The sequence below is a fragment of the Camelus dromedarius genome, chromosome 15 (genome assembly GCF_036321535.1).
Source record: "Camelus dromedarius isolate mCamDro1 chromosome 15, mCamDro1.pat, whole genome shotgun sequence".
In the NCBI taxonomy this organism is placed as follows: Eukaryota; Metazoa; Chordata; class Mammalia; order Artiodactyla; family Camelidae; genus Camelus; species Camelus dromedarius.
The window spans coordinates 15337757-15409845 of NC_087450.1; the positions used below are offsets into that span (position 1 = coordinate 15337757).

Here is a 72089-nt window from a genome sequence, read left to right on the forward strand (position 1 = left end):
CATTTTGGATGATGCCTATTGATCTGTCAAGTTTGCTAGTCCCTTCTTCTGCAATGTCTAACTTGTCATTCATCCCATCCAGTGTATTTTTCACCTCAGAAATTAGTTTTCATCTCTAGGAGTTTGGTCTTTTTAATACCCACCATGTTTCTAAACATTTTGAACACACATATATTAACAGTTTTAACTTTGAACATCTTCATCCGCTGAGTATAACATCTGTAAAAGACCTAGGTTGGTTTCAACTGATGATTCTTTTTATGGGCCGTGTTTTCTTGCTTCTTTGCATGCCTACTGACCTTTAATTAGATGACAGCCACTATGAATTTTCTCTGGGCATTTGTGTTTTTCTAAGAACATGTCTGAGCTTTGTTCTGGGATGAGCTGTGTTACTTGGGATGGTCTGATCCTCTTCAGTCTTACTTTTACGACTTGTTGGGGAGAGCCAGAGGAGTGACATCTAGGGCTAATTACTCGCCATCATGAAGGCAAGTGCTGCCCAGTGACCCGCGGCTGGTGTGAACAGACCCTGTGACTGGGCCCACGAGAGCCCTCCAGTCGTCTCAGATGGTTCTCCTGCCTGCTCCCTCACATCCACGTGCTGAGCAGGACTGTGCTGAATTCTCAAGGCAGACTATCTTATCTCACTGGAGTTCTGTGTTCTCTCCTTACTGGCTCTCTGTCCCGTGAACTCTAGCTATCTCGGGGTCTTCCTAAACTCTCATCTCCATTTCCTCAACTCTGGGAGCCTTCCTGAGCAAGCCCCTCCCGCTCCCCCTCCTCGCCTCGTGGCCTGCAGTTTCCCTCAAGGCAGCAAGCTGGCGTGACTGCAGGGCTCCATTTCTTTGTTTCCCAATTTTCCTCATTGTTTGAGGCCCAGTGTCTTGAAATCCACTTTTCCATGTAGTTTGGCTGTTTATTTGGTTGTTGCAGCAGGAAGGAACACGCGTCCCTTGTTTTCCATCATGGCTAGAAACAGAAATAGAAATTACAGCTAATCTTTAAGAAACTGCCACTTCTTGAGTTTTTGTGTAGTATCTACAATCACCTGAAAAGAATATTACAGGGCTTCTCTGCCCAACTACGTACCTGTGTGATACTGGACTTTGCTCATGTACACTGATCGTAACAATATACTGTAACAAATTAAACTGCAGAATACTACTATTCTATATACTGTGCATCTACCCAGAAACCTTCATTTTACTACTTGGATCGGAGTTTTACTAGAAGCTTGCGGTATGCCATTACATCTTAGACTAGGCAATTAAGTTTTCCCTGAAAGATTTAAAACCAGAACACCCAGAAGTTACTGAAATAGTGAAGTAAAATAAAGGCATTTAAGTATATTTTAAATAGCTACATATTTTATGTATTTTTCTGTTCTTTTAATAATTGCATGAAAAAAAGTGACTTCTATGTGGATCATATAATCGATGCCCACCCACCCACTCACACCTAAAGTACAGGAGTCATCTGTAACAGCAATTGAGATTGGGGCAAAATTCCCCTGCGCTATAAAAGTTAAACTATAGACATTCTAGTGAGTTTTATGGCACACATGCCTGAAATGCTGTTCTTTCCCCTACATACAGATAATTTCACTGTTTTTTTATGAAGTTTCCATGAATGACAGTATACTCAGTGGTTAAAGTCATATTTGGAAGCACAGTGAGTTCCAACTCCAGCTCCAACACCTTTCTAATTGTGTGACCTTGAGAAAGTCATTTGATAAGCTTACTTCAATTTCCCTGTTTGTAAGATGGTGGTGAAAGTGTTATTTATATTCTTGTTAGTTAAATGCAAACTTCCTAAAACCATGCACGGTAGTAAATAAAATATTTAGCAATTATTGTATAAGTTGAGCAGTTATGATTTCTTTTCAACTCTGGTGGCCTTAGTCAATGGACTTTAAAAGCACACACAAAGAAATCCACCCCTGTATGTACTTTTTTATGAATTCTAAGGGAAGTCATAAAGACACAAATTTGTTGTTTTGTGTTTTGAGTCCCACGAGTGATTCTGATCACATCTTAGCAAGAACTGATCACTTACATTAATCAGGGTTAGGCTAAATTTAAATTGTTTCTAGAAACATCTTCCAATCCTGAAGTTCAGGGGATCAGAGTCAAAATCAGAGTCAAGTAGAGGAAAGCAGAATCTCTGCCACCAGAATCTGTTTAAATGCATCAGACACTTACTTAATAAGTAATCACTGAATACCAATACTGGGTTGACAGAGATGAGTAAGGTACCTCTGTTCTCAGGAAACTAAAAATTAAAAAACAGAGTATAATGATATAAGCAGTGCTTCCCAAGGTGTGTGTGTGGTACAGGCGTGCACACCACTGTTTGTAATAAGCAACCCAAGTTCTCCCGGGGCCAGAGCTGCCTGTCTGCAGCAAGAAAGAGCGCTAATGGACAGAGCCCACTCTGCACACGTCCCTGCAGTAAAGGCATTATTACTAGCATCGTTTTCCTGCAGCCAACCTGAGACGCACAAACAGCGGCAGAGCCTGAGCTGGAATACAACTGCCAGGCTGACCAGCTGCCTCTTCCCTGTGCGAAAACAGATTCCCTAGAGACTGGAAAAAGCCAAGCTAGAGAAACGATCTGTGCAGTCCTCTGTGTGCTCATTAATGGGTCCCTCGATCCCCACTATTTCCAACAACAGCTGAGGAAGAGGAATCGGGACAGGACAGGAGAGTGGGAGGAGCAGGCTCAGGTTCAGATGTGCTGGGCCACTCTTCCACCCACAGCCGTAAGGACTATGAAGTCTCCCGAAAGAGAAAAAGGGTCACTTTAAGAACACTGTTAAGTGAACAGCATGACAGGCTACACCGAGAGCATGCCAACGTTATGAAAGAGATGCAAAACGAGAAGTTTCAGAAATACCACTAGGAGACATACACAACCAAGTAACATACAAGGTATTATAGAACTGAGGGTAAGTACCACAATGATGAGAGACAAGAAATCCAGTAAGGATGATCAGGGACAAGTGCCAAAGAAACTCAAACTTACTGAGTCGTAATGACTGGCCAGAACAGGCTAATGTCGCTCCAGAGGAATCAAGAGGAAGGCAGGGAAGAGCTTAAGCAGAAGCAGAGATACTCACAGACTAGTAAGAACGGTGAAGCCACTTTAGAAAAAGATGAAGATTCTCAGCTCTTCGTTTCCTTACATAAAAACTGTATTTATTCTCTATTCTTAGACAAATAAAAAACGTTACCTAGTGTATGTTACTCTACCGTATATATGAAAATATAACTTTCAGAACAATATGTCTCTTGTAGCAGTATCTTATTTTTTTAATGGGGGGAGGTACTCAGGCTTGTTTGTTTATTTATTTATTTAACGGAGGGACTGGGGATTGAACCCAGGACCTCACGTATGCTAAGCACCTACTCTGCCACTGAGCTATATACCCTCCCCTGTATCTTATAGCAGTAACTTAAACTGCACTTAATTATTTTGACATTCTAGCTCTAAGACACCTGAATAGTGGTGAACACCCTAATTTAGAGGCTCTTCACATCTGTAACTTCGGCCAGGTCTCCTAAAGCTGTTTGGGATGAATAAAGCATCCTTACTTGTCCTTATGTCCTCAGCTTAGACATTTTTACTTCTGGCTTAGCAAATTCCAAACAGGCAAAAAGAAAAGAGAGTAATAGAGAAGAACAAATTACTAAAGTCAGTAAATTAATCAACGAAAAATTACATAGTTTTAGGAAAACTGAAAAAAGATTCTCATTTTTTATATCCTGGAATGGTTCAAGAAATAATGCGATGATTACTGAACAGTCCTTAATGTGCTTTTATTTAAGTTTTATACTATAAAGTAATTAATGCTCCCACAGACATGGTATTTCATGTACTTTGAAGCAAATGGTACAGCAGCCTAGGAATCCACTGGAATGAAAGAAATCATTCCAATTGCAGCACAGCTTTAACTCGCCTCATGACTTTCAGAACAATGCTATTCATTTCTCACCTAGACAACAAAGAGGCTGGACCAGATGATAACGAGTTTCTGACAGTTCTAAACATGCATGATGCTATACTACTTACACAGCCAATCCAATCTTTTTTCTAAACTCAACTTCTTAAATCAGCATTTTTTCCTAAAAACGGAGGGAAGTTTCCAAAATGCATTACATTTTAGAATTTAAAATTCACATCTATTATGGACTAGGAATTGAAAATAATAATGTTCTTACAAATAAACTGAAGTCCTTTATTTCCTACCATGTTCCTAACAATATGGAAGTATTAGAATTCAGGAATGTATAAAAACCTTAAGGTACAGTTATTGAAAGTAAACCTGTAAAAAAAAAAATAGTCTAGTGTTAGGAAAAGACTTACTACAGTAAAAATTTAAGTAGATTATTTTTGATGGTCCTCCGCAGTCACGATATTTAAAAAATGAAACTACTTCCCTCTGTATATTTCTACTACAAAATTGTTAACTTTCCTGAATTTCCAAAACTTACACGCAATTACTTTCACATACATCTCCAAGGAAAGGTTTCAGTGGTCATTGCAAACACTGATTTATTAAATAAAGTAGAATTCCACGCTTTGTAACTCAGCATTAAATTTCTCACAGAGAAACCAAGAACAAATGCTTCCTATCATAGATAGCTATCGACTGTCCTTGTTGTCTCCCCACTAACGCTTCATTAAAGAAATCAGGTTAAGTGGGAGCTGCCTTTACAGTCGCCGCCTGTGCTTTTGGCCTTTCTTCGAAACAGTGCTTCTTGTCTTTTTCTCTGAATTTCTTCAGGAGAATACTTTCTATTTTTCTCTTCTTCCTCTAAAAATGAAACAAAATATAGATGTTAGTTTTACAGACTATAAAGTCATTCTAAGTGGGTTTTAATTTTTACTTATTACCCAGGTTTGCCACACTGGTTTGGTTATTAAATCAGACTAAACTACTAACTGTAAGATGCTAAGTACAGTTCAAGTACAAGGTTCTAGGCCAAAATGAAACCAAGCACTGATCAATCTGTACCTGTGTGACACACTCTTTCCACAGTGTGACAAAATTCATTTGATTAAAAGCAAATAATTCTTGTGAACAACAGCATCTAATTTCTATGTAATAAATGAATGCATTTTAAAAACAAATTGGGATTTTAAATGTTACATAAGTCGTAACAGAAAAGTAGTCAAAATATAATGAATTAGATAACAATACCCCAAATAGTGTATTTTTGGTGTAAGATAAGCTATGTTACTATAGACACCTACTTTTTTTCCTCTCTAGAGCGCCAAGATTTTTATTTCAGCCATTTAGGAAATATACCTTGGAGTAATAAAGTGAAATCTACCATGCCAATAGATATGTAACTCACCATCAGATATTATACTTTTACTTGGACACACTTTTTTATAAACATCAGAAAATTATTTCAAAAAGCAGGCTATCTGAATAAAATCTTCAATATGAATGTCTTTCAATACACAAAAATATGAAGCATTCTGATATATTCTTTTGCAACATACTTTATACTTCAGATAAGCATACTATAAAAAACAATGTGTTTTTAAATTAGACAAATGAAAATAAGAAAGTTCTATTTTAGTAACAATCAATTCTGTCTCTACCAAAATTCTGAGTTCTAATAAAATGAATTTAATTCCACAGTTAAGTCACTTTGAGCTAAAAGACTATCTATATCATGCCCCTAAGAATCAAACTTTAAAATTAGCAAATCTATTTTCTCATTTAAATAATGTTTTAAAATTAAGACCATCATACTAATACATATGTAAGTGACCTGGTATTGCTAAACTGTTTATACTGTAAAATCCACCTTTCAGAGAAGTAAGAGTCTGCAGTACTGTCAGCAGAGAAATATTATTTACACTGACACCTAGACAAAGGTTCACGATTTAGTTGTTATAAAACATTTTCCTTGTTACTAAGGCAGATATTTGCACAAAATGTACCATCTGTCTCCACTTCCCTCCTTGGTATAGTCAGAAATGGAGAAGACGTTCAGGGTAAGAGATATGTATCTCAAATAAACTCCCCAGATCAATCTGTTGCCTTTAATTTCCTAAACCAATTATCTCACAGACCGTAGCTATTTTTCCCCACAGAAAGATACTATGAAACTTTAAAATTAGTTTGATTATCTACTATTTTAGTCTCATAGCTGAGAAACACAAGAAACTCAGAATACACACACACACAGTTTACATTCAGTTGACCATACGTTTGGAAGGAAAACAGGTTAATAATCCATGGGGCAGAAAAGAACACAGATCCCTAAAACTGGCCTTACAACTGGCTTCATGATATTCTGGAAAATAATTTCAAACGATACAATAAACTCACACCATGAAAATTCTTGTGAACAAGATTTAGGGAGAGTCACTCATTTCTCCCATCAGCCCTTCCTTTAATTCAATCTGCAATAAAAATTCACAGCAAGGTCTCAAACTATTGCAAGGTACAAAGCAAGGGTGGCTCTTCTTAATCTTTACTGTAGAGCAGGGGGTCAGCACACTTTTTTTTTCTGTAAAAGGCCAGAAAGTAAGGCCAGAAAGTAACCTTTAAGGGTCACGTGATCTCTTGCTGCAACTGTTCAATTCTGTCATTGCAGCATGAAAACTGCCACGGACAGTGTGTAAACAAATAACGTAGCTATGTTCAAGGAAAACTTTATAGACAGTAAAATTTGAATTCCCATACAGTTTTCAAAAGTCATTAAGTATTATTCTTCTTTAATTTTTTTCAACCATTTAAAATGTGAAAATCATCTCAGCATGTTGGCTGTACAAAAACAGGCTATTCAGGCCCGATCTGCACAGGCCAGTTTGCCAAACCTTGTCTTAAAGCAATGAGGCAGTTAGATGGATTTTGTTTTAAAGAGATTCCCTGGTGAGCAGTGTGCTACACATAAGTAAAAGGAAATGGAAACTAGAGAAAACAGCAACAAGGTTAATATCAATTAGAATATTAGGTACCATCAGTAAACTTGGAGGAAAAATTGTAAAGTAAACTGAAAGGCAAATTATCCATCCATTAAAAAAATGCAGATAGGACAGTAGATAGGAGTTTTGGAAAAATCAAATATTCCAGAGAGATTTAGTCTTTAATGGAATTACAACTATAAAGTAACATGTTGGAAATATGCTTCAATAAGTCACATTTATCTAAATAGAAACTTAAATATTTAAAATTATTATAGATTGACAACAATTTTTAAAGTTTCAAAATATCTAGCCTGGGCTGTAATGTAGAGAAGGATTCATTGTCAGTGTTGATAATAATAAAAATTGATGTCATTTTGGGGGATGATTAAGTGCTATCAATCAAAATTTAAAACATTTTCTTACATTAGTTTTTCAGTAATTAATGGACACAATCACACAAGTATGTGTAAATTTATGTAGAAAACTATTCACTGGAGGACTGTACTGTTTGTAATGCAAAAAACTGCAATGAAATTAAACTTCCATCAATAAACAATCAGTTAAATAAATTATGATACATCCATATAATGACAAACAATGTAGTCATTCAAAAGACTGAAGCAAATCTGTATGTACTAACAGGAAAAGATAATCATACCAAATGGAGGCAAAACCAAACTGCCAAATTATATAGTATAATTCTATCTATTTAAATAAATGTATAGGTAAACATACACACACACGTTTTCATATGTGCGGAAAATGCTACATGATGGGTTCCAAACTATTAACAGTGGCTTTCCCTGATGGATGGCTGTTGGAAAGGAGAAACAGAGGACTTAACTTTCTACTTCAAATTAATCTATACTGTTTTCTTTCTTTCTTTTTAAACAACTAACATGGTACTGTTTTTTTTTTAAGGGAGGGGTTACTTAAATGGAATAGTTGAAGTAACAGCGCCAACAAAAGCATTATCCAGAATCCAAAGATAAAACAACCCAATGTTAAAAGAAACTAAAAACTCTTACCATATTAGCATCGATCTACACAGTAGATAAGAATCCTAAGGCTAGCCCCAAGTGAGGGAGACTGATTTAAGAAAATCTATAATTACAAGCTAGCGCAGTAAATGCTGTAACAGAAATCAGCACTGGGTATTGGAGAAACTCAGAGACAACGAATCTAAACCATTCTGGGTGGTTAGAAATGCATTCGTTTTAAAGGATAAATGGAAAACAGCCAGGCCGACTTGGTGTTATGTACGTGGGGGTCACTATGTTTCTGGTGACGAGCCCCAGGCATTAAGAAGCACAAGGAGTTATGCCAGAAATACCCCTTTTAAAAAAATATTAAAGTGTCAGTGAATAACAGACTTTTCACATCATACTGCATGATGTTCAGTCAAGTATCTACCGAACATCTTCCAAATGGCAGATGCTACGTATGGTAGGCGTAGGAATTCACTGATGAGACAGACAGCTTAACTGCAAACTGTGATAGAAGAAGTGAAGGAAATAAGAAAGATGACTGAAAATAACAAAGAAAGCACTGATCTATAGACTGTGCAAGGAAGGCCTCTGTGAGACAGTAACACTTAAACTGAGACCTAAGGGTAAAAACACACCCACCAGAGGAGGGGAGGGGGTCAAAGGCTAGGAGGCAGTTTTGGCGGGGAATAGCAGTCAAAGCTTCTGAACTAGGAAAGAACCAATTTTGTTTGAGGAACTGAAATACAGCTGGTGTAAGGGAAAAAGAAGACAGGTAGATTAAGGAGAGAGAATTCAGAGCCTTGGAGATCAGCGTAAAGTTTGGATTTTATTTGAAATATGAAGAGCAGTGACTGAAGGCTGTCTTAAGGCAGAGGAATGCCATATATGCCTACTTGTTTGTTTGCTTGTTTTTAAATCTTGTTTTAAAGGATCATTCTGCTGTTTGGAGCCTAGAATTTAAGAGGGGGCAGGTCAAAGAACTGCAGAGGCCTAGTCAAGAAATGTCGACATGGGTAAGGCTGGGACAGGAGAGGGTGAGAAAAATGGACAGTTCTGAGACACATTTTTTGAGGTAGAAACAACGGAATTTGTTGACAGAAAGAATTGAGGAAAAGAGGAATTGCGGAGAAATCAAAAGATGACAGGATGTACTGTTCAGTAAATAACAATTCTAACCATCATTAACAGTTTTATATCAGACAGGATACTAGCAAAGGTGTTTAATCAGAATGCTCTAAACCTTCAAATGTTCACCTCAGTGTTCTGCTAAACATAGGAGTAAGGAATAAGATTATTCAAATCTTAAAACAATGAGGTATTTAATAAACACACAGAATCTCATACAGTAATACATATATCTAAAAGTAAAATTTTCTAGTAAATAAACAAGGAAACATTCAACACATATTTACTGAATGCCTACCATATGCTAATCACTGTATTAAATGTTGGCAAAGAATTCAACGCAGTCTATTGAAAACATAAATCGCCCAGTGTTTGTATATTCCAGCATCAGCATTAAGAATCACTATAAGACTTCTAGTTAAGTAACGCGAGAACAGTTTTTAACTTAATATGTTACGCAAATTCAATATATAAGAAGTAACTAGTTTGGCTACTTTTCAAGGGAAACTGTATTTCATACATACCTTTTGAAGGTTGTTCCAAAGATTCAGAGGATTTCACCAAAGACTGCTGTTGAACAGCCTTCCCACGTAATGGGTTGACAGTTTTATTTTTCTCCAAACCCTGTGTAATTCTGGTATCAGAAACACTTCCTGTTATACATTCGTTATTAAACTGGGAAAGAATTGGAGAATTTTTCATCTTCGTAAATGTGTACTTAGAAAATCTAGCTGCCCTGTTAAGGTCAAACCAAGCCTCTTCACTAGCCATGGCCTTGTGGGACAGATGTGCACCACTCAGCTTCTTCCTATAAGAACCAATTTCTGTATTCATATGATCTGAACTCACATTCGAACTTGAACTTCCTGAGAGAACTGATTTGGAACTATTCACTTGTACTGGAACATCATTGTTATTCCAAGAGAGACACCGATTATTGACCTGACAATCTGAGTTCTTAGAGTAGAGAGTCAAATTTGTCGTAGCACCTAAAAAGCCTGGAGAATTTCCACAAACCTCCCTTTTCTCTGTCTTCATCGATTTACTTATTTGTGAGCTATTTGTCAATGAAGATGAAAGCGCTGAAATGTTGTTCAGATTCGAAGGCTTTGATTGCAGCAAATGAGTCCCTTGTTTAGGTGTAGTAAACACGTTTTTGGCTCCATGTTTAGAACCATTATTGATCTCAAGCACACTTCCTGATGTCTTGCTGTCCACTTTCGTGTCTTGTTGCTGAGTTAGTCTTTCAACATCATCACATGCTTGGTACAGTAAATCGTCATCTACATCATCTGCCTCCCAGGTATTCTCTAATTGATGACATGCTTTAACAATTTCGTTGGCAAATGATGGATCATTCCAATCATCAAAGAAAGAACCTAACTTGGATGCATTAGTCTGATTTGCGTTACAAACACTGGTCTTATTGCCCCAAGCTGCAGGGCCTAAAGGCTCTACATTTGTAGGTGCTGTAAAAGACTGTTTAAAAATGGACTTATCTTTTTGTTCACTAGAATGTCTTGTATTCAAAGTAGACTTTTTTCCAGAAGTATTTACATTAGAAGTAAACTTACTATGAGTATCTTCCTTTACTTTTGTCAGATTAGATGCAACTGCATAGTCTTGAATTTTGTCCTGAACACTTGTATTAAAAGATTTCTGAAATTTCTTTTGATTTCCAGCGGATAATTTGTCTGATTTATCATTTGACTTTGGCGAAAGTCTGTACTTTGCAGCACCCGTTAATTCACTGCTAGGTGCCTCCGAAGGGAGATCATGTAAAAATTTTGAATCTTTTAACCTGGTATCTAGACTTGTATTCATTCCTGACTTACTTTCATCATTTTTACTATTAAAGGTACACATTTCCTTTTGATCAGTAATCTGGGCTGTTGGAGGAGCAGAGAAATGCTCAGACATTTTGACATTTTGCATAACAAAAGGTTCATTATTTAGTAAGTTTTCCCAGTCATCCTCAAAATCAGTGGCAGTAACTGCATCAATGTGCTTATTGAAAGCTCCTGGTTCCTTCGTATAGGAAGTCACATATGATTTTGTCATTCCAGGAGCATCTACCTGATAAGAAAGCGATCCTGGCAGTTTTTCAGTGACCAGAGTTTCATTGGTAATGATTTTCTCCTCTTTCAAAGCACTTTTCTTTCCAAATGTAGCATTACCGGTGTTTGAAAAAGCATCTGACAGCTCTTGGCTTAACTGTCCACTACATTTCTGAGTAGAACCATCAAAAATGGCAATAAAGGCTGCTTCAGCATTTTGGTCAAATGGCTTCTGACTGCTCTTTTGCCCATTTACCACAGTTATCTTGGTGTTTTCTTTCACTGGCTTCTTTAACACAGCATTATCTATTCCAGGAACAATATCATGTAGTAACTGCGTTTGTACATTATCTCTGTAATTATCTAAAGTCTCTGCTTCTGAAATCGTCTGGATAAGATCATGATCTCTCCTGTTTTGGTCCTGAATCACATCTAGCTCTTCCATATTTTTATCAAATTGTTTAGCCAATTTCATAAGTTCCTCCTCCTGATTTTGAGTTTTTAACCTATTAAACAAATATTTAAAAAATTATAAGTTCTAAAAGTCATAAATATTCAATTATTATTTAACATATTTCAATGTTAAAATTCAAAAATGTTAACACTTACATTACAATTATTTTAAGTCCAAAAGTTTATATGTCAAAACTAAGGAAAATAATTTATAACCACTTTAACATATTCACAAAACCAAAACAGAATATTTTTAAAAACATTTACTTCACCGAATTCAGAAAAACCTAAAAGTTTGCACTTACTTTGTACCGCTGAGTTTTGCCCTTGATTTTCCTTTTGCTACACTAGGAGTACATGGAATAGCAGTTTCACCAATCCACACGTCCAGCATGGAGTCTGTCATCGGTTTCTCATCCTTTGGCAAAAGGGAAAAAAAAGAGGTGTAAAAAGTACCAAAACCCCCCTAAACCCTCAAAACAAATAACAAACCAAAAAACCCACCTTAGTTATGTTGAATTATTTTCCCAAGCAATTAACTACAAAAACATGAGAAGTTGGAGGACGGCAATAACAAGTTGCAAGAAGTGATCTATTTACGTTTTAGCAAACGAAAACATTCAGAATCGAGAACTCCTTATTTTCAGGATTATTTAATAGTAAAAGCACATGTTTTTATCAAAAGAAAATGGATCAACTTATTTCAGCAGTCATCAGATATTTTTAAAAATAAACATCAGTGTCAGAAATAAACTGTAGCAGGAATTATTAGAGTTAAGAATAAAACGAGATACACATGGAATTCTTTATCACTTGATTCTCCAAATTTCTCTATCCCCATTATAATGTTTATCTAAAGCTGCACAATCCATGTTGACCTGAATTGACAACACTTTGACAGAATTAAGAAAACTTAGAAATAAGTTGGGACTGAGTTAGAGAGAAGTGCAAGGTTAGAACTGATGCTACAAATGAAGAAGGGAGAAGAACAAAAATAAGCAGAGAAAGCAGAGAAAAGTTTAACCAGTATAAAGGCTAGGAAAAAGCCATCTGCTATACCTTTCAGTCACTTGATCACGCATAAAATTAGAGAATGAGTTTACATATTAGTCACAAACCAAATCAACAAATAGGTTGACCATTTTCTACTCTATTTTTATAGTACCTAGAATGAACATAAACAACTATCACAAATTAAAAATAACCTTATCACTAGATATAGGTTACTTGAAGACAAGGACTATCCCCCTAGCATCCAGCAAAATGCTGAGCATAAAGATGTCAGTTTATGTTTATTCACTGGAGAGTTAGGTGAAAAGATCCCTGCAGCTTGGTACATTAAAATCCTCTATCAACAAGCAGTTTTCTTGTATGTCCAGTTGAACCTAGTAGATTTTAGCTTTGTAAAATATTCAAGAAAAGCAAGTTTCAATTTTAGACTCAATACATATTTTCCCTTTTGTTTCAACAATCTTGAATTTAGGGAAAATAACATTCTTAACTAATTAATTATGGATTTTTTCTCCATTTACCAAGTAATTTTAAATTCATTCCATTTTTAGAGAATGAAAGTATGATAGCTTTATATATCCGATGAAATACATATACATGGGTCCTTTGTATGGTTTTTTTAATTGAAATATAGTCAGTTTACAATGTTGTGTCAATTTCTGCTGTACAGCACGATGCTTCTGTCATACATGAATATACATATATTCATTTTCATATTCTTTTTCACCATAAACTACTATAGGATATTAAATATAGTTCCCTGTGCTATACAGTAGAAACTTGTTTATCTATTTTATATGTACCAGTTAGTATCTGCAAATCTCAGACTCCCAATTTATCCCTTCCCACTCTCTTCCCCACTGGCAACCATAAATTTGTTTACTATGTCTGTGAACTTATTTATAAATAAGTTCATTTGTTTTTTTTTTCAGACTCCACATACGTGTGATATCATATGGTATTTTTCTTTCTCTTCTGACTTACTTCACTTAGAATGACATTCTCCAGGGCCATCCACATTGCTGCAAATGGCATTATTTTATTATTTTTTAATGGCTGAGTAGTAGTCTATTGTATAAATATACCAACTTCTTCATTCAGTCATCTGTCAATGGATTTTAGGTTGTTTCCATGTCTTGGCTACTGTAAATAGTGCTGCTATGAACATTAGGGTGCAGGTGTCTTTTTGAATTAAGGTTCCCTCTGGAAATATAATGAGGAATGGGATTGCTGGATCATATGGTAAGTCTATTTTTAGTCTCTGAGGAATCTCCATACTGTTTTCCACAGTGGCTGCACCCAACTGCATTCCCACCTTTTTATAAAAAAATTTTGTAAAAAATTTCCTCATTAATAATTACATAAAACAATCCAGGTGCTGTATAAGGTACCTAAACGTATTACTTCATTTAATCTTAGCATATACTGTGTAGAAGTGCATAAAAATGATGGAAAAATATATACCATCTTCAAACATTCTATAAAAAGTGTCCCTGAAAAATGTAAAATGACTGTCCAATTAAAATAAAAATGCATATTAAAAAAAGTCATCTCTGGAAATATTAAGATGACTTAATTATTTGAGGAGGATGATTCAACCAAAAAAAAAAACCAACATGAATATGTCATTCTGAGAACATGACAGCTCTTAAAAAAACTTGGTCCTACCAGAGATTTATATGCTTTAAAAGCACTCAGTTGAAAAGGGTAACATTTAAAAGCAACTAATTTCACTGTATTTTTTTCTTATACACAAGTTACCACTTGCACACTGCTGCCATTTCTTTATGTGAGCTATTACTTCCAGCCCACTTAGGTAAAGAGTCCAATAATTCACTTGGCTATCTTTTTATCACTACTCAGGCTAGCCAGTCCAAACACATTTTATTACGCTTCTTTCATGTGAAACCTACAATCAATGAAGCTCTATTGTTAACTTATGAAGTAAGTAGTATGCGGCATAAATGCTATTTAACTAATGGACCGTACGTAAAATGCATTTCTGTGACGTGCCAAACATGGAATGGAGAGCTAGCAGCAACAGAATCGCTTTGACTGTGCTAGCTGTAATTCTGGGCATTTCATAGCCACTAAGAAAAACTTCATTTCCTGTCTCTCCCACCTGGACGATGGTGATTCCCTGCAACCACAGTTTGGGCCAGTGCCACCTGTCCTTTACGGTCAACATACAGTCACTGTCCAAGGGCATGTCAAAGAAAACACCACACTTCCTAAGGAGAAGACACTAAGAGAAAACTGATGTTTTCTGGATTTAAATGTTGCTAAGTAAGAAAAAGAGAGAGGAAAGTAAAGAGGTTCAAAACAGAGGTTGACCTAAGCTTGTATTTCACTTTCATTCAAGCATGACAAGAGTTGAAATGAAGAAGCTTCTGAAGATGGCTCTGTTACAGTAAATACTTTATCAAAATTAGCTTTAATATAACCTAACATTTGTAGTGCTCTACAGTTTACAAAGAATTTCTATCTAATTGAATCCTCACAATAACTCAAGAAAGAGAACAAAACAAGTAATAATTCTATTTTATGGTTGAATGAACTAAAGTTCTGAAAGCTTAAATCACTTGCTTAGGTTCATTCAGTACAGGAGGCAGACTGAGAACTAACTCCTAATCTAATGTTTTGCCCACTTTTGTAAGTGTTTCTTGATGATCTTACAAGACAACAAGTACTAAGAAAAGCAGTTTCAATGGGGAAAAGGTGTGCTATACACAGGAAAAAAAAACACCAATCACAAAAAACTTGTAAGTTAAAATTTTTGTTGTCTGATTCTATTATTTTAGTAACTTGAAAAATGATACCATATACTGTCAAACAACATTGAAAACAAAATATAGCTCTAATTAAAAATAATCACTAAAAAAATGAAAATAAAATATATGCTTAGGAGAAAATATATTAACAATTTTACAATATGTTGCTTTTTCTAAAACATGCATTTTAGTAGTAGAAAAAGTAAAAGTAATCTCTGCTGCTGTATGTTTGCAAAAGAGAACCGAATAAGACAAAACATTTTTCAGACACACAAACTATAAAAAAAACTTAGTGGCCTATTTTTCACTCTTTTAAAATAAACTATAAAACTGATGATACTTACCTGAGGTGCAATCCGATTAACAATATGTGAGATTTCATCACTGTCTGTGGTATAAATCTTCTTTTTCCTTCCTTTACCTAAAGGAACAAAGACATTTTTATAAATTATAAACAATTTTTTTTAAAAGAGAGCGGTCATTTCTAAGAAAACAATTATAATGAGCACAGCTTACATCACTACTCCCTCTGACATCACATGCAATAACAGCAACGTGATCATGTAAGATTCTCAAAAAATACCTGCTATAGAAAAGTTCCTGATTTTGTTACCCGACTGAAATTCTATAGTTAAATTCTGTTCATTAATCAAGTATTCACCCAGATAAAAATGTTACTGACAAATTACCTAGCTGTTTTGTCATAGGAGAATTCTGATCCCAAAAGATATCATTCTGTCCATCTGGATCATTAGGAGAACTGAAGGTAGATGATGATAAATCCATCCGCAGCACTCTCTTTGGTGTTTCATACTTTTCTACATAAAGTAAGATTAAAGGAACAATTTTTGCAATTTAAAGCATTACTTTACTTCATAATACCTAAATGCTAAATAATAACTTAGATTATTATTTATAGTCCAATTATAAAATTTTCCCCCAGAGATGACTGTATTACTTTAACGAGAACTGAAATGTTAGTTTTACATAAAAATCCCTGTCATATTTTACATATTTGACATGGTAAATAGCAAGTATTTTAGACAATCTAGTGGCTCTATAAATGTACAACACGGTATAACCTAGTCACTCCATTCCTTACCACTGGAACATGGAGGCTTTGGGAATCACCTGTAATTTACAGATAATTTCAAAAATCAAAAGCACTCGGACAAAAACCTCAGTAAAATCTGTTTAGCCCCCTTTCCCCAACTCTAGCCAACTTACACTAATTAACTTCAAAAACCTTTAATGAGCTGTTTCTTGGTAAATTTTGTGTAGTATCGCTGTTTTTGTTTATTCTGCAATTGCTTTGTCCAAGTAAACTAAAAATAAGTTAACAAAAGCTGTAGATCAAAAATACGCTCTAGAAAAAGAGCTTTTACAGGAGTTTTAGTCCCTGACAGGATGAGAAATCTCTAAAATACTCTGGAACACCAAATATTGATCAGAATGAAATATTCAAGGGCCCTTGGTTTCCTACTTTGAGGGACAGTATACAACGGAGCTTTCGATTTATGCCCAACGAGGTGAGACACCACCACGACTTTGAGGCTACAGATGAGCTACAGCTTTCATATTGCCCAGGACAAAAAGTTTAAGGGGGAGTTAACTTCCCCTGGGAATCAGCTAAAAGCAACAGGTATTGTTTTTCCTCGCTCTGCTATTGCTGAAGCCCGGAGCAGCAGCCTAGAAATCTGTCCCCTCCCTCCAACAGGTAAACCCCACCACCTACTCCTGTGGCAGGGGCGACAAGTGGGTGGTCATTCCTAACGGGGCAGTGCTCAGACTCGAGGAAGCAAGCGGTGGGGGAGTGGTGTCGGGTTAATTTTGGACTCACGAGGAGAAACCCAGAGAAAGGGCACACACTTCAGACTCCACCCCCACCCCACCCCCACCCCCACCCGCACCTGGGGTTTTCCTGCTAGAAGCTGGGCAGCGAGTCTGCGGCGCCGAGGCCTCGGGGGGCCGCGCCGCCCACGTCTCACCCTCGGGGTTACTTTTACTGCACGAAGTGGCTGCTGGAGGCTGCTCTTGCTGCGGCTGGGGCCGGGGAGGCCTGTCTCCAGCCCCGCGGAGCCCCGAGGCGCCGGCCGACCTCAGCCGCCTCTTCCCCTGCTCGACCACCGAGCCGCATTCCTCAGCCGCCGCCGCCGCCGCCGCCGGCGCCGCCGCCGCTTTGCGCGGCGTGTTCTTCAGGCTAGGGCTGTCCCCATGTTTCCTTCGCCGACTCATTGTCTAGGACCCCCTCCACCAGCCGCTTCTCCTTTCACATTTTGCAGCGGGAGGCGTCGGGCAATGGAACTACAAGCGGGACGCCGCGCTACCACCCGCCGCCATTTTGGCCGATGGGATGCTCGTAGGAGGGGGGCGCTGATTGGCTGCATCCTGGGCGAGGGGCGGGACGGCCAGGATGCCGGCGGCGCGCTTCCGGAGCCCGCGTCCCAGCCGGCTGCGGTCGGCTCACACTTAACCCTGGATGGGAGTGATTGTGAGGCGGGGCGGTGTGGCCGCCGCGACTGAGAGAGGCTGGGAGGCGGGAAGAGTCTCGCCTTCTCGACTTCACTGGCATCTTTCGACTGAATTTAAAACTAGAATTACACGTTAATGACATTCAGAATCTTGTGGGGTTTGGTCTTTTCAAGAAGAGGTAATAAAAGGTATAGATTAGGAAGGAAGACAAAACTTCTCTCATAGGAGATATGCGCATAGAAAAATTTTAAAAAGCGTAGGAAAAGTTAATTCATAAATTAGCAGTTGCTGGTACAACAGAGTCAATATTCGAAGACCAATCGTGTTTCAGTAGGTGAGTAACAAACAACATTGACGTTTTAAAGAAATACGGTTCGTGATAGCATACAAGATAGCAGTTGAGTAAGGATAAATCGCAACACCACTGCAGAGGGAATTACGAAATTTTTTTTAAAAGAAATTGAAGACCTAAATAAATGAGGATTATACTATGTTCATAGGTTGCACGATTCAAGATTGTTACCATGTCTGTTCTTCCCAAATTGATCTATAGATTCAATGCGAATCCATTCACAATTGCAGTAGGGGTGTGTGTGTGTGTGTAAAATATGACAAGTTTATTTAAAAATGAACATGAAATGCAAAGGGCTAAATATATCCAAGAAACTCTTGAAGATCTAGTGAAGAACAATGAAATTGGTTGTCTACCGAGTAGTAAAGAGAGTGTGGCAATAGTGAAAAGATAAACAGATGAAAGAAGCAGAATAAATAGCTCAGAAACGGACATCTACATAAATGTACCGTTGATTTAAGACAAAGATGACCCTCCTGAGCAGTGGGAAAATGACTGGTAATAAATAGTGCTTAGTCAATTTGATACACACATAGATAAAGAAACTCTCTCTACCTCAAATTGTACCCTGAAATCAAGTACAAATGGACTGTATACTGAATTGTGAAAGATAAAAATGCATTCTATGAGATAATGTAAATTGTCTTCATTACAGAGAATGAAAAGTAAGTTGAACAGAAAGGTCAGTAACTATAAAGAAAATAATTACAAATTTGACTACATTAAATTGATAACTTGAGAACTTCTGTCTAAGGACAACATTAAAGAAAATGAAAGTCAAGGCACAGATGGGGGGAAGATTTTTACAATACGCAAAATTAAGGGCCCCATATATAAAATGTATGAAGAACGGATATCACTAAGAAAATGACCACCATTAAGAAAAACAGGTCAGATGCTTTACAGGTTCTCCAAAAGAAAATCAAAAGGATCAATGAATTTGCATGAAGGTGCTCAACTTCATTTGTAATGAGGAAAATGAAAATTAAAATCACAATATCACACTCCTCTTACACCCATCACAACGGCTAAAATTAAAAAGATTGGCAATAGGGGTATCAAGGAAGTAAAAGAGAGTTGAGACCACAGCCACAGCCAACACCTGGACTGCAGCCTGTGAGAGACCCAGAGCCAGAGGCCCCAGCAGTGGGAACGCTGACATTAGGCTGGTGAGGGTATAACTTGGTACAACTGTTAGCCGATGGAGAGACCCCTAAGTTAGGAAGCCAGCCAAAGTGTGGGTCCTTGCTGCTGGCTGTGAAAGAATTCGCACAGAGGCAGAGGGACAAAGTGAACAGACCCTTTATTGCTGAGAAGGGGAAGTAGAAGAAAGGGCTTGAGCTGGGAGAAGGGAAGAGAAGCATTCGAGGGAGGAAGAGGAACTTGAATGGGTTGCTGTCAGCCAGAGGCCTGGGAGAGACATCTGGGGAAGCTTTGGTCATCATGTCCTCCTTCCAGGTGTGATGGAGCCAGTCAGTCCTTGTTCGAGCTTTTCAGTCCTTATATGGTCTTTTCTGGTTGTTGTCATGGCAATTGTGAACTGTCCTGGCACTGGTGGATGTGTCACTTAACATGCTTATGTTTTATAATGAGCATATAATGAGGCTCAAGGTCCACTGGAAGTCAAATCCTCCATCATCTTGGCCCCTGAGGGTTCTAACCAGTTCTTGTTTCTTCTCTGCAGCTGCCCCCTGAGACTTACATAAAAGTAATTGGTTTCTAGCCGAGGGAAGGGCAGGGGTATGATCCTGGGGGCAACAGCCTTGGTAACAGAAAGAAAGTTACTTTTAACCAAAATATCTACAATCCAGTGGACCCAGCATCCCACCCAAAAAACCATCTCCAAAGATTCTGTTCAGCCATGAACATCTTATAGGAAAATGAAGGAATAATCTCGGTTAATCGTTGAGATAGCTGGTGAGAGTCCTTGCCATCCCCCCATGCCTGCAGGCTGGTCCTAATCACCTGCTTGAGCCTGCTCTTCTCTGACTCAGAGAGGCCTGGAGACTTCAGCTTATCTATAAACAAGAGGCCCGGGGTGAGGGAGGCCCACAGGGGTCCTGCTCCCTTTCATAACAATTTGGAAAACGGATTTTGATCTAGCAATCCACCTAGGACTATAACCAATGGAAATGCATGGACTTGTGCATCAAGATACACTTTATAAAAATACATTTAGCAGTTAAATTCAAAATTACTCCAAACTGGAAGCAGACCAGATATCCTTCAACAGTAGAGTGGGTAAATATATTGAGCTATATTTGGTCAACAAAATGCTACGTAGTAATGAAAATGAAAAACCACAGCTCCTTGCAACAACTAGGAAAAAATCTCGTAAATGTAAACTTGGGTAAGAGAAGCCAGGTTCCCCAACCCTCCCTCCGTAAGAACACTATATAATTCCATTTACATAAATTCCAATTTATGTAAACTATATTGTATAGGGATGTAAGCTTAAGTGATAAAAGTTACAGAGAACAATCAAGGAAGTGATTATCGGAAAAGTCAGGATGATGGTTACTTTTGGGGAGGAGAGAAGGGCAGTGATTAGAAGCTGAGAGGGAGGGGAAGTATCTGATGTGTTGGCTTTGTTCATTGTCTTGTTCAAGTTGTTGATTGTGTGACAAGTCATTGAGCTGAACGTGTTGTTTTGTATACTTTTCTGTATACATGTTCTATTTACCAATAAAAACATTGAAAAATGTTAATGTCAGGCAAAAATCTTTATTTCCATGGAAAAACTGATTTATATTCCTTCTTTGTAATTTACTATGTTTTTATTCTTCAATTTGGCTGAAAGGAATCCTGGAACTAAATTTGAGGTTCTAGTAGTTTTGTAAAACATTGTGATCAAATAACTCTTTTCTTCTTCCTCAGCACTTGACTTGCTAGTAATATTTCTCTTACCCTGATTTCTTTTAATCTACATATTTTACCATTGTTTAGTTTTATATATTTATAACTGGGTATTGTTGCCAAAAGATCCGCCCCCATCCCTGAGGAGACAAATAACTCAGAGACAAGGTCTTGGAGCTTAGAAGAAAAGAGGCAATTTTATTGCTTTGCCGCAGGCTAGTGCCTTCAGAACTGTGAACCCATCTTGGGGATGGGGCGGGGTGGTTATATAGCCGGTAGCTCAAACAATAAAGCATCGATAACAATCAACAGAATCATTTTCTCATCAGAAGACAAAATGGCATCGTGATGCCTCCAGGCAACCAGTTAGCAGTTAGATCGCTCTATGTCAGAAGCACTCAAGGTGTGGTCTTCTTGGTAATTCAGGCTGTTTTGTGAGATTACAGTCCTGTGACCATCTCCTTGAACAAGGACTTGGAGACCAAGCATGATTATTGCTTTCAATGACTGGAAATAAAGTAGAAACACTAAGAGCAAGAGCTTTAGTTTTAACAATGGGCCTGGAACTGTGAGTAGCAATCAGGCAGGTCAGTTGACTATTTTAAGGGCGAGGGTAAGAACGAGCAATCCGTTAGCCTAAGTGCGGCCATTTTATTAATCCTCCTTCAATATGTCTGCTTGGGAGGCTATGTCTCTTAAAATCCAAATTAACTTCTTGAACCTCCAATTGTCTAAGTTAATAGGAATACTGTCATTTTTCTGTGAGATCTCTCCTATCTCAACTGACCAAGAATCCCAGAATTGACGGGGAAAAAAGTCAAATGTCCACTGCAATCCTTTCTTAAATAAATGGTATCAGAGCTATATAAAGGACTAAATTTATCCTAAAAATACCTAACTCACACTCAGAAAATAGTTAAAGGTGTTTCATGATTTTAATAATGCCTATAGGAGTAATGACCATGTGGTAATCCTTTAAAGCATATTAATACCGCAAATAAAATAGCAATGAATAATTTCTCATAACTGTCCAAATTCTGTAGTGCCCAAGAACCCTTGTAAAAAGGAACAACTCAAGCTCAAAAAACAGACGTGTTCTTACCTTACTACACCCAGGATGGCTATCATCTGTAATCATTATGTGGTAGGAAACTATCGTAAGTTTTAGTTTTAAAGTTACTTAATTCACACAATCTGTTACAGTTCTAAACTGTAGTTCAAATTTAATGTGCTTCCTGAATATAACTCCTGAAACGAGGACAGTGCAAGTAACTTCTGGATAAAATGTGTTAATCAACAAAAGATAAGTTTTACAGACATATGAATGTAATATGATTCAAAATGCTAAAACAGCGTTTCTAGGCATTTGAATAACATGCACATGTAAGTTTTAGTCCAACTAAAAACTTTTTAATAAAACCAGAGTTAAACGCTTGCTTGTTTTACCTGCAGAAATTATCCGTAACAGTGATTCTTAAGCAAAAAATTGAGACAGGGTCTCTTGCTAAGGAGCTCTTTTGTGGAGTAATTGCCTTGTCACTTACATTGGTATTACCTGTGGGATCAGTGGCCCAGAGGTCTTTGTTTCAAGAAAAAAATAAAAATAAAAATCATTATGTGTTACTGTGTAAACTGTAAAAATACTTCCTGAAATCTTCACCATAATCAAGACAATGAACATAACCATCACCCCTGGAAAGTTTCCTTTGTCCCTTCATATGACTTTTATTTGTAATACATACGTTTATATCATTTACTTGTGATTAATGGCTGTGTTTAACAATCAGCTCACAAAATTCCTAAAAATTTAACAATCCACTTTTAATTGCTAGTAGGAGTTCACTATAGCATACCACTGATTTTCTTCTTTCTCCAGTTTAAGGAACCTCAATTCCTTCAGCATTTCCTCTTCTTACCTAGTTTTCAAACCTTCCATCAGTTTTAAGCCTGTCTATTCAGTGATTGCCCTCTGAATTGGACTGAGAGAAATGAAGCCAAGCTGTAAATGTTACAGGAAGAGAAAGCCTGGCACAACTTCCTGGGGCTGAGAAATTAAAAAGTTACTGGGAGAGGGAGCTCTACCGGAGGGAGAGGTCCTTTCTAAGTGGCAGTTGGGAGGTCAGTCTGGAGATGTTGTTAGGAGGAAGGAAAGCAAGTTACTCAAATTCTGGAGTGGGGCGTATATTTTGCACCAGATTCTTTCTGCAGGCACCAGTTAGCAGGACCACTAACTGAATTCAACCCCACTGATCATTTCAGGCATGAATCCCTGTTGGGCTCATATTTACCCAGGAATAATGGCTGGGGGGGTCATACAGGTAACTTTCAAAGATAATTTTCTCTGCTGCTTTAAGTGAAATCTTGGTGGGAAATGTCTGAATAGCCCCAGAACGTCATATGCAGGGTTAGCAACTTTCTTTTCCCTGACTGGAGTGGAACTGAGTTGTCATCTACGTGTTTTTGCTTTAATGAACACCAGGAAGATGAATAGCAATTTTAAAGGTTGTCCTTGTCTCTTCTTCCAGCAGCAGGATCCAGATCATTTGCTCGGCCACCGTAATTTTTAACACACTTCTAAATTGTTTCTGAGACTATCACAAATGTCTTTATTTTACAGTAAAAATTAAGTCTTAAACATTTTTAAGACTTCAATAATGTTTTAAGTGAGCCTAGCCCAGTGCATGCTTGAGGATGCTCAAAGTGTCCTCCATGCAAATGTTCCTTTGGTGAATGGCTATTTACACAGAATACGCTGGTCAGAGCTGAAAATGGCTTTGGTTGCTTAGGAATGAAATTACAGCATTTAAAACGTATTAAAGTTTTAAATAACATTGTAGGTCTATTTGAATGTGAAAAGATAGAGAGCCAAGAAGTGAGTTAAATTGCAAAGTCTACATTACAAAACTAACTACTCAGGCTGACTCAGTTCCCAGTGTAAAAAAAAGTTCTTTTCAACAGGGCTTTTCCTGTCTTTCAGACTCCTGGAAAAAATGATTGGTGTATTTCATCTGAATGTGGCTTTGGTCTAGTATCAATAATCTGGGTCACAGTGCTGAGGAAAAGTGGCCCAGGTGTTGTCATCTCATTGGCGAGAAACACATGGAAAACACAAGTGTATTTATTCTGCTGTCAAACTATTTTCCTAAGCCTGTTACCATGGCTTCTGAGCGCATCAACAGGCAGGCCCCTTTACCTGCTCCCCTTTGAATGTCCAAACCCTCCTTGTCCTCTAAGTCCTTGCTATTTAAAATGTCATATGTGGAAGGGCAGCCGGGGTGTCACTCAGGAGCCTGTTAGAAATGCGGAACCTTCAGCCTGTCCCAGACCTGCTGAATCAGAATCTGCATGATTATAAGATCCCCTGATCATTCACATCCACAGGAAAGTTCAAGAGGTGACTGTCCATAGGGATGTCCCCTAATAATTTTTGTCCGCAATGATCAATGTCTCTTCTCTGAACTTCCGTCTTACCTTCAGTCTCTTCTCTATAATTTATGTTTCTCATCAATTATTGGACACATGCAAGTCTCCTTTCCCTGACAACACTGTGACCTCCCAGACCAGGGGTTGGCAAAATTCTGTAAAAAAAACACCACAGGGTAAATATTTTAGGCTTTGCAGGCCACATACTCCCTTAGTTGTATATTACTGGGGGACTTGTTTATTCTTTGAAAATTTAAAGACCATTTTAGGTAGAGAGCCATCCCCAAACAGGTCCCAGGTCTCATTTGGTCCATGGGCGGTATTCGTCCTAACTTGTCCTAGGTGGCAGGGCCAGACTTGTATGCTGGGCTCTTGGCACCGTGCTAAGTCTTACAGAGGTTTGCAATCAGTCTTCATTATTCAGTGATTTGTTAAAGTCATTTCATATTTCCTTCTGCCTTATGTTCTAAAACATTCTGAGGCAAGGTTTAGGAAAAGTTATGAAAAACGATCCTAGTATGAATTAAAAGATAAATTTACATATTTTAGAAGGAAGCTATTAATAAGAATAGAAGATTTCCAATAACCTCATATAGAGTTTTTCTTGTTTTTTGGATGCCAAGACATAAAAGTAAACCATGAGGCCCTACTTGGCCAAAGAATATAATTATAATCCGTAATTTTTCATTAAGACCATACTGGTAAGGAAACGTTATTTATTCCTGCCCAATGTGAGTGGCAGTCAATAGCAAAAAAGAATAAAGGTAACATGCCACAGCAGTTAGTTTAAACATTTTTATGGTGATATCTGTTTTGTGATTCGACCATAGTATTATTCTTTAGTCTCTAAGTGTTAGATTGCAGCTCAGCATCCTTATGAGCCATCCTGTGTGGTTAAGGTATATATTGATGGGGATCAGTTCCTTGACTGCACTAATATTTAAGAATTAAACCAGTATTAGCAAGAGAGGAATGAAAAAAATGTTCCAGGAAAAGCAGAAACATAACACATATATTAGACCCATGTGCACGCATGCGTGTGTGTGCACGCACGCGCGCACGCGCACACGCACACACACAACATACACACAAGCATGCTCACCTGTGTTACTGCTCCAGGCAATGTTGGGGAGAAAGGTAGGTTTTCAGTTTAGGCTGATATTGTGTGGATTTTTTTTTTTTTTTGACTCTTATAAGAAAACAAGTAATACATTTTTTTAAGACCAGTTATAAAACTACTACCTTGCTGGTAGTAAGGGCCAAAAAATATTACTGTCATATAGCCTATCGATTGTTTCTTTCATTTGAATCAAAAGAACTAGCCTGTGTTTGAAAATCTTAATTTAATTAATGCTATGCAGACTCTATGTAAAGTTGTGACATTTGCTATTAATATGATAAGTAATTTTTCTTAAGGCAATGTCCATCTACAGAGAAAGAGATTGTATTAAAGTCAAGACTTAAAAGTAGATTATTTGCGTTGATATCTTTTTAAGCTTAGTTTTCACTTGATACAGTCAAAAGAAGAAAGCCTTTAACTTATATATGCTTTAAGAGTAGTTAACAGCTAATCTACAAATAACCCGTTAAAAAAACTTTATTTTTGTTTGTTCCTCCACAATATATTTTTTTATGTTTCTACTGAAGGTTTGCCAGATTTTATTTTATTTCCATATTTTTTCTCCTCTTTGGAGTTATTTTTAATAATCTAAGAACACTGCTGTGCACTGAGCATGGTTGACCTTGCACCCCAGAAGCATTAGATAATCCTGATGGTTTTGAGAGGGTTGTCGGCTGGGTTTCCTAGGAGTGGAAACTTGTGCTTTTCCAGTGTGACACAGAGAAGGTTGCTCTGAAATGCATCCAGGACTGCCAGGCCTCAGTGTCCACAGGAAGTCAGATCTGGGGGAATCATTCAACCAAGATGATGATATGTAGGTGGTGGGATTCAGTGAAGGTAATTTCAGGGGTCAAAGGGCACGACCACACTTTCTAATTGCTGGAATTGTGTTTGGAAAATTTTGTTCTTCCCTTTTACACATGCCCATGAGTATGTAGGTGCCCTGGGGGGGGGGGTGGTGGCTGTACAGACTCTATCTGGTAAGGTGGACAAGAACAGAGTGGAGACTAGTTCTGTCCTGCTGCCATCTTGGGCCCACTGGAGTCACGGCAGAGACACAATCTGCCTCTGTTCCTGTTTACACACAGAGCACGTTCTTCCACACACAGAGGGACCATGTACTTTAACAGGCAAACTGGGGCACCTCTGATAGAGAAAAGGGATGATATTAACAAGTGCAGCTGAAGACAGGTGTATACCAGGGGTATTTGGTTGATGGATTAATGAGGAATGTTGAAGAATGAATGAACACCATCTATGTTTTCACTAAAGGATTCTCAAGGGCCTGGATCTCCAGACAGAAGGAGGTGGCAGAGCAAAGCATTGGCTTTAGAGGGACACAGCTGGTTCACATCCTAGTTTATCCCTCGCTGTCTGGGTGATGCTGGGGCAATTTCCTGATTGCTCTGGTTCTCAGTTTTCTGGCTGGAAATGGGAATAATAATTTTTACCACTGAAGGTTGTTTTATGGATGATAACGATGATGTATGTATGGCAGTTAGCATGGTATTTAGCAGGAAGCAAGTAAGCACTCACTAAATAATTATTATTCTGTTTACTGTCCCTCCTTGACCAGAATCTAGTCCTATGTGTAAAAATAAGGATACAGCCATAGTCAAAGTGGAAAGGAATCTTTCTGGGTTCCTACTCCAGGCATCCATTGGGCTTCCAAGACAACCCAGCCTGAAGTTCCATGATCTTTCAGCCAGCTCCTGCCACGAACTCCTTTCATGAACACTGGTCTCTTGCAAATGCGTAGGCTGAATCCTGAAGGCCAGGGCCCGAGTTTCTCAAAGAAGCCTACTGCTTGAATAGCTTAGGGCTTATGCAACCAAAGATGATCCAAATCTCAGGACGATTCCCTGATGCCTTTCAATATTTGTCTTCTTCCAGGAAGAACACATTAGCAAGATGGAAGCTATTCAGGCTACTAAACAAATGTATATATTCCACAGTTCTCTTCATGAATATACAAATAATGTTGGAAAGCACTTCTCTGGGAGAACGCAGGGGAGCTGGGGCCAGCAGTTTGCTCATGAAAACAACCTTTCAGGAATTTTGGAAGCCATTATTAATTAAGTTATGTAAACATCTACTAAGTTATATTAAAAACAAATTTAATAAGTATTCAGAACTCACCCTTGGTAATTATTTAACTGTCATCTATGCTTTCCAGCTTGTTTGTACCTGCTGTGTTTATACGGTGGACGCGCAATACCCTGGTCTGCTATGGTCATTACCAGTCTCTTCTCAACTCCACATTCAGGAATGTCACCTCGGCAGCTTTAAGTCAGACACGGTGGGAAAACTCACGCCATAGACACTGATGAGCACTACAGATCAAGGCTTGATTTACTGCTGGTTTTACTAGACTTCAGAGAGTGATGGAGAAAACACAGATTAAACTTAAAAGAATGCCTTGACGATAACCAGTACGGTATGAATAGCACAAAAAACTGAGAGAATATTCTTCCAGTATTCGAAAACAATTCTCTGATTGAGCAAAGAAGTCACTCAGATCACTGACAAACTAGTGAAGTTTTTACATAGATATTCACTGCTCTACATTCTCACTCAGGTAAAGGAATAGATCAACCAACATTCATGTCCAAACTACCCTTTTGCTGCTCAATCAAAGTCTCAGGTTGGCGGTGAATACAAGAGCTTAACAAAAATCTACAAAAGCATTCTGTGAGATTTAGTTAGCTATACAGAATTCACAGTAAAAAGTATTGTATATTTTATTATTATTTGCAAATTATGTCATACGAAGTATCCTTCATGTCAGTAGAAATTTGTAACAAATGTGTGTGTGCGCATTATGACTATATCAATTTTTTTTTTTTCCAGAAGGAGCCAGTTGCTAACCATTTACCAGGACACCACTTGCAGGGAGAGTTCAGAGCTTGGCCACTGTTGCACTGTGAGTCCACGGAAATGCCCAATCAGAGGGGATTAAACTCAGAAAGACAAGAGGGTAGAGTGAATGTTGACTTAAACTGGAGGCATACATTTGAAAACAGAGAATAAGGCAGGATGGGAAACTAGACAGCCAGAGGGAGACTGAGATAAGGGAAGAGATGTTTCCTGAATTCACTCAGTAAAGGAGCCCCGTTTTACATGATTATATAGCCCTGACCATTCAAGTTTGGGATACACTCCCAGAGGCACCAATGTCACACAGTGCAGGGGCCTGCGAGGTTAGGAACCTTGGTGAGGTCGAGAGTGAAATGTGGTTGGCTAAGCTAACTCGAGAAAATTTGGGGGAAACAATGGCCATTTCAGAGAGCAGTTTTTTAAGTACAGTAATTATCAAAAACACTACAAATCTCTTATTCCATTCTGCAGTTTTATGTGAGATGGGTTAGAGGCCCATTCTTAGCAAGTAGACCCTTCACTCCTAAAGTGCTGTCTGTTCTTATATCCACATTCATGACATATGTTTTATGCATATTTTTTCCTGATTTTAAAGGCAATTCATGTTTGTTGTAGAAAATTTGGAAGTTATAGAAAAGTTAAAAATTTGGTCACTGCCATAATTCAGAGACAACAACTTTTAATATGGGAATGTTTCCTTGTGGACATGGGTGTATGTATGTGTAATATATATACTCATATAAATACATGTACTCACATGTATTCATAGAACATGTTAGCATCTGTGGATTGCTTTTATTTGATACCACATTACATTATGAGCACTTTCATTTGTTTTATTATAATTGTTTGTATAAAAAGAATGGCAATCTTTGTTATAGTTACTGAAAAAAATCTATGAGTGTCAATTGCCTTTTAAATTTGTGTGTTCTTGCTTTAAAATTTATTATAAAACTTTATATAGTTAAATTTATTCTAAAACTTTATATAATTAAATTTATTGATATTTTAATTTGTGACTTGATTTCCTTCTTTTATGCTTATATCTTTCCACAACTCAGAGACAAAAAGAACCACAAAAATTCCCTTTTAGGTGTATATGTATGTGTGTATGTGCATATATATATATATATATAAAATGTGTATATTCACATATATGCATATATTACATAATCTTAAATTCATGTGAATTTCTATTTTGTGTATAAAGGAAATATCTGACTTAATGTTGTTTTTTTTTTTCTGGAAAGACTAGTGAATTTTCTCAGCACACTCATCAGCAGAATATATTTTTAGTTGAAATTGCGTTAGACTTTTACAAAGCCCTGAAAAACAGTGGCTTAAATCCCCTAGAAAGCTTGTTAAAACCTATAGTGCCTGGCTTCTCCTGCTCCCCACCCCCGAGTTTTTGATTCAGTAGGTCTGGAGTAGCGTCCAAGGATTTGGAGTTCTAACGTGTTCACAGGTGATACTGATGCTGTTTGGTCTAGGGACCACATTCAGAATGACTGGTTTAAACAAATAAGGGCTTGATGAATATTGATGGATATGGAACTGACCATCTGTCTAGAGCCAGGGGCCTGGCACCTTAGTTGTGTAATACCTTGGGAACCTAGGCTCCTTTGAATCTTTCTGCTCCTCAGTCCTCAGATTAGGGCTTTAGGCTTCCTGACCCTCTGATGGCACAGGTAGCGCCATGTTCCCTCCAGAAGAAGAAGAGGCTCCGCTGATACTTCCCTTCCCCCAAGCTTCACCTAGGGATTTCCCTGTACAGGTTTTCAGCCACAACTGCGTCACAGGGCCACCTTTACCTGTAATAACAATTTGGACTTGTAGATTTTTTTTTTTTTTTAACTAGCTGTATTGCTATCCTGAACAGAACTGGGTATGGCAGGCATTTGTGTGTTCTTTGTGATTTCAGTGGCAGTATTTCCAGTGTTTCATCATTAAGAAGTTGTTGGCTTATCATATTAAGGAGATATCTTACTTTCCTTCCTCACTTTTAAGATGCAGGCATAGACTCTATGTGATAATATGTTTTCCTTATCTGGTGTATGGATGTAGCTGGACTCATTGCATGAACACACGTCCTGATACTAAATTGTCATTGCATTTATGCCCCATTATTCTCTCATAGTCTGTTGAATTTGATTGTGTACATTGTATTTAGATTTTTCCATCGTTTCTCATTAACTAAATTGGTACATTGTTGACTTCAGAGTTATATTCAACAATTTTTAATATCAAGTTTATTCTAGCTGAAAACAACCTTGTAGAGTTTACACTGTGTCTCTGGGAATCTACTAAGTTGAGATTTACATGAATTATCCCATTTACATCTCATAGACATTTTATGAAGTCTGTACCTTAACTATTCTCATTTTATGGGAAACTGGGTTTGAGAACGATCGTCTATCTAGGAAACTCTATCTTGACTCTATCAAGGTCACCTATCTAGGAAACTCTAAGCCTTTTATTCCCTAGACTAATTCTTAATTTATTTGGTACACTGGGGATGGTAGCCAAGTTGGCACATCAAAAAGAATGTAAAAATGTCAAGTTGCAATCGTGAAAATTATAGTATTCAAAGATTGAATAAGAGGGAAAAAATTGACTTAAACATGGGGGCCAGGCAGGCCTTGGCCCCTTCACTGCCATCTTATTGCTTAGTCCAATACTTTGTCAATATTTGGGTATTATGGGCCCTGATGACTTTGCAGATTGGCAAGACTTCATTGCTGCACACACTGACTGTTGTCTTAAAGAGAATGGTTTACCTTATTTATATGGACTCAAATTATCTTCCCAGTAAGCTAGACCAATATAAATCTCCCTTTAGATGGTTCAAAGTGTGTCCTTTGCTTTAAAATGTAAACAAAGGAAAACAAATACTCCATCATCAAGCACAAAAAAAAATGTGCCCAACCTTCAAAAAAGCATTTTAAGGCTTTTCTGAAATCTAATTACCTGTCGTGTAATTAAGAACTTAATATTATTCCTTCAGTTCTTGACCAAACCTCTTGAAAAGGTAGTAAAGTTACTCCTGGCATTGATACAATGACTTTCATTGCAGACGACAGTTTTCACATAGGGTGTAGACAGCCCCTTGGTGCCAGTGTCATCCTGTGGAGAAGATAATGTGCCTCCGAACTGTGTGTGCAGCTTCTATCTTCACTGTAGAAGTAAAAATAAATGTGTGGTTAATCACTGCAGGCACTCCATCTGCGCCTCAGGTATCCAGATGGTTCATCCAATTGAAGTTTTGCTCAGCAGATAAACTTATTTTACCATTTCAAAGCTGCTGGTAGCCGTTAGAGTTTTCAAAAGGTGTTCATAAACTAGGAGTTTTTCTTGAGTGACATCAGTGTGGATATTCTGGAAGAAAACCAGGAGCTGGCTGCCAAGAGCTTTCAAGACTGACTGGCATCCTCAATACAAAGAGAAAAACGGTCAATTCATCCATATCCTGATTTAAAACATCAGAAGCAATTCTGAAGCATTCTCCAGCAATTCTGGAGTGGATAAAATTATTTGCCAAAAGGACTGCCTCATTGCTTATTCCCTTTTCTCTGAGACACAACCAGCCCCATCATTTGCAGGGCACGTGGCTCTACTATGCTCTCCATAGTTGTGAGAATCTTCTTTTCTTTTGACTATATTTGAGATGAGCAAATTTGGAGGATGCTTCTGACAAAGATTATGTGTTAGAACTAATCTAAGTTTTGGTAAAGTTCTAGTTTTGGACATTGAACTTCCTTTTCAGGCAATGATCTACACTGATGTGTTGTTAAGATGGACAGTTGTGAATTTTTGCTTCAATCTCATAAGCCTCATGTTTCTGTAATGAGAATGGGATGTGTTTCCTTGGGTACTCTTTTCCTTTGGTCTTGAAACCCCCTTGAGGCCAGAATCAGCAATTTTTCCTATACAAACAAATGTAACTCTAATTTTAAAAATCACTGGCAAAGAAAGACTATATTTCTGGGTCATTTTCTTCTCTCTCCTTACTCTATTTTCCTTAGCAGTTGGGCTATTTATTTCAAATTGCATTGCCCACTTAGCAAAACAACGACAAAAATTCCACCCAGCCGAGCAACAGTTTGAAGGAATCACAGATCAGAGCAGTGTGACTACAGAAGCAGGCATTCTGACGATGAGACCATAACCATTCTCTCAGAAAGAGCACGACTTTTAACAAGAAAAAATAAAAAGCTTCACTGGAGACTGTGCTCCATCAAAATAAGAGAATAAACCAAATAAGAGAAAGTCTTGAGATTCAGGAGGCAGATCATCTTAATTAGGGGAGTAAAGGGAATTCCTAGGATAATTAGGAAATGATGTCCTCAGATATGAGTAGTGCAGTTCGTTTTTACCCCAGATGGAAGTAAAATGGAAGTTCTCAGGAAGGGAGTCTCATAAAATGAAACACTGAAAGAGACTCTTGGTGAAACATGATTCTGACTATCGGCAGTGTGTGGACAATTAGCAATACCTATGACAAAGGACTAAATAAACGAAAACAGGCAGGTACCCAGGATGCCAGGTGGCCTGGGCAGAGACTTCCAATTATGGCAAAGTGAAAAGGCTGGCAAATCCATTTTAAAGTCTGTTCAGCACATTCTTCCAAAGACATTAGTAAGGAAATCAAAAAAGACAAACCACCAACGTGGAGAAAATATTTGCAAATTACACATCTCAAGGGCTGCCAGACTATAGCCGGCAGCCTGTTTTGGTAAGACCCATGAACTAAGAATGCGTTGTACCTTTAAAAAGGATTGTTTAAAAAAGAAGAATATGCAAAAGAGAGCCTATATGATCTACAAAACATAAAATATTTACTATCTTTCTATGTACAAAAAAAGTTTGTCAACTTCTGATAGATCTGCTAACAGACTTGTATCCAAAATATATAAGCAATTTTGCAATTCATTAAGACAAACAGGCCACTTACAAAAATGGTAGTTTGAGGCAACAGCCCTCCTCCCCTATCCATGCCCTAATCCCTGGAATCTGTGAATATGCTGCACTACATGGTATAAGGGACTTTGCTGATGTAATTATGGACTTTAATAAAAGGATATTATCCTAGATTATTTGGATGGTCCCAATCTAATCATACTAGTCTTTAAAAGCTAGCATCAAAAAGATGAGCTAGAAAGAAGAGACAGAAGCAAAGAGAGTCCAAGTGTGAAGAGGAAGCAACTCCCTGCTGTTGGAAGGGGCCACAGAGAAAGAGGAAAAGGAATTCAGGTAGCATTGAGAAGCAAAGACTGGTCCCTGGATGACAGGTAGCAAGGAAACAGAGACCTTGGTCCTGCAACCACAAAGAACTGACTTTGGCCAGCAACCTGAGTGAGTTTGAAAGAAGATTCTTTCGCAGACCATCCAGTAAGGAACACATCCTGTAGTCCTGTTAAGAGTTTAATTACAGCCTTGTGAGACCCTAAGCAGAAGACACAGCTGAGCCCAAATGGACTTCTCACCTCCAGAAATTGTGAGATAATAAATGTGTATTATTCCAAGCCATTACATTTGCAGTAATTTGTTATGGCAGCAAAAAAAAAAAAATACAGTAGGCAACAGATTTGCATAGACACTTCATCAAAAAGATCATGGGCTTAGAAGCCCATGAAAAGACACTCAAAATAATGAGTCATAAGGGAAATACAAATTAAAATGAGTGACCGCTATATACCCACTAAGATGGCTTTAAGCAAGAAGACCGACAATTACAAGTGTAGGTGGGGCTATGGAGTAACTGGAACTCTCATATATTGCTTGTGTAAATGACACAGCTACTTTGGAAAACAGATTAGCAAATCCTTAGAACGTTAAATGTAAACTTGCTATCCAGTTCAGCAACACCATGCCTAGGTATTTACCCAAGGGAAATGAAAACAGAAGTCCACACAAGACTTGTACACATATGTTAACAGCAGCATTATTTATAGTGGCCAAAAAGTGGGAACAATCCAGATATCCATCAGCTGGTGAGTGGATTAACACAGTGTTGTATGTCCATAAAATAGAATACTATTCATCAATAAAAATGAACAAACTACAGATACAAGCTACAACATAATGAATCTCAAAATGTTACACTGAGTGAAAGAAGCCAGACACAAAAGACTACATGTAGCATGATTCTATTTATATGAAGTTTGCCGAAAAGGCAAATTTATAGAGACAGAAAACAGATGAGTGGAGGCCTGGGGCTGGGGGTGGAAGGAGGGACTGACTGCGAACAGGCACAGAGGAGTTTTCTGGGATGATGGAAATATTCCAAAGCTAGATTGTGATGATAGTTGCACAACCCTATAAAGTTATTAAAATTCATCGAGTTGTATATTGAGTTGTAATGATGGGTGCATATTATGGTGTATGGATTGTACCTCAAGGAAAAAAAAAAGATGGCAATAATTAACTTCAGAAAGACATAAGAAAGGAAATGTGATCATAGTACAGTGCTCAGCTGTGAGTAATCGTTACATAGACATAACTGGATACTGATTTAATCTAAGCAACGAATACAACTACATTGGACTCACGGAGCAGGGAAAGCAGAGGAGATGGGAATATAAGAGAGTACAGCTCCACTATGAGATAGGAAGTAATTAGATTATGTCCCAAATCGATGTATCTAAACATAGCAAAATACGCATATTATTTAAACACATCAAGTTAGGTAAAGGCCAACAAGAAACAGCTAAAAGAGTCAAACTGAAATCACTAAATAGGCAGGAGGAAAAAGTGGGCAGAGGACCTGATGATTTTTGTGTGTGCGTGATAAAACTTTTAGTACAATTTGACTTTTTAAAACCTGTACGTTTATTGACTGATAAAAACAAGAAAAAAATTAAACCCATATGCACCAGTGTTCTTATTTTTTCTTTCCTGTCTTCTGTTTCTTTCAGTTTTCATCTTCTTTCTGAGAGATTTCCTGAAGTTTTCTTCAATTTCATTTCCTAATAAATCTATGGAGTTTTAAAAAATTTATACCCTTGTATTTTAAATTTCATGACCTTCCTTGTTCCTTGAGTGGTCCTTTTTAGAGTGCCTCATTAACTGCTCTTTACTGTCTAGGACTATTGACTTTTTCTCAAGCTTTCTTTTCCCCACAGAATGTTTCCTCCAAGTGCTTTCCATTGTTTATCTGATCTCAGTATTTCCTATGACAAGATTTTCTCAGCTGTCTGGGAGTCTTGGTAACTCACATATGTTAACTAACTATTATATATAAAATAGATAAACAATAAAGTCCTACTGTATAGCACAGGAAACTATATTCAATATCTTTTAGTAGCCTATAATGAAAAACAATGTGAAAAGGAATATAAAGAAAGAGTGTAAGACTAGGATAAATCCCCAGAGAATAAACTACTGGTCTTTGGTGATCAGGAAGAATTTGCTCTGCTTCTTAAATTGCTCTTAACCAATTTTCATTATATTAACACCAGGTTCTGGAAGTTCTTAGTCCTTCCAATACCTGAGCCTTTGGAGGGATTCTATGCATACATTCAGGCTTTCCTCATTTTCCAGATTAGGATTCATTAGTTATCATTCCTCCATCGGCTTTCCCTTTTCAAAAGTGTTCTTGAAGTCATATCCTCTCCTGTTCTATCCTGATTGGGGATTTCCCAAGGAGGGAGGAAGTGAGGGAAGACAAATTAAGGGTAGGAGATGAAGAGGTACAAACTACTATGTATATATTAACGGCCAGTAGGCACATGAAAAAAAATGCTCAATATTGCTAATTATCAGAGAAATGCAAATCAAAACTACAGTGAGGTATCACCTCACACCAGTCAGAATGGCCATCATTCAAAACTCTGCAAATGACAAATGCTGCAGAGGGTGTGGAAAAAAGGGACCCCTCCTACATTGTTGGTAAGAATGTAGTTTGGTGCAGCCACTATGGAAAACAGTTATGGAGATTCCTTAAAAAACTGAAAGTAGACTTACACTATGATCCAGCAATCCCACTCTTGGGCATATATCTAGAGAAAATGCAAATTCAAGAAGATTCATGCACCCCAGTGTTCATAGCAGCATCATTGACGATAGCCAAGACACGGAAACAACCTAAATGTAAAGCGACAGATGACTGGATAAAGAAGTTGTGATATATATATTCTAGATATATAATGGAATACTACTCAGCCATAAAAAATAATGAAATAGTGCCGTTTGCAGTAACATGGATGGACCTGGAGATTGTCATACTAAGTGAAGGAAGCCAGAAAGAGAAAGAAAAATACCACATGATATCACTTATATGTGAAATCTAAAAAGAAAAAAAAAGACAAAAATGAACTTATTTACAAAACAGAGACAGACTCACATACACAGAAAAAAATTATGATTACAGGGGGAAAGTGAGTGGTGGAGGGATAAACTGGGAGTTTTGGATTTGCAGATACTAACTACTATACATAAGATAGATAAACAACAAGGTCCTACTGTACAACACAGGGAACTATATTCAATACCTTGTAATAGCCTGTAATGAAAAGGGGTAGGAAAAGGAATATGTAGAACTGAATCACTATGCTGTATGCCAGGAATTAACACAACATTGTAAACTGACTATACTTCAAGAAAAAAAAAATTACTATGTATAAAGTAGATCAGCAACAAGGATATACTGTATAGCACAGGGAAGTATAACTGTTATCTTGTAATAAACTGTAATGGAGTATAATCTACAAAAATGCTGAATCACGATGCCATACACCTATAACTAACATAATATTGTAATATTGTAAATAGTATAAAGACTTCAATAAAAAATAAATAAAAATAAAAATCCCTTTATTGCCATTTTAATGAAAAACAGCAAAATGAGAGGCATGCATTGGATCTGCCACTTCTATGTACATAAATCACATAGATATTTTGACTACAAATGTCATTTTTTAATGTTGCACAAACAAAGAAACAACTACATTTTCAGTTTTTAAGAAAAATTGCTAAGTGATATTCGGAATGGATGTCCTTACCCTAGACCAGGGCACGCCAACTCCTAAGAAAGGCATGAGCTGGAGAGAGGTTAAGTCTGAGGATGAGGGCAGCTTTGGGTGGGCAGGGGTTGGTGCACATGTTGAAGATAAAAATGGGTGTTAGGTATCATCCAGAAAAAAACTTCAGAGAATCTGGAATCATACGTCTACTCTATCGCAGGCTTTTTCAGAATCATTCTAAGCAAAATATGTGCTCATTCTCTGAGAAATCATTTTATCCTACTTGGTACACATATCAAACCCTCTCATTTCTCTCATAAAATAACAATTGTCACATGCGTTTAATTTTAAATAATATGTACATGTATTTGTCAGCTTAATGATGGTACATATTTTTCCACTGGAAAATTTAAAGGAACCCTCTGCTTTTGATAAGTTTCTTGATTATGATTCTCCAACAGAGTTTGAACAATTCAGGGATGCATTTTTTAATTTATCCCTACTGATGATATAAATAGGGGAATGTTCCCCAAGTGGAACTTCTTCTTTTGTCTTCAGTCAATAGTGTTGTCAATTTGTTTCTTTTTATAAACCATTTTTGTAATTAAAAAAAATTTTTATTGAAGTATAGTTGGTTTACAATGTTGTGTTAATTTCTGGTGTACAGCATGGTGATTCAGTTACACACAAATATATATATTCCTTTTCATATTATTTTTCATCATAGGCTATAGCAAGGTATTGATTATGGTGCTCTGTGCTATGTAGTAGGACCTTGTTGTTTATCTATTTTATATATAGTAGTTAGTATCTGCAAACCCCAAACTCCCAATTTATCCATTCACCCCTTCCCTTTCCCCCCGGGTGGCCATAAGTTTGTTTCTATGTCTGTAAGTCTGTTTCTGGTTTGTAAATAAGTTCCTCTGTCTCATTTTTTAAGATTCTCATCTCCAGATTATTATGCAGAAAATTCTCAAGTATTTACTTCGATCGGTTCTTTTAGTATTCAATATTATGTGTACATTTAATTGGATACTTTAGGTGATTGTATAATAATGATTTAAGGCCTATTGACACATCCTTAGAGGCTAACTCAGTTGTAGCACTTAAAAATCATTGCCGTTAGTTCTAAAAGTAATACATTCTCGTAAGAAAGTCATGTCATATCAAAAATGAAAAAGTAGAAAGTGGAAGTCTCCCTTAATTGGAATGGTTGAGTTATGTCTTCTTAAACATCTTACTTGCTAAAATCAAAATATCCTACTAACAAAGCCATGATTTTACATTCTGACAGAGGACACTTTAGAGGCTTGAACAGGACTGTAGTCTTCTGACCATTATATTGGGATCAACAAGTCTGGCTTGAATGCTCCATCCTGTTGATTCCTGGTACTGTTGTATCCTGAAAAAAAAAAAAGGGTATCTGAATGTAAATGGAAAAAGAACAGCTTTGGAGAGTGGTGATGGAGGGGAGAGAGGCTGCTGACTTAGAAGATAATTCCTTTGGGGAAGAGAGGTGGGTTTCTGGTAAATGCCACTAGAAACCTTAGAGTTAGGTGTGGTCAGCGATAATGAGCTGAAGCCTTCTCTGTCTTCCAGGTACCTCTCCTTAACGTTTTGATTCACGAATTAGAATTTGAGCAATTCAGGAATGCATTTCTTAATTCATCTTTGTTGTTTATGGAGATAGTGAAAATTCCTCTTAAGTCTAGAATATATTCTTTTGCCTTCACTCCGTGTAATTGCCAGTTTTGTCTTTTTATGGAATTTCATATGTACTGTAATTAGAAGTCTGGAGAAGGTGAATTAGGCACTGCTAGTGTTGTTGCTATGATAACAAAGAAGTCCTTGAATATTTTATAAATCCTTGTCATGGAGGTTAAGACCAGAATTTAAATAGAAACTTGTAGGATATTTATACAGACAGGAGATTCAAACACACCACACTTGTTTTATTGGCCAGTTGCTGCTTATCCACCCACCAGGTAAACTCCTGCCTCAGGGACTTGGCACTCTCTGTTCCCTCTCTGGCATGCTTGTCCTCTCAATATCTGCATGGCTTCTTCTCTCGTTTCCTTCAGGGCTTTATTCAAAAGGCCTTCTCCCACGATATCTTCCCTGGAAACCCGATCTAAAATTTCAGCCCCTCACTCAACATTTCTCATCTGTCTTTCCTTCTTTCTTTCTAAATAAAAGAAATAAGATATGTAGTGTGACTGATACTAAGGTTAAAAAAAATTTTTTCCTTTAGCTAGTGTCAGCAATATTATATATTTTGTTTTTTTATCTTGTTTATTTTTTGCTACCCTCACTACAATGTAACCACAAAGACAAGGGTTTTGTTCTCTAGCTTATATTCCCAGTGCTCACAACAGTGTCTGACACATAGGAGGTGGCCTCTAAATGTCTGTTATATTAACGTTGAGTACATAATTGAAAGCCTACAATTTTTAAGTTTTTTTTTTTTGAGAAGTCCTTTTTTATTGAAATATAGTTGATTTACAACGTTATGTTAGTTTCATGTGTATGGCAAAATGATTCAGTTATGTGTATATATATATATAAATAAAATTATTTCTGGATCATAAAGAAATTACTTTATGCTGTTTGACAAATAAATATATATTGTCTTGCCTGAATATTAAGTTTTACCAGAAGATAAAAACAACTAAATATAGCTTTGCCTTCAATGACAAATATATAATCATGTAGATTACCATTAATCTTCTGTTTGTGTATCTAATGACAGCTATGCCATAGTCCATCCGTTTACAAACCTGGTTCTCCAATTTTAACCAATCCTGTTTGTCAGTGACTTCAATGCCTCAGTTCACCAGATGGCGCGGGCTCTAGATCAAAGAGCGTCATATTATGTACTGAGAATGTCTTTCACAATATAAAATGGTGGATGGACCTGGAGGTCATTATGTTTAGTGAACTAAGTCAGACAGAGAAAGACAAATAATGTATGTTATCACTTATATGTGGAATCTGAAAAATAAAACAAACGCATGAATATAACAAGAGAGTAACAGACTCACAGATATGGAGAACAAACTAGTGGCTACCAGTGGCGAGAGGGATGGAGGAGGGGCAAATGGGGGTAGGGGTTTAAGAGGTACGAACTAGTATGTGTAAAATAAGTAAGCTGCAAGGATATATTATACAGCACAGAGAATATAGCCAATATCTCATAATAACTTTAAATGGAGTGTAATCTCCGAAAATACTGAGTTACTATGTTGTACACCTGAAAGTCACATAATATCGTAAATCAACTGTACTTTATTATAAAAATAAAAATCAATCATCAATAAACAATATAAAATGGTGATGAATTTCCAGTGGACTGAAAAAATGTCAGACTTACAGGAAAGTAAAAATAGTACAAAGAATTCCCACATATCCATCACCCAGAATCCCTAAATGTGAACATTTTACCCTTGCCTTCTCATTCTCCCATCCTACATGTAATATACAAATATTATCATTTTTCCAGAACCATTTGAAAGGAAGTTCAGACATATGCCCCTTTAGTCCTAAATATTTGTGTGTATTTCCCAAAACAAGGGCACATTCTCAGATAACCTTAGTATAATGATAAAAACCAGCAAATTATGCATTTACTTCTAGACACAGCATTTAAAAAACTATACATATGGGTAACCGATACCATCGTGACTATTATTTTGGCTATAATTTAATCTGCTTTCAAGTGCAGCAGTATGTCACTGTTGCCTTTTGTTCTTATTTTACAGATCTTGCCTCAAATAATGTCAAAGTGAAACTTACTGCATCCTGACAATGGTTATATCATGCTGTTTCTGCTTGTGAATTTGAAGCAGCAGATCAAAAGTTATTCCGAGACCTCCCAGGTATAACACATCTGTCTCAGTTTTTAGGGTTACTATTTGGGATCTGGTAAAATTAGAGATGACCTTTGGGATTCAAAAGATTTGTTATGTGTAGTTTTGAATGTTCACAGAGTCATTTCTTCCCACAAATTATGATGTGCTTTTGTTTTCTTTTTTATTGAAATATAATCAGTTTACAATGTTGTATTAATTTCTGGTGGACAGCATAGTGATTCAGTTATACATATATATTCCTTTTCACATTCTTTTTTATTATGGGTTATTACAAGGTGTTGATTATAATTCCCTGTGCTGTACAGTAGGACCTTGTTGCTTATCTGTTTTATGTATAGTAGTTAGTGTCTGTAAATCCCAAACTGCTGATTCATCCTTCTCCCCTTCCCCTTTGGGAGCCATAAGTTTGTCTTCTATGTCTGGGAGTCTTCCTGTTTTCTAAATAAGTTTATTTGTTTCATTTTTGAAGATTTCACATAGAAATGATATCATATGATATTAGTCTTTTTCTGTCGGCTTACTTGACTTAGTGTGATAATTTCTAGGTCCACCATGTTGTTGTGAATGGCATTATTTTACTCTTTTTACAGTTGAGTAGTATTCCACTGTGTGTATCTTCTTTATCCAGTCATTTGTCAATGGACATGGAGGTTGCTTCCATGTCTTGGCTATTGTAAATAGTGCTGCTGTGAACATTGGCGTGTATGTGTCTTTTCGAATTAGGGTTTTGTTTTTTTCCAGATATTGCCCAGGGAGTGAGATTGCTGAATCATATGGTAGTTCTGTTTTTAGTTTTTTAAGGAATCGCCATACTGTTTTCCTTGGTGATGTGCCTTTGCTATTGTGATGTTGCAGTACTGCCCCCCTCAAGCCCTGGACCACATCAGCTTTTACAGTGTGGTGAGGACTCATGATGGATGCTCTTTTGGTTTGCACCTCGCATCCCACTGGATGCTGAAACGTCGTCCGCAGGTTCTTTGTAGACAGGTCTCAGTTGGGACATCTGCTTACCATAACCTCAAATCACCTTTGCTGGTCAATTATCTATTATTTTCTTTTCTTTACCTTCTCTTCTGTCTTCTGTTAGGGCCTCTGGGTGGTAACAACTTTCTTGCCTCTAGTCCCAGATTCTGGCATTATCCCCTGTGGTTCCTTTATACCACATTCATACCTATGTAGTGGATGTCTTTCTAAATAAGCCCTCATCAAATTAAAACTATTTTAAGTATGGCATTTGTTTCTTGGTAGGATCTTGACTTTTACATCTTTACTGTTTAAAAGCCAGTTTTCACTGGGTTTTCTGTTCCCTCCAGCCAAATGATCATTAGGGTTATGTTATGTGTGTGTCTCTGTGAGCTTGTGTTTGCATCCACTCCCACAGACACAAACCACATTTGTGAACATGCATTTGTAGTTATTATATATATTCAATTCTCATAACATTTTATACATCACATAAGCCTTTTATATTAATAGATTTTTGGAGCTCTCACTTTTAATAATTGCAATGATTTCCATAGTGGCTGATGATAATATAATTAAGTTACACACTTCCCTCTTTGGAGACATTAGGTCCTCTCAAATCTTCAAATTTTCACTGTTATAAATAATGTTGTATAGAATATTTTATGTATAAGGCTTTGGTGATAAATTCCCCAAAGCATAATTATTGAGTTAAAGTATATATTTGCATTTATAAATACTTATTTTATTTTATACTTTATAAACATGTTATATTTATATTTGATGTTACAAAATTGCCTTTGAAAAGAATTGGAACAATCTAGCTGTGTGTGAAAGTACCCGTTTGGCTGCATCTTAGTGAGCATTGTGTATTTTTGTTTTTTTCACTTGCTAGTTTATCAAAAAAAATTTTTTTTTACAATTGTTCTATACATTTTTACTAATATGAATGGAGCCTAATTTATTTTCACACATTTCTTCTCCATCAATTTTCTTCTTTGTATAGGTCAGAAATTCTTTTAACTCTCTATTTCGTGCCTTGCCAAAAATCATGTAACTAAAGAAAATTAAACCAGAATTTTAAAAGATCAGGAAGAAATTCTTTATCCATAGGTGCTATTTGTAAAATATTATCATTTGGAGGCTACTGCCTTAATGTTATATTACTGTAATCAGATGCTATACTTTCTATCAACTGACTTAGCAGTCAGAAGTCAAGCACCGGTATAGTTTTCTATAATACAAAGAGAGTTTCCTTCTTCTGGGAAAGTGTGAGTGATTCTGGTGAGGAGTGGTATGAAGGGGTGTTTGTTTGGGCTGTTGGTTTATGGCACTGAATGCCATGGAGTTCGTTATTCAAGGGACATCTTTCGTCAGCGTGCTCAAGGAAATGTCTGGTTGGATTTCTCCAGCCAACGAAAATGGGAGGGAGATGTTTTGTTCAAAGAAATTTCAGATAAAAAACTTAAAAAAAAAAAAAAAGGGAATCATCCACGTAATATCCTCACTTCTCCCTTGATTAAAAAAAAGAGAAATAAAGTAGCTCTTGATAGCAATTTTCAGTTGTATCTTCAATCAATCACACTGTTTTTTCCTTTCCTTGAAGTTTCTGCAACTGTTTTTAGTATATTACAATTAAACTTTTTTTCTCCCTCCCTGTTTAACTCTTTGACCAGACTTAATAATTCATCACTTTTTACATTTTTGTTTCATACTTTATTTCCATCCTTTCCTCTGCCGTGCTCCCAGACATGGAAATTGCTTTTCTTTCTCAAATTAGCTTTCTCTTTTTGCCCTATTCTCTTCTTACACTCTCTTTCTCTTGAAGTTTTAGAAGCTTGCAGAAGATTCTTTTGCAGAGACGGTATATATATGTGTGTGTGTATATATATACACATACACACACACACACACACACACACACACACACACACGTACCCTTGAATTAGTATGAAAGGGCAAAGAAAAATAAAATATTGAGGGACAGTTTTGTTTGCTGAGGGGTTGGCTTTGCCCAGTTGTTTAGTGAGCTCTGGGCTGAAGCCCCGATTTGTGTTTTCCATAAAGGGTCATGTAGTGAATATCTTAGACGTTTTTGGTCACATACCATCTTCTTTTATGTTACTGTTTTCTTTTCTGTACAATATTTTACAAATGTGAAATTCTTAGCTTAGGAGTTGATAAAAACAAGCCAATAACTGGAATTAAAAGTCATCCCCTGCTCTTACCTCAGACTGACCCACAGTGATGCCTGGCAATTCTTGTCAAGAACCTCCATCTGCTTCCATTCTTAGCAGCTTCTCTTAACTCTGACCTTGGAAAGGTCCCTATACATTTCCCACTGTTTCAGCTTCCCAGCAGAAGTACCACCTCATTTATGATCTGGCCTCTACCTACCTGTCTTTCTTATCACTTCTTCACATGCCTTTTTGGCTACTGCTGGGTCAAATTACTTCAGACTCTTTCTATTCCTAAAGACCACCTTGGGCCCCTGCCAAGATTCACATACCACTGTTATCAAACTCAGGTTCAATTGCTCATCTCTTAAGAATCAAATACTGAGAGACAAGTGTTAGGTAAAAGGAAGAGTAGTTTTATGGAGGAAACCAGCAATCCTGGGGAGAAGGTGGAGTCGTGTCCCAAAGAACCAACTCCCTCTTGCCAATCAAGGGGCAAGAGCTTTTAAAGGGGAACTTCAGGCATTCACAGGCTGGGGGTGGTGGGGCACCATGTACAGCAGCACAATCAGCTCTGACAGTCATCTTCAAATTGGTCGTGTGGTGGTCTGGTCAGTGCCATCTTGATTGTTTTTATTTCTTAATTTAGTTTTTTTTTTTTTTTTTTTTTTAGTGGAGGTGCCGGGGATTGAACCCAGGACCTCCCGCATACTCAGCATGCACTCTACTACTGGGTTTTTCCCTGCCCCTCATCTTCATTGTTTTAAGTTCCATTAATCTTCAGTTCCAGGGTCAGTTTGTTTCCGTTTCCTGGAGGCCAGTTCTAAGAATTGTGGCAGCTCCTGTCATGGCTGTAGTCTGGTCATCATTCCGTTAACTTCTCCCTGGTGGGGTTTCAGTATCTGCAAAACAGCTCAAAGGACATGGCTCAGGATATTATCTATTACCCTTGAGGGGGAACCAAAGGTCCCTGACTTTGTTTAATGGCTAAACTGTTATTATTTTGTCTTATTTGACCGTTTTCCTTCATTTTGGCATTTTCTCATTTCTCTGATTAAATTTGTTCTTTGGTTAAAGTTTTTCTACAGACAATAGGCATATGGAGGACATGATGGAGGGGGTCTGTCCTGGGAAGGCCCCGTGGGGTTCTGCTCTGTTACACCACCACAGCACAGAATGTTCCCCCACAGAAATACAGCAAAGTATAACCTGAAATATAAATATCCCCACAGAGTCCTAATGAGGGATGCTGCAGGAAAGACAGCCTTTGGCACACTCACTAGCAAAGAGATGTTTTTAGGTCCCCCAGCTGTTCAGATAGTCATCCCTCAGCAACATTCCAGACTATTCCATGTCTTTTTCGTGGTTGCTTGGAAGCGCCCAAACTGTGAACACTGGCTCCTCCGTGCCAGAGAATTTCTATATTAACAGTTCTGGAAAAGATCTTTTTATTTTGCATATGAGGTTCCCCACCTGAAGACTCTTCAACCATCCTTATTCCCTTTCCTGACATGGGTAGGCCCTACCTCTAAGCTTAATGGATCAAAGCATATGAACATTAAAACATCATAAGGTGTATGTATCCTTGAATCATTTGTCAGAAATTTGGCTTAAATTCCCACTAACAGTGTGCAAAAGAGTTCTTCCTGCCAAATGGAGGACGTATTTTTATTATTGTGTTTCAAAATAAAGTTAACCAAGTTGTTTCAGAAGAATGTTTGAACTATATAATTGCATACGTGTCCAACCCCAGTGCTTTATACTGTGAATGTTTGATATACTATAATTACAGCGCTAATAACACCCATAATTCTTTAGCCTGATTTATTCCATGGAATTATTTCAGCACTTGGGGAAAAGAATCATCCTGGGATTATTGTCAAATTTGTTTTACTAGCCGTGAGTGGCACCTGAAACTAGGCATTTAAGTGATGGCTTCTTGGGAGGTGTTCATCCAAGTGCAAATGAGTTTGGCTCCAAACAGATTTTAGCAGGCGTTTGACAGCTTGGATGACTGGCACGTTGTCATCTTCATAACACACCTAAAATGCAGAGTGCCAAAAATCACAAACAGGTTGGGTGTAGTTTAAGATCTGAGACCTTGTCCAACTTAGTTAATCTTTTAAATCACAGCAGCAGAAATATGCCAGCTTTAATTAAAATGGCTGCCTATAATGTAAAATATGATTATTATCTTCTCTGCAGATATACATTTTTACATTAATAGTCCTATTTGTTTTAAAATATGTCTTTTAAGACTAATGTGTGGTGTGGGATTGACAGCCGATGGGACCAGAAACCTCCCTGAGTACTCCCAAGAGTACTTTTGGTATATCAGTCAAGGTGTTCTTTCTCTGAGCATTTTGAATTTTTGCTCTAGGGCTATAAAACTTGGGGAATTTTTATTGATGAGGAAGAAAGCCCATTTTTGTTATATCGTATGTTGATGATAGACATTAATAAGGGACAGTTCAAGGACTCTGAGAGGGTCAGTGATTCACATCACGTAACACACTCTTCTGGAGGTGCTGGGGTTTAATAAAGAGGGGGTTTGGATCATAGGGTGTGTGTGTGTGTGTGCGCGCGTGTGCATGCACACATGCGTTTTAGTTGATATCCACAAGTTAGTGATATACTGGAAAAGAACAAGGGCTTAAAAAGGTATGAGGCTCAACAGTTTTTTTTTTTTTTTTTTTACTTCGGCCTTCAGAAATTTCTGTCATGTTGCAAAATATTTACTAGATGTTTTTTATTCCCAGCACAATAAATCATCAACATATATTAAGTACCTATTTTTAATTTCTTCTTAAACTTCCTCGGAGAGGGAGTGTGGGACTCCTCATTAGTTAAGAACTGAGCAGGGATATGACACATGAAAAGTAAAAGGAAACATCAGTGGGAGAAGTTAGAGAAAGATCCACAAAGAGATACGTTCTAACCAGAGAGACAGGAAGAAGATCCCGAAAGGCAATGTCTTAGGGTCTAGTAGCTGAAAAAGTTTCAATCAGAAACGCATGGTCAGTGGTATCAGATGCTACAGGCTCTATGAAAGGCAATTAAATTTGGTGGTTAGACGATTGTAGAAAACTTTTGAAAGAGTTGTTTCAGTGGAGGAGTCGAAACAAGTTTTGTGAGCAAAGAAAAGGTCTGATATGGAATATAATCCTAGAGTAAAAGATTTATAAGGACAGGGAAAAATTCGGCCTGGGAGAGGATGCCCGTCAAAGATGTAGGAGAAATGATGTAACAGAACAGGGGTAACTGATGAGTCCAAGTCTCCAGGATAATGAAAATCTCTGCACTTTCTCCTGCCGTAGGTTTCTTTTCAAGCGTCCACTTGGAGACTGTGCAGATTACATGCCTAATTACAAGTTGGAAGAGATGCAATATAAATGACGAGGGTGTCTCAGTAGGCGGCACTGATGAATCCATTAATTTGGGTACCATTGATCAAGCACTGTGAAGTGAATCCTGCAGTGTGGGTTAGACCAGAGCATACGTTAATAAACGCACTTGCGCTTGACCTATGAAATGAGTGATCAACATGTCCCACAGGGCCAGGAAGCCGGCGAGCTCTCTGAAGAATCATCACTATCACTAAGCCATTTTAAAAGCCTGGTTTTAGATTTTCATTAGGAGAAACATCTCTGAATGCCTCTCCTAATGAAAACCAAGTACCTAATTTCTACTAAAACAGACACAGGGCAATTATTAAAGTTTTTGCTCTTGAAAGTGAAAATAAAGTGCTTTTACTTTACCTACACCTGTGTCTCCTTTCCTTTGGGAAGTAACTGCAATTACCAATTTATTTAGAAAATATTTCTTGAACAACGCTGAGTGTGGCACTTATCCTGAATGACACTAGCTTATCAAATAGTTTAAGTGGAACTATTTATTATATTTTACTGAGAAAAAGAATGCTTAACTGGGCTGTAATTCCTCTATGCATCTCAAATAAAGCCCATTTTTGAGGTAAGGATGGTTATCCGCACTGCCGAGAGCTTTAACTGCTTAGGCAAATCTCTGTCCATCTCCTCCTAGCACTCTAAATAAAAATTGAATATTGAGAAAAACATAATGTTAAAAGGTGGTTGCCCTTTAAGAGGACAATTTTTCTTTTTCTTTTTAAAAACAGAGTGTTTCTTTTTGGAAAGAAAAATCCCTTTTTAGGCTCTTTGATTATGAAAACGGAGTGATCCCCTAAAGTCATCCAGATTGGGGGAAGTGCTTTATTTGCTGTACATGGACAAGTAAGGAGACTTCGGCGATTGTCTCCTGGTAACTCTAGAGTTGTTTGAGAGCTTGAGCAGAGTAGAGTAGGCAGGGTTTAAAGGGACTGAGTAGACGATAACATGGCACAAGGTTAGCACTGAAGGGGGAAAGAGGATGTGGCAGAATGGCCGGATATATTTATGATATAAAAGATGCCACTCGAAGGTGGTTTTTGATCTGTGGTGTAATCTAATTTCCTTCTATCATCCTGATAAAAGGCCAGTTTTACACAGAAGCCCTTATTTAATGATACTATCGGTGGAGAAGGAGGAGGAGCTCTGTCTTGTGCTCGTGACAAGTTGTGATGAGGAAGATTTCACCTGGAGGTGAGATGGCAAAGGGTGGTTTTGATTTTGGAAGGAGTCAGACTTGAGTAGAGGAAGCCCTCTGGGAACCCATGGAAGTACTTTGAAGGAACTAGTCTCTTCACAGAAAACAGAGTGGTTAAAGGTGATTTTATTTATAAAAACATGATTCCTGGTTCCTGAACTCCCCGGGAACTTATACCTGAAACATGGGTAGTGTTGTCATCTCATCGTGAGGATCCGTTCACTGCAGGAAGCCCAGGGAAAAAAAGACCTTGAAACTTCTAGGATTTGAGTTGGAAATAACAGACTTTTCAAAAAGGGAAATGAACACGTTACATTCCAACATAAATGTCATTCCGATATTAACATTTTCCCGTCCAGTTAGCACTTCTTTTTCAAGCCGTATTCAGCTGTAGGGAAACTTATTAGGTCAAATCATATTCTATTCAGTAAGAAAAGTTTCATTCTTTTGAGAACTTTAGGGGCTTGTGGCCAAAAGGTCAGACTGTATCTTAGCATTTGCTTTGCATTCTTAATAGCTTGTAGCAAAGGGTTCTCACGCAGAATGTGACCTCGGTTGTTGGGGTTACCATTTGCTGAACATATTAATAATGGCTTCCAGTGGGAACTATGATTATTCTGTTACTTTTCTTGGGCTAGTGTTTGTCATGATGTAACAGGCCATGCAACTCTGCAAGAGAAAGCTAGGAAGTCATGATGTGTCAGAAAAAGCCAGGGCGGAGGACAGCAGAGCTGTTAAGAGGTTAACAGCACACACTTTGGAGTCGACTGGGTGGGTTTATACCCTGGTTCTGTTTCTCCCTTGCTATGACTCGGGAGAGTCATCCTTCCCGAGCCTCAGTTTCTTTATCATAAAATGAGACGATTAAATAAGTTACCTATTAGAAGAGTACCTGGCACATGTAAGTGCTTAATAAATGCTAGCTTCCATAGAAGGTGATTCTTTTTTTTTTTTTTTAATTGAAGTATAGTTCATTTACAATGTTGTGTTAGTTTCTGGTGTACAGCATAGCGATTCAGTTATACATATATATACATATATATTCTTTTTCATTGTAAGTTATTACAAGCTACTGAATAGAGTTCCCTGTGCTGTATAGTAGGACCTTACTGTTTATTTATTTTATATATAGTAGTTAATATCTGCAAATCCCAAAATCCCAATTTATCTTCCCCTATCCCTTCCCCCCTGGTAACTATAAGTTTGTTTTTTATATCTATGAGTCTATTTCTGTTTTGTAAATATGTTCATTTCTGTCATTTTTTTTAGATTATACATATAAGTGATTTCATATGATATTTGTCTTTCTATGACTTATTCACTTAGTATGATCTCTAGGCCCATCCACGTTGCTGCAAATGGCATTATTTCATTATTTTTTATGGCTGAGTAGTATTCTATTGTATGTATATATTACAACTTTATCCAGTCATCTGTCAATGTACATTTAGGTTGCTTCCATGTCTCGTCTATTGTAAACTGTGCTGCTGTGAACATTGGAGTGCATGTATCTTTTCAAATGTGAGTTTTCTCTGGACATGTGCCCAGGAGTGGGATTGCTGGATCATAGGGTACATCTGTTTTCAGTTTTTTAAGGTGTCTCCTTAACTGTTTTCCATAGTGGCTGAACCAAACTACATTCCCACCAACTGTGTAGGAGGGTCCCTTTTCTCTACACCCTCTCCAGCTTTTTATCATTTGTGGACTTTTTAATGATGGCCATTCTGACTCGTGTGAGATGATACCTCACTGTGGTTTTGATTTGCATTTCTCTGATAATTAGCAACCTTGAGCATCTTCTCATGTGCCTATTGGCCATCTGGATGTCTTCACTCTGTTTAGGTTCATAGAAGGTGATTCTTGATGCCATCCAAAGAAGTCATCTATCCATTTAACGCCTACTGCATACCTAGCATGGGCCAGGATCGGAAGATATAAAGAGGAAACCCTACCCCTTTCCTCTAAGACTGCAAGAGCCCAAGCTAAGACTCACCATTGTCCTCTGTGGCTTACTAACCAATGAGAAATAGCCAGGAGAAGATGAGCCGGGATCTAAACTTCTTACTTGGAAGCCCTTTCTTCCACTGAGCAGGGCCCCTGATGGAGAGAGATGGAAATGGAGCATCTCAAAGCCCACCTCTCAATCCTTTGTAGACGTAGCAGCAGAGGGAGCCCTTCCTTCCCCTCGGGGAGGAAGACCCGGTCAACGTGGGCTCGCTTTATGCGTCAGGCGTAGATAAAGAAACACATCCCGTACTCCCTGGTGGACCAGCAGGCCCGGGAGCGCATGGAAGAGGCGCCTTTCCCAGTTTGAATCAAAATGACTCCACCCAGTTAGAGGCGGGACTTGGTCTAATTTCACCGGCATATAAATGGTCCCTCTTCTATACACAAATGTGCACATGTGTGCAGTTTTAAATGTTCAAGAGAGAGTGTATTCTGTATTCAAGGCCCCTCCATTCATGTTTCTGAATAGAGAGTTTGTAGACGCAGCACTGCTGTTTGTTTCATTTATTTAGCGCTCGTGACAAGATGGCTCTGGGCCTGGCCAGCGTGAGGGCATTACTTTATTGATTAAATAATGTGATGAAAGGGAATGGTGCTTATGTGTTGAGAGATTATTGCCAGAAACACTTGGCCAACAGAGTGCTGAAAAGAGAGCTGCGTGACACTTTCACTGCAAGTAATTAGCGGCGAGCTGGAACTGAAATGCAGAATCCTGGGGAAAGTTCCAGTCAATACTGCCATCCAAAGAAGTCCTCTAGGTTTGCAGCTTTGAAGGCCTGAAGAATCGTCCATTTGGCTTCCCACTTTAGCTCATTTTTTTTTAACTCTTGAACTAGTAAAAATAAACGTCTGATACCATGACATTATAATAACAGTATACTTACAATGGCACAGAGAAAATGACCATTGTTCTTTAGTTGTGATGCAGCCACAACTTAATCTGTAGATCAGAGTGATTTCTTGCTTATTAGCATTTTCTTGAGCATGTGCCTTTACTTAAAGGCTGACCTGAGTCACCATACTGTTGGTCTCTTCCTTTTCCTCGGAAGGCATTAGCCGCTCCATCATTTTGTGACTCACTTACAGTATCATCACTTGAAACAGTGAGTCCGAGTTTATTCTTTTCTTCTTAAGTACTACTCATTTCCTTAGAATTCACATTTCAAGAACTCCCTGGATATTCCGACTAAATTGCCATTTTAAGAGGCTCTCCATTTCAATTTCTCAACTCTCTACCGATAATCCTGTGTTTAATCCTAGCAAAGGATTTTCCCTACAAAAGACCCCCAAGCTATCGTCATCCCCTAGGAGGAAATTATTCTCTAATCTTCCCCTCAATTTCTGCTTGTACACATTGAGCCTCTGACACGCTACCCAGAGAGCAGTTAGTCTTTTGTCTCTTCCTCCAAATGAATGGGCTTTTGCAATCAGACTTGAGTACAATTTTGAACTGAACTCAAGTGAACAAATGATGTCCTCCCTGCTGTTGAATTACAACTCTGTAGTGGGGGAAAAAAAAAGTTTATAATTTGTTTTCACTACTGAAAACAGGGTTCACCACTCCTAATTTTATTTCAGAGGCACTGCCCTATTTTTAAGATAGATATAAAAAAAATCGACTTGAGTTAAGTGGGTTTTGAACGAAGCAAAGTGTTTTGTAGCCCCAGCTGCAGAGGAAGATGTCCTAGATCAGCCCGTTTGGGAACATTCTCTTTTTCACTCTGACTTCTTCCTTCTCTTTCATAAGACTGGAGAGAAGAGGGAGGGGGAGTTAGAAATGTGTCTATAACATGATGGCAAATAATCATGTCAGCATGTAGCTCCTCTTTTGTGTGACTGAATACTTCGGTTTAAAAAATTTCAGGAAATATCTTACTGGGGCCTTCCAGGAAAAAAGATATATATATATAAGACAGTCTTACCCATGCCTCTTTGGAAACATTTATTCCTAAAGTATCTGCTTGTTGTATACATACAACCTGAGAACCTGAAAAATTTAAACCATCAAAGTGCACTGTGAAATAGAATGAGCTTCTTAACATCTTAGTGGACTTTTAAATATGTGAATTTTTTTGTAGGCTAATTCCAAGGTTAATAAAAAAGATAAGAGAATTGATCTGAATGCCTTTATTCTTATACTCACAAACCAAGTCCTGCACATTAGTTCAGAAATAATGAACCTTTAACCAATTACAAACATCTCTTTTCTAATTAGATTGAAGAACTTCTGTGGATTGCATCTAGGCATTGCAGTTATTGAAATGAATGTTTTTATAAGGTTTTTTTTTTCTATAATGTCTTCATGTTTTCTTTTCTTTTTAAAACATTACAAAACTTTTAGGTGTTTGGGGATGTTTTTGTAGCTCTTCATGGGCAACAGATTTTTATTAGGAACAAGGCAGTGGGTCACTTGGTTCCTGAGTCTGTCCTTCGTGTTCTGTAGTGCAGGTCCAGATTTCTAAGAGAACAGTGTAAGATGCTTACACCAATCAGCCCCGCCACAGGAAGGCTGCAAAGGCAGCGCAAATCCCAAGCAACAATCCATACACATCCGCTGGCTTTGGAATGCTGTTTGCTCTCTTAATTATGTTTTGCTACAGACCAATGTTAAAAGCAGTTTCCCAAGAAAAGACTAAAGAACTGTTTCAGAATAAAGGAGATTAAGAGAAATGACAGCTGAATGCAATGCATGATCCATGATTTTTTTGGCCATAAAGACATTATTGGGACACTTGGTAAAATTGGAATAAAATCCGTAAAGTAGATAATGGTATTGTATTAATGTTAGTTTGCTGACTTTGACAACGGTATATAGTCTTGCAGGAGGATAATCTTCTTTATTAGGTATACGCATATGGTATTTAGGGTAACTGATTCTCAAGTGATTCAGGAAACACGTTTGTGTGCATACACACATGACATACATGTACACGTCAGGGATACACACATATGTGTGTGCCTGCATGAGTGCTTGTATGCGGCCACAGTAGAGACACAGCACATTGGGTAATATGCTAACATTTGGGGAATGCGGATGGAAGCGATAGAATTCTTTGAGCCATTCTTGCAGCTCTTTTCTGTGAGTCTGAAACTATGTCAAAATAAAAAACAATTTGCCTATTTTTGACAGAGGAACAGGTTGCTCAGAAGCAAAAAGAGAGCAAGAAAAATACAAACTAGACATGAGAAACCACAGTTCCTATTAAAACAGTAAACACTATTAGTCTATACATTTTACGTGAACGTTTTTCAAAACTGCACCTAACTCTGACTTATTTCACGTAGCATAATACCCTTGCAGTCCATCCATGTTGCTGCGAATGGCAAAATCCAGTTATTTTTTACAGTTGAGTAGTATTCCATTGTGTGTGTGTATACGTACACACACACACACACACACACACACACACACACACACACACATATATATATATACCACATTTTCTTTATCCAGTCATCTGTTGGTGGACATTTGGGTTGCTTCCATAGCTTGACAATTGTAAAGTAATGCTGCTATGAACATTGGGGTGCATGTATCGTTTAGAATTAGTGTTTTTGTTTTTTTCAGGTATACACCTAGGCATGGAATTGCTGAATCATATGGTAGTTCTATTTTTAGTTTTTTGAGGAACCTCCACACCGTTTTCCACAGTGGCTGCACCAATTTACATTGCCACCAACGGTGTATGAGGTTTCCCTTTTCTCCACATCCTCACCAACATTTGGGATTTGTGTTCTTTTTGATGACAGCCATTCTGACAGATGCGAGGTAACGTCTCATTGTGATTTTGATCTGCATCTCCCTAATGCTTACCAATGTTGAGCATCCTTTCTTGTGCCTGTTGACCATCTGCATTTCCTCTTTGGAAAAATGTCTATTCAGTTCTTCTGCTCAAGGTATCACCTATATGTGGAATCTAAAAAATAAAACAAACTAGTGAATGTAACAAAGAAGAGGCAGATTCACAGACAGAGAACAAACTTGCGGTTACCAGTGGGGAGAGGTAAGGGGAGAGGGGGGCAAATAGGGGGAGAGGGGGGCAAATAGGGGCAGGGGAGTAAAAGGTACAAACTATTATGCATAATACAAGCTACAAGGATATATTGTACAACGTGGAGAATGTAGCCGATATTTTATATAACTATAAATGGTGTATAACCTTTAAAAAAAACACAAGTGAATTTTTACTTAGGAAACCATGTTGAATAATAGAACAAATCCACCCAGAAAGTAGGAAGTAGTAATTTCTGTAATATTTTCCCTTGTAGTTGTTGGCTAACACCAACTTGCCTTTACTCTGCTAAATAGGAGGGTATTCATTTATTTTCATGGGCACTGATATTTTTCAGATGTTTGTTTTATTAGCCTACCTAGTCTTCTTTCTGGTAATGAAAACACCGGATCCTGTTAGTTTAAGAGCAAACAGAAATGCATAGTGAATTCTTTTTAGATATGTTTCCTTGTTAAATCTTCTGATTTTTATGAAACATGAAATGTATTAAATAATGGGGAATGGTTTTACTTTATGTTATATATTATTTTTTGCCAAATCTTTCCTTTGAAATATTTTCTCTCTTTGCATCAGAACTGCTTGCTCAATATATATTTTGTCACAAGACTACACCTTCCTTGTCTGCAGACCCATGTGGTTCAGGGCAGGCAACATCGTCCCTACTCCCAGGGGTAGAGCCTTCCTAATCCCGTCGTGGTGACCCCATGGCCTTTGACAGTGACTGGGTTAGGAATCAATGTGTAACTCGTTTTTGGCTAATGTAAAATGTTGATTAGAATTCAAGGAGCATTTTAAAAAAATTTTAAGAAAATTTTAACACATTTATTGTGATATGATTCCTGTACATTAAACTATACATATTTTAGATGTACAATTTGATGGATTTTGATAGATATATACACCAATGAAACCACCACCACAATCAAGATAGCCAACCTTTCCATCATTCCCCCAAAAAGGTACAAATTTTGAATTCCTAACTTATCCCTTCCCACCCTCTTCACGCCCTGGTAACCATAAGTTTGTTCTCTATGTCTGTGAGTCTGTTTCTGTTTTGTAGATAAGTTCATTCGTGTCCTTTTTTTTTTTTTTAAGATTCCACACATAAGAGATATCATATAGTATTTTTCTTTCTCTTTCTGACTTAATTCACTTAGAATGATTATCTCCAGGTCCATCTGTGTTGCTGCAAATGGCATTATTTTATTCTTTTTTATGGCTGAGTAGTATTCCATTGTATAAATATACCACATCTTCTTTATCCAGTCATCTGTTGATGGACATTTAGATTGTTTCCATGTTTTGGCTATTGTAAATAGTGCTCCTATGAACGTTAAGGTGCATGTGTATTTTCAAATTATATTTCCTCCAGATATATGCCCAGGAGTGGGATTGCTGTATCATATGGTAAGTCTATTTTTAGTTTTTTGAGGAATTTCCATACAGTCAGAAGGACAATCATTAAAAAGTCCACAAATGATAACTGCTGGAGAGGGTATGGAGAAAAAGGAACCCTCCTACACTGTTGGTGGGAATGTAAATTGGTGCAGCCACTATGGAGGACAGTATGGAGATTCATTAAAAAACTAAAAGGATTCAGGGAGCATTTAATCGATTCCTGAGAAAGAGACCTCTCATCTTGTCACTGTGGAGTCTGGATATGCACCTGGAAGTAAAGGCAGAGCTGGTGAGGGGTGGGAGGGTGCAAAGATTGGAAGACTCTGGGTTCTCAATGACACTGATGTGCTGCTGAATCAACACGACAAACTCGGCTTCAACTAACTCATTGGCTTGTTATATGGAAAAGGGCATAGAAGTGACACAATAGTCACTCAACACAATGCCCCTTCTTTCCTGCCTCCATGCACAGGATACCCCCTCCCTTTCCCCTGTGGACTTGAACTTAGAAGACCGTAGTGTAAAGCAACACTGACATTAGCAAACAGAGCGTCTTCAAATGAACAGATATGACTGCTTTCTGTATTAAATATTTATCCAAGCTTGACACCCTTGGAGCGCCTTGAGTGACTGGGTCCTGAAGCAAGGAAAATCAGCTGTATTTAAACCACAACAAACGGTGTCTCCCGTGTTCCTCACAGCTGAGAAATCACTCTGCCCTTATTCTTAGAATAAGTATTTGGTTAGAACTATCGATTACTTTCAGTTTGTTACCTCAGCGGAAGGATGCCGCCATCCACTAGAAATGGGAGCGTGCGGACAGTGGGTCACCCTGGCACGCTGAGCAGCTGGGCTGACTGAGCGCTCAGATGCCAGTGGGCCACCCGCGTTGAGGCCGCTCTTAGGTGCACAGCCTTCTCCCAACAGAGGTGAGAGAGGGAGAGTGGGAGGATAGCTAATTATCACACGGCGAGCATCCCTGTTCACAGAGAGCCCACATTCCCCCAGGAACGCATCCTTTGTTTTCCCTCCTGAGTCCAATGAGTTGAGTTGATATTATTACTGTGTGGGATGCTCCTGTGAATCCTAGGGAGAAAGAAAAAAAAACCCTGTTGTTTGGTTTCACTGACACAGTGCAGAGCAAAAAAACAGGGACTGATTCTCCTCCTTCCCTTCCTTTCTTTTTCCCTACCTCCTTCCCCTCCTCCTCCTGCTCCTCCTTCCATTTCTTCTTCTTTAATGAAACATCTAGTTTTGTGCCAGAACTTTGTGAAACTCGTGAGTTAATCAAGGCAGTCCGTTGAACTGGTCCTTTTTACCTCTTGAAAATATGAAAGCATCCTTCTGCCACTGGGCTGGCACCCACGGCGGGATTAAGTGCGACTGTTAACAGGAAGGCAGGAAAGTACATTATCACTTCAGGGCTGTCATTACCAGAGGGTTTCACTGTGAACGATACCATTCAGGGAAAGCAGGCGAGAGGGAAAGAGCGGGGACGGGGGTGCAGCTGGGGAGGGAGGGAGGGGAAAAAAAAAAGCAAGTTTTTTTTTTTTTTTAAGAGGCTGACCAGCATGATGGTGATACTGAGTTGAGAGATTCATCTTGAATGGAGAACCTAATACTGCTTTCATTTAAAAGGTGATTAAGTCAGTTACAACGTGTCAGTTTCTGGTGTACAGCATAGTGTTTCAGCCATACATGTATATACATGTATTCGTTTTCATATTCTTTTTCATTATAGTTAGTTATATTTCAAATAGTTAATATTTGCAAATCTTGAACTCCCAATTTATCTCTTCCCCTCCCCCCAAATAATATTAAGATAAAAGGTGATTAAGATAGTTACCTCCTTCTATTATCCTGGAGGTACAAATATGAAAAACACAAACTCAGCCACACCCCACAGCTTCAGCTAATTAATTCATGTACATCTCAAACCTGTCAAGACAAGACCTCCTATTTAGTTGTAAACCTCAAGGTTTTGTACCACCGAAATCCCAAAGAGATGAGTTCATTTTATTTTTTTCTGGTTGCTTGTAGAAGAGACCCATTTTGAGACATTTTTTTCCCCATCCTTGGTATACATTTTAAAATTTATTTAAATAAATAACTTATCTAATATCCTAAATTACAGCAATAGAATAGCTAAAGAAATGAGGGTGCTTTCGACCTTTTAAGTTAGTTCATACTACAGTTATCAACTGCTGTATCTGAGTGGCGCGCTCTCCATCTTATATTGGGAGAATTTTGCTGTAGGCAAAGGAGAAAAGTTCAGAATTCTGAGTTGGGCATTCTTCATTCCTTAATATCCAGGTTGCCTAGCCCAGACACTGAGCTGTTAACTGAGAGTAGTTATAATCATTTTTATCTGTTTCTTTGAAGTCTGTTTTCTGTCTGGATTCTATTGGGCTTCCCATCAAATAAGCAGAGCCCTAGTGAGTTCAAAGTCAACTAGTTAGTTCCTGGATGTGTGGCAGGCTGTTGTTTACCTGGTTACATGGAGCAGGTCACTCATTTTCCCTGTTTCTACCCTCCACCCTGCCTACACTAAGGTTTCTAATTTTATTGCAGACCGTTCCTCCTTTTTTGCAACAAGAGAAATCATCATCATTATTTCTTAAAAGTGGTAAGAGTAATCATCAGTAAACTGTTATAAGAAAAGCAAACAGTATGGAGTAGGTATTCTCCCATCCCCTCCAGGACCATCTGTTTTCTCAACAACAACAAAAAAATCTAGTGCTTCCCTGAGTTATTTTTTAAAGGGCTTAAGCAATCATTCAGATAATCAGACTTCACCGCTGTGAAATTTCATCAAAGTGTATTCAATCCTTGAACTCATTTCTGGGTCCATTTTGCCAATCAGATAAAACTTTCTAGGCTTTTTCCTAGAGGCATGAGGGTTAACTTGATCTGATTGCATTGCAAAAGATTTTGTGCTACAAACCATTTTTCATAAAGGCTATTTGTTGTGTTGGGAGAACTCCAGACAGGCTCCTTGTTAGAATAGATTTGAGGGGGGCGGTGGGAGGTGGCTTGCTTGGCTTTGTCACTTCGGATAAAATGAAGGTTTTTGGAAATTTTTACAAGTTAGCCGCAGACAAAATGAAGAGGCAAAAAATGATGCAGGGGAAATTAGCATTAACATCTGAGTAAGTAAAAATGGTATTTCTCATGAAAAGACCAACAGAGATAAAAAAGGGGGGCGGCCAGAAGGAGGGGAGGGTATAGCTTAGTGGTAAAGTGCTTGCTTAGCGTGCTTGAGGTCCTGGGTTCAATCCCCAGTACTGCCATTGAAAAATAATAATTTAAAAAATAGTAAATAAATAAATAAACCTAATTACACCCCCCCCCAAAAAAACCTCACAATGATTAAAAAAAAAAAAAAAGAACCCCCAAGAAAATCACTGATTTGGAAGCACCTAATTCATCTGTTTTAGGATTATTGCCTACTTTTTTTTTTTTTTAAGCATAGAGATTGAAGCCAACTGACTCCTTTATTTTTCCCTTTGTAAAGGTCAGCCACCCAGCACATGCCCACGCATGTCCTCACCAGCACAAACAGCCTTTGCACCGAAAAAGCACTAGGTGGTGCCCATTTTCTTTGCCGGTGAAGGAGCTGGCTTCCCCCAAGAGAGGCACTCCAGGGAAGTTCATCAGCCCCCCGCCCCGTCCAGTGCAGTCCCCTCCGCTAACAGATGCCCAGGAGCGTGGTGTCGCATCGTGTCATTTTCCTAACGCAACCTGGGGCTTGTTTTAGGACAGAGCTTTGGTTTGGGGAGACAGTGTTTTTAAATGTGAAGGTAAGAGTAGAGAGTTGGTGGTGGCACAGAGCTTTGAATATTCCCTTTGAAAATGAGAGAGAAGAAGAATAAAGGCTGCAACCCTGCCATCTGTGTCTCTAAAAAGTCATGGTGTCATGTCTCTGCCAGGGCTTCCCTCCTGCCAGATCATCTGAACAATGCGGTCCACGTGCGAGTTTAATTTTTCCCATTTTTTCTCCCCATCGTCAAGCTATAAAAATAATAAAAGGAAAGAAAGGTTAATCTTCAATTTCAACTTGCATCCTCATGAAAATAATTCTTCGTCAAACGAAACCTAATTGTACTGGAGATTTTGCACACCTGCGTTCATCCCCGTACCTACTGTTTGAAGAGGTAGCTTTATATCACTGGGTTTATTCCTTAAAAAAAAAATCTTATTAGGCACGCTTAACAGATTGCTGCTTTGTGCTCAAGGAAAGCAAATAACTGGCTAAGAAGATGTTTTCTTCGGGATAATTTCATCCAGCCGATATGGTCATCAGATTTGTTTTAGAATTGAGAAGAATGTAGAAAGTTTTTGTTCTTATAAAGATCAGGCAGCAGCCATTGAGCATGATCATACTATTGCCACAAAATGAAAAGAAGAAGGAAATCAATCTATCGATATTTTTTTTCTAGTTGAAATAAGTGAAATGATTATCTCTGACCAATTCTCTGAAATGTGGCCGAATGGGGTTAGCTGGTTTAAATATTTTCATTTTGTTTTAAAGAAGGCAAGAAAATCATTTTTGAATGTCAAAAAGTAGACTCTGGTGGTCAAACCTGAATCCTGTTTCCTAGTTGGTGAACCACACTCCAAAATAAAGAGAAAATAAAGACTGTGAGTAGTTTTAAAAAGTTAAACTAAGAAAACAGCTTTTTTTTTTTAATTTTAGGAAACTAGAAGATTTATTTCTATGTTCTGGCTGCCCTGTCATATGTCACGACATGTGGCAGGTTGGCTGCTCATTAATTCTATTTTTATCAGTATGATAATCCACCCCACTGAGTACACATGTGTTAAAATGTTCATAAATTATGTTTATTGCGAACAAATATACATTAAATGCCAAAAGAAGACCATTATTTAAAGACAAAACTAGTCAACAATCAAACAAGCACAGCCTTTTTACTGTCAGTCCAGTACATTATGTTTTATCAAATTCACATTAATTGCCTCTCCTTCCAGTGTCTCATAGGGAATGTCTATCTTTTGTTTTAAAACTGTGCCAAAGAAATAGATCTCACTGAAAGGCATAGACTTGGAAAAACAAAAGAGGTTATGTTATTTCAGAACAATAATAACATCAACTGGAGGGAAAAAAAAAAAGAAACATCTAAAGAGAAATGTACTTCTGGCCTTCAAAATTGTTAAAAATCTATCATTTGAACCCTAGCACAGACTTGAATTGAATTTGGGGGTGTTTTCATGAAATCATAGACCAAAATAAATAATCTGATAATTTCTTGATAAAAGGCTGCAAACAACAATTTTAAGTTTACACATATTTTGAAGATAGACGCATAAAGGATGGTTGAGAAAACCTAGAACTTTGAGAATTGAAATTAACAGCTAAAATATACCGCAGCGCACTGTTGTAGAACTTATTACTTCCAAATGAAACCATCCCTAACTACTCTATTTTGAGTGACTTCAGGAAGTTGAAAAAGTTGAGGTGATTATTCTTTTTACAGACTGCCTGTGCAGTTACAGACCACAGTTGAAAAGTCTGAATTCCTTGTCAAAATCCAGAGTGGTTTTCTTTAAAATATACTGCCTAACTTACCTAATTCATCACACTCTGAATTAATGCCATGAAAACATCTAGGATTATTAATTATTAGGACCACACTTAAGGGAAAGTGAAAATAATGGTCAGTTAAAAAAGTGAACTGGCCTGAGTCTATTTGCCATTCTCTCTAGGAAACTGTTATAAATTTTCAAAACATTAATTATACTTAAAGGACTTTCTTTCTTTCTTTCTTTCCTTCTTTGTTTCCTTCTTTGTTTCCTTCTTTCTTTCTTTCCTTCTTTCTTTCCTTCTTTCTTTCTTTCTTTCTTTCTTTCTTTCTTTCTTTCTTTCTTTCTTTCTTTCTTTCTTTCTTTCTTTCTTTCTTTCTTTCTTTCTTTTCTTCCTCCCTTCCTCCCTTCCTCCCTTCCTTTTTCTTTTCTGGAGACAAATGACAAATGATGAGTAAAAGAAAGTAGGAGATTCTGACTTTTTTCATTGTTACGGTATGCTTCGTTTTAAGAGAGCAGGGAAGGCCACAACAATGAAAATAAAATGCTTTTCTCCTGTTGCCAATACTTTACTCCAGGAGTGAAGTCATCACGCTTGGCTTGTATATTCACTTCAGGTAAGATTTTCGTTTCCTTTTTTTTTTTTTTTTTTTTTTTTAATTTCAGCTTGATTAAAATGTACCTGACAAATAAAATTGTAAGATATTTAAAGTGTACATGGAGATTTGATATACATATACATGGTGAAAAGATTTCTCCCACCTAGATAATTCACACAGCCATCACCTCCCAGATTTATCTTTGTGCGTCTGTGAGAACATTTAAGTTCTACTCGCTCACTGAATCTGAATTAAACATACAGTGTTATCAGCTATGGTCACCGTGTTTTACGTTAGAACCTCAGATCTTAATTCAGCTTACAGTAGAAAATTTGCACCCTTATACCAAGCTCCCCCTATTTCCCTCACCCCCCAACTCCCGAACCCTGGCAACCACTTTTCTACTTTCTGTTTCTATGGGTTTGACTTTTTTTTTAAGAGTCCACACAGAGGTAAGATTTTCTATATAGTGATACATCACAAGGTGTTTTACTTTCTTTTTTCCCTTGGAAGAAAAATTTCTTTACTTACATGCTGTTTAAGGAAACTTATAGGTAAAGGAATCTATCCTAAGGAAATCATTTAAAATGTGGAAAAAGCCATATGTAAAAAAGTTGTCTTTATAACGTTATTATACTAGCAAACATTGGACGATGTTTTAATACCTAACAATCAAAGCGTGGTTAGAAAAATAACTTTCATTTGATAAAGTAGTATGCAGTCAATAAAAATTATGGGCACACAGAAGTAGGGGAAATGTGGAATAAAATATTAAGTGAAAAAAGTCAGAACACAAGATTACGGTATAATGGTATAATACGATGATAATAATTTTAAGACATGCAAATAATAAAACTAAAAGTGGATGTACAATGTTTATCATCACGTTAAGAAGTGAAACTGATTTTTTTGCCCTCTTCAAAATTTTGTTATGCTCTTCTACTAAGGATGATTTACAATTTTGAATTTTGAAATAGACTACACTGTATAGCACAGGGAAATATACACAAAATGTTTTGATAACTCACAGAGAAAAAAATGTGACAATGAGTGTGTATATGTCCATGAATAACTGAAAAATTGTGCTGAACACTGGAATTTGACACAACATTGTAAAATGATTATAAATCAATAAAAAATGTTTTTAAAAAAAAGGATGATTTAAAATGCATTTTAAAATTTCCAAGAAATTATCTGAAATAAATCAGTAGTCAATATATACTTTTTTTTTTTTTTCCTGAGAAGGTGTCAGCAATCACCACAGATTTTTGAGGAGAAAAATCCGGCAACTCCCACTTCCAAAAATGCAGACTTTGAAACCAGTATCCCAATGTGTGGTTTTTAGCAGTCAAACCTAATTTGCTTTTTACTGAATCAGAGTGCACATATATTTTATTGGGTAAGAATTCCCTCTCTCTTTCTTTCTTTCTTTTTTTAATTTCCCTGGTTAGTAAATTTAACTCCAAACCACAGCATTTACATCCAGCGGTTCCCGAAAACCCTGATCAGCCATTTCAGAAAAAACAAAACAAATCAAAACAAAAGAACACATATGACAACAGCACACAACTGTCTCATGAAGCTCTCTGCAAAGTTTGGGATGTACTTTCACGTGAATCTTGGCCTCTGTGCAGCACTGCTACACAATCATTTTCATCTGAGATTTGAACATATTGGAAGAGCTACAGTCTTCCTTTCTTTTATCCTGTCATTTCCCCCCTGGAAGTGACAGGCATATGGCAGGCACCCTCCCTGGATTCTCAAACAACAGGAGGGACCTGATTTCAATTCCTACATCCTGTCATCAGTGACTCTCGGGATATTTTGTTCTTGCAAGGCTAAAGATGTGATTCGAATTTGCCATACGGACAGAGCTTAATGCAATGCCTTTTTTTTTTTTTTTTTTTTTTTTTTTTTTTTTTTTAACCACTAGAGCCCTCAATCAGTTAATTAAACATGATATAAATCACCGCCTGTTTTTGAAAAGTAAGATTAATACGGCAAAGTCAAAATAAATGAGGAGTCCTTCCCATCCTAGGAGTGTGAATCACCGATACGAAGATTACACTTTTGGAAACTCAATACTTTTGAGCAGGCTTTGTGGGTTTAATCCTTCAGACTGCTTTGTGCAACCTGAAACCCGGAGCTGTCATCTTTAGCCAAAATTTCAGCCATAACTTCGTTGGCTTTCACCCCATTATTGAAATCAGCGTTCACAATACTTACCAAAGATCAAACCTTTCAGCAGACCACAGGCCAGTCTCTTACCACCTGGGACACCAGAAACATGTTGCATAAATATTTCATTTTGTTTGAACGCGAAGACTTTCCTCAGTTCCCCATTTTTTTTTCTTTCCTGGGGAGCTAAGGGCTACCCCCAAGCTGCACATTCCATCACTGTGGTCAGTTAGGTTTATAGCCTTAATAAAAGGATTTTCCCCTTTCACGTGCTAGGGAGCCTCGTTAAACCAGAGCAATTATAGAAACATAAGATAGGTGCTCTGTAAAGATCAAAGCTCACCTAAAGACAGCTCTGTAGGAATTTGGAGCTCTCTTTGAAAAGCACTCAGTTTACAAAGCATAGAGGTATTAAACCCCAGGAATCAAAAAAAAAAAAAAAAAAGCCTAGTTTCAAATACTGTTAAAAATCTGACAGTAGTTAATACGGGATCTCCTTCAGCCACTCTTTGTGTATTATTCCTAATATCTATTCACGGCATATCTGTAATAGCTCCAAAGGAACTATTATGCTCAGAAGACATATCCATCTGATGGATCCTTAATACCAAATACATTACCTACTCAGTAGGTACATTTTAACCTCAATATCCTAGCTCACAGGGAAGGGGGAGAAAATAGCCTGTAAATTTCTGTAGGCAGGGAAAAGAAAATGCGACATGCCTGGCTCCTGTGCTTTGAGGCTCAGTCAGTGGGATCCCTGGTGGCTGTACCAGGTGACAACAGCGCCTGCCCTTTGGGGCCACCGCACAGCTCACCCAACTGCACCCGTCTTAGGCATAGTGATGTTTTCCTGGACCTCTCTAGTTTGTATCATGCCCCCTGAAAATGTGTGCACGCTTGTGGATTACATTTAAGAATAACATTGATAAACCCTGAGGGGTTTAAACTCAGCTGTGAGGCTGTGAGGGCTTCCAGGTGACAAAGGGTTTGAGGAGTTCCTTTTCAAGTCTGATCCTTTGCAAGCCAAATTTCTTTCTTTTTTTTTCTTTTTAATTGAAGTACAGTCAATTACAATGTGTTAATTTCTGGTGTGCAGCCCAATGTCCCAGTCATGCATGTACATACATATATTTGTTTCCATATTTTTTTCATTAAAGATTATTACAAGATATCGAACGTAATTCCTTGTGCTATACAGAAGAAACTTTTTTTTAATTCTATTTTTATATATAGTGGCTAACATTTGTAAATCTCAAACTCCCCAATTTTTCCCTTCCCACCCCCTTTGCCCGGTAACCTTTAGATTGTTTACTAAGTCTGTGAGTCTGTTTCTGTTTTGTAGATGAGTTCATAGTGCACAGCTTCTTAATAAAACAGAGCAGTGTAAATGGGCTCAGCCAGAGGTTTTGAATTCCCCCCTTCTGTTTCAGAAAATAAGTTATTTAAAAGGCAGCTTTGACCAGGGACATTTTAATATTGATTTAGAGAACGCTGTTTGGAAGGGGTTCGGTGTTCAGTAGCCTTAGCTTTGAAATATGCAGAGATAAGTCCAAATCCCTCACTTTATATCAGCATATCCATTTTTAAGAAAACATTTTAGTGATAAAAATAAGAGCTGATATTTGCTGACTGCTCGTTACATGCTAGGCTCTATGCCAAGCAGGTGACAGAGAATACCTTATTTAGTCTTCATAGCAACCGGATGAAGTGCATTTTGTTAGTGTATTTATTTTATAGAGGAGGAGGCTACAGCACAGAGGTGTTGTGTAATTTGCCAAAATCACACAGCCAGTAAAAGGCGAAGTTGTGAGGCTAAATCTGGTTCACATAACTTGAGAAGCCAAGCTTTTACAGCCTGTGACTATCTGATTTGAAGTGTATTTTTCTGTCGTGACCTCAAGTTTCTATTTTAAAGTTTCTTTTTATTTAGTAGTAACTTTTAGGAGTTGAAATTAAAGTTAATAGGGGTTTTAGTTTGTTTGTTTGTTTGTTTTTTCCTGACTAATGTCCTGCTTTGAATTTTGGTGTTAACTGGATAATGTAATTCTAAGTTGTGTGTTTCTCACAGTTTATTTTGGGAAATGCCCTACGCTCAAAATAAATTGAGAGAACTTCATGATAGTAAACAACTTTTTTTTTTTTTTGCCTTGGAATACCGTTCCATCATTCACCTAAGAAATGTCCTTATTGAAAGCAAAAAATTCAGTTATCTTGTTTGCCTTCCCTTTAAATAAAGCTTTTCCTTTGACTAGCTCAAGATTCTAGTATTTTGTCTAATGATGGAGGAGACTGTTTCAGATTTGGAAGGATTATGTTGCAATTTAAGTCAGATAGGTCTGAATTAGAATCTAAGCCTCACCAATATTTGGTCCCATAATCTTGGGTAACTAGTTAAATTCTTTTAAGGTCATTAGATTATCGTTGGTAAAATGAGACAAAGTAATGCCAATGATACACTGTCGCTGTGAGAACTAACGTGAATAACACATATATAACACCAGCAGAGGTGTGACCTATGGTGTTTCATATTACTTTCTCATCTCCTCCTCTTGACTGTATTTATAATAGATCTGGTTGAAAAGTTTCCCCATTCTCCCTTAGAAAGCCTTTGGAAGTCATGTTTTCAGAGTCGGACACTTGATGAGAAAATAATTCTGAGCTTCTGATCAAGCTCGGGTCCTTGTATCATCCGGAAGCCCTTTCACCACCCCTGCGGGACCCAAAACTGACCACAGGGAAACGTTCACCTGTCAGAGCTCTGCTTGATCATTAGCTATCAAGAGGACCCTTGAAATAAAAGAAAAAGGTACAGTTTCAGTTTTTAGATTATGAACGTTGTGGATTTTAAGAGTTTTCTAGCCGTCTTTGGTGGATTGTCAGATCTCATTTGAACAATTACCTCAACCTCGGCAACAGGGTTTATCATCCTGCCCTTTAAGACCTTGTCACCCCACTGCTCCAGGACAGGCCACTTCCTCTGAGGCCGTGGAGACTGGCCTGCATGGCCAACCAGCCTCTAGCTTCTTGCTGGTATGCAATAAATATGAATAATTATTCAATCAATCAATATGCCACCTTTCATAAGCACTAAATTTCTTTCCCGGTATAAAAACACAGCTGACATTTTATGGAAATTTAAGACTTTTTGAAGGGTCATTTTATCTTTGATCTGAGTATGTGTCTACAGAAACATATAGCTATGCCAATAGCCTCTTAAAAGGGACCGTTGGTGTCAAAAAATGTTTATCCTGCCTCTTGAGTCTCCCCGTCTTCGCTTCCTTCACATTTCGTAATCTTTGTCTGCATAGAATACTCTCACTGTGTTGAGAAACATTCAACACGTAGCATGACTGTAAGATCAGGTCTCCTTTAAAAACGCCATTTTAGTGAACTGTGAAAAGCTGGCTGTCACTGAACATTGCATTAAGATGATTCTGCTTCTTACCCGACGGCTTGCCTACTCCACTAGCCCGTGCCTACACAGAAACACTTGGTGCTTCAGTCAGAACATTTGCTTTCCCTGTGGGGTTGTCAGAGTTAGCAAAGAAAAATACATGGTGCCCAGCCAAATCAGAGTTTCGTCGGATAAACCATGAACACTTTTTAGGATAACTATGTCTCATGCAATATTTGGGACATACACTAAAATAGTATGCGTGGTTTATCAAAAGCCTATTTCTTTGGGCTTCCTCTGTGTTATCTGGCAACTCTATTTCTTTCACCTCTTTGATGAATAAAATTACAGACTCAATCTTGGTTCTGTCAACTCTTACGGGATTCAAGAACACGCCATGTGGTGGTCACGGAAGGGGGGTTCTGCCTTTGCGTAAACACCAGGAGGACTTCAAGCCAGAGATTGAGGACTAAGTCAGAAGGGATGATTTTGATCATCGGGAAGGGCTGAGAATATCAGGCTATGAAGCCCCAGATTGTAATTCAATTTTCTGCTGTGCTTGATTCGTTTTGCTTGAAGGCAAAAATGAAAATAACTTCATTAAAATAGTAAAGCCGTCTACCTCTGGATAGTTTATTCATGATTCATTCCTTCATTCATTCAACAAATATTTATTGAAGACCTACTATGTGTCAGAAACTGGGTGGCAGTTATAACAGTATTTCTATGTTTATGTTATACTTAATGTTCAGGTTCAAGGGTATTATGTGTGCCTGGATTTTAACGGTGGTCATGTTGGTAGATTTTTCTCTTGGGGGAAGTAATTAGGTTTATTTGTTTATTTTATTTTAGAGGAGGTGCTGGGGATTGAACCCAGGACCTTGTGCATGCTAAGCATGCGCTCTACCACTTGAGCTACACCCTCCCCCTGCAACGGTGATCATTTTGAATAGCAATGGCCGTGGGTGCCTAAATCACGCTTCTTGCCTTTTAATCAAACATCAATAGCAGACGTCAGGGGTACTCGTCGTAACTAATGAAGCACATTTTATTGGAAGTCTTTTCGTTTTGCCTTTAAAAATAGCTGTATACTTAGAAGATTATGTTATATCAATACTTATATTTTTATATCTACAGCTACATCTTGGAAAAGATCCTGGTTTTCCATAGCACTGAGTTAAATTATGAGTCATCCTCTATTTTGAGAAACCAGAAGGTCAAAATATTGTTCAGGTATATTGCTTCATCTGTCAGGCATCAAAATGACTCCTATCAATTGTCCTTCTTAATTTTTAAGTCATTTTTACCCATTTTGAGGTTATGGGGAATTTTACACATATCTGATTGGATTCAGTCAAATCGGCCGTGCAGCTTTTACTACGCCTTGTAATTTTTTTCATTACAATAAAAAGCCTTTTAAATCACTGCTACTTAGAATTATATTGAAAATACTTGTGATACTTTTATATACAGTGCGTTTAATGCCAGGATGTGAAAGCAAATTGATTGTAGGCAATTCTGTGCTTGAGTACCCCAGAGTAAAAAGAATTACGCTAGTAACCCTGGGGACCTCCTGCTCTCAGAGAGGCTGTCTGTGCACTGAGCTATCCACTGGCAGGTGAAAAAAAAAGAAGAGATTGCTTAATTTTGATCTGAAAATGTAGAAACACATTTTCACTTGGAGAAATAATTTTTGAGGGGGAAAAAAAGCACCACAAGAGACACTTATGTTTAATGTTTTTAATTTAGTAAAGTGAGCTGCAAGGAAACGGTGTCATCTTGGCAATAAGCATTTGAACATCTTTTAACAGTGACTTAAAGGCAGCCAACTTGCCATCTGGAGGGTGTGCTGGGTGTGGAATGGCTTGGACGGATCAGCAGATAAAACCCTCAAGGACTTTCTGCTGGTCAGAGTGAGAAGTACTTGGAGCTTTTAACTGGAGTCTCCGAGGACACACACCTCAATCAGCTTGGGGGAGCAGCTGAAGTGTCTCAGGAATGAATTTAGACTGTCCTGCACACATTAGAGAGAATGAATTAACGTTTGGGGGAGGGGCCTTTGGTCGCCATTATGAGCCCTGATGAGTTGTTCTTGATTCTTATTTCCTGGGTCTTCAAGGTGAAGCACGCAGGAAATCCAAGAGGGCGTGGCTTTTCTTTGTAGTTCCAATTGTACAAGCTCTTCTGTCAAAGTTCAGTAGGTCATCTGTGAGACTCATTCCACGTGTAGACGTATTTTTGATGTGTACATGGGAGAGGGTGAGCTCCGCGTCCTTCTATTCCGCCATCTTGAAGCTCCTCCTTGGCGTTTCAATGAAGGCAAGAAGCCAGAAGTGTCAGGTTTGATGTTAGCAGCTGGACCAGCTGCATATACTTACTTCCCTTCCCAAGCTTAGTGGGAGCAGACATTGAGGAAAGGGTGAAGGTGGGAAATAAAGAGATAGATATGTGTGTTGATGTGGGCCATTAATACCTGGAGGGGCCAGAAGGGGAAATATGTCCAGGCAAGCGGGCCTGGGGACAGTCTGGTTCTAAATGAAAGTCAGGTGTCTCATAGAAAAGCACATTCTATCAAGGAGATGGCCTTGAACAACTTCTAGAAGGAACTTAATGACATAGTGGCCTCACTGGGACCAAAGCCTCTTAGCACCACCAATTCCCACGAAAAGAGTGCTTCATCCAAGACCCTACCTCTGGGCTCTCAGTCTTGCCCAGACACGGCTCCACCGTGTGTGCCGTTCACATCAGGTTACAACGACCGGCTTCTGTTTAGAGAGGCAGTGCATGCAGAGGGATGTGAGCCTGTAGACCCCGGCACCCACTGCCTACCTTCTAACCCCAGCACTGTCATGAATTGGCTGTGCAGCTTTAGGCAAATGATATAACCTCTCTGTGCCTTGGCTTCTTCATCTGCAAGCCGGGAAGGACTGAGTCAACACATAGAAAGTTCTTGGTTACTACCATCACCTGCATCTTCCTGGGAAGGCTGTGCGACTTCACTCTGAGGCTGCTCGTTATTTTGGCGGTCACACGTGCTGAGAAAATCAAAGTGTGTGAATGCGGGGAGGCAATGAGAGCATTTGCATGTGTGTTTATTAGAATAATTGCCCCTGGCCACGGTGAGGACCTGACCGACAACAAAACCACTACATCATTTAAGTCCTTGTAATAAAATGTCGTGTGTAAATATTGTTGAAAGATGGGTCCCCAGTGTTTTCTTTTTTATAGGTAACTGTAGCCCAGAGAAGTGAGTCCTGTAGCCAGGTATTGGTAGCACCAAGACTGACTTTCGCATCCCTTGTCATCCTGACTACTGCCCATTCCATGACACGTGCCAACTTTGAGTCTTTTTTACAAAACAGATTCAATCCAATCATTATTAGGAGGCCCTTCTTACTATTTGCCACCAGAACAGTAGCCCCTCTTGTAAGTGTCCTGAACCACCCTCCAGATTATTCATCTGTGTCTCCTAAAAGCTGTCTGCCAAAATGGTGGGACTCACTGCCAGTCCTGTCCAAAAGGTAACGCCAATCATCACACCACTGGCTGGTTATAACAGGCTTTGCCAGCCTTTCTTAAAGAGGATTGTTAAAATGTTTTGCCCATGGGCCCCACCTCCCGTTTTACCATCCATCATGCTCCACATCAGTTCTGTCCTTCCATCTGTCGGGGACAGTCACTTGGCCTCAAACACACCTTGTTATTTCTACCGCAATAGCTTTGTTCCAGTCTTACGTCTTACCTGGAGTGGCCTTTCTGCTCCCCTCCATCTTACAAGGTCCTGCTCAGTCTTCCCTCTCCCATGGAGCCTTTATCAAATATCCCCACTCACAGCTAGTTAGTTGAAGCAGCTAAGGGTTAATGCCACACTCTGTTTTGATAGACTAGAGCCAGTAAACCTCCATGATATCTCGGCATCCTTTATGAATATGGCTGAACCCAGACCTCT

General features: G+C 38.0%; 1 protein-coding gene across 1 annotated transcript; it reads right to left on the reverse strand.

Moving 5' to 3' along the window:
- Positions 1–3793: 3793 nt before the first annotated feature.
- Positions 3794–17694, reverse strand: ETAA1 (ETAA1 activator of ATR kinase). Its single transcript, XM_031467167.2, is given in 7 exon segments — positions 3794–4735; positions 4737–4816; positions 9569–11607; positions 11860–11972; positions 15681–15757; positions 16026–16154; positions 17325–17694. Coding segments are annotated over 7 exon segments (2724 nt in total). The 5' UTR covers positions 17572–17694; the 3' UTR covers positions 3794–4696.
- Positions 17695–72089: the final 54395 nt, after the last annotated feature.